The sequence below is a fragment of the Scleropages formosus genome, chromosome 18 (assembly GCF_900964775.1).
Source record: "Scleropages formosus chromosome 18, fSclFor1.1, whole genome shotgun sequence".
Classification (NCBI taxonomy): domain Eukaryota; kingdom Metazoa; phylum Chordata; class Actinopteri; order Osteoglossiformes; family Osteoglossidae; genus Scleropages; species Scleropages formosus.
The window spans coordinates 5,262,202-5,332,528 of NC_041823.1; the positions used below are offsets into that span (position 1 = coordinate 5,262,202).

At 45.2% G+C, this 70,327-nt stretch overlaps 5 protein-coding genes across 8 annotated transcripts in view; 4 read left to right on the plus strand and 1 right to left on the minus strand.

The window, feature by feature from the left end:
* Nucleotides 1–1,139: 1,139 nt before the first annotated feature.
* LOC108940678 (antizyme inhibitor 1-like) lies at nt 1,140–11,083 on the plus strand. Its single transcript, XM_018762986.2, has 12 exons — nt 1,140–1,377; nt 3,867–4,007; nt 5,904–6,095; nt 6,411–6,584; nt 7,279–7,451; nt 7,611–7,739; nt 8,023–8,104; nt 8,270–8,344; nt 8,986–9,151; nt 9,234–9,349; nt 9,437–9,651; nt 9,946–11,083. Exons 3-12 carry the CDS (start codon nt 5,994–5,996, stop codon nt 10,055–10,057), a joined length of 1,344 nt encoding a protein of 447 aa, XP_018618502.1. The 5' UTR covers nt 1,140–1,377; nt 3,867–4,007; nt 5,904–5,993; the 3' UTR covers nt 10,058–11,083.
* Nucleotides 10,893–17,280, minus strand: LOC108940679 (Krueppel-like factor 10). 2 transcript variants are annotated; one of them, XM_018762988.2, is made up of 5 exons: nt 17,128–17,280; nt 15,753–16,922; nt 14,155–14,355; nt 13,331–14,027; nt 10,893–13,233 (listed from the first exon to the last, which is right to left on the minus strand). In XM_018762988.2, exons 2-5 carry the CDS (start codon nt 15,792–15,794, stop codon nt 12,965–12,967), a joined length of 1,209 nt encoding a protein of 402 aa, XP_018618504.2. In that variant the 5' UTR covers nt 15,795–16,922; nt 17,128–17,280; the 3' UTR covers nt 10,893–12,964. The 2 variants fall into 2 exon arrangements, with proteins under 2 accessions (XP_018618504.2, XP_018618503.2); XM_018762987.2 differs by having other exon boundaries at nt 17,042–17,280.
* Nucleotides 17,281–27,210: 9,930 nt separating this feature from the next.
* Nucleotides 27,211–38,343, plus strand: LOC108940549 (protein LYRIC-like). 3 transcript variants are annotated; one of them, XR_003797122.1, is made up of 14 exons: nt 27,211–27,869; nt 29,031–29,129; nt 30,158–30,242; nt 30,911–31,105; nt 32,144–32,194; nt 32,365–32,535; nt 32,915–32,998; nt 33,491–33,556; nt 34,428–34,549; nt 34,797–34,910; nt 35,037–35,141; nt 35,266–35,404; nt 36,871–37,190; nt 37,311–38,343. XR_003797122.1 is itself a non-coding variant. In XM_029246020.1 (13 exons), the coding sequence occupies exons 1-13, from the start codon at nt 27,516–27,518 to the stop codon at nt 36,936–36,938; spliced, it is 1,653 nt and encodes a 550-aa protein (XP_029101853.1). In that variant the 5' UTR covers nt 27,211–27,515; the 3' UTR covers nt 36,939–38,343. The 3 variants fall into 3 exon arrangements, 2 of the variants coding, with proteins under 2 accessions (XP_029101853.1, XP_029101854.1); XM_029246020.1 differs by having other exon boundaries at nt 36,871–38,343; XM_029246021.1 differs by having other exon boundaries at nt 35,269–35,404; nt 36,871–38,343.
* Nucleotides 38,344–40,894: 2,551 nt separating this feature from the next.
* On the plus strand, nt 40,895–54,683 carry LOC108940467 (lysosomal-associated transmembrane protein 4B-like). The gene is made up of 7 exons (XM_018762675.2): nt 40,895–41,225; nt 44,424–44,535; nt 46,831–46,904; nt 48,260–48,382; nt 48,505–48,603; nt 51,844–51,939; nt 54,219–54,683. Exons 1-7 carry the CDS (start codon nt 41,133–41,135, stop codon nt 54,291–54,293), a joined length of 672 nt encoding a protein of 223 aa, XP_018618191.2. The 5' UTR covers nt 40,895–41,132; the 3' UTR covers nt 54,294–54,683.
* Nucleotides 54,684–59,807: 5,124 nt separating this feature from the next.
* The window catches only part of LOC108940548 (matrilin-2-like), a 15,371-nt gene continuing 4,851 nt past the window's right edge, over nt 59,808–70,327 (plus strand). The window contains exons 1-6 of the mRNA XM_029245967.1: nt 59,808–60,357; nt 61,807–61,929; nt 62,628–62,750; nt 65,788–65,910; nt 66,748–66,870; nt 67,222–67,344. Coding sequence (XP_029101800.1) covers nt 59,808–60,357; nt 61,807–61,929; nt 62,628–62,750; nt 65,788–65,910; nt 66,748–66,870; nt 67,222–67,344 — 1,165 coding nt within the window. The remainder of the gene's footprint in view (nt 60,358–61,806; nt 61,930–62,627; nt 62,751–65,787; nt 65,911–66,747; nt 66,871–67,221; nt 67,345–70,327) is intronic.

Here is a 70,327-nt window from a genome sequence, read left to right on the forward strand (position 1 = left end):
GTTCAACAATTCAGTATGCACTTGAAACATTAAAGATGACCTGATGTAAAATACATCAAGTCAAAAATAAATTATTAAAGATGTATAAAAAATGTGTGTGTGTGTGTGTGTGTATAAAAATAAATCTGTCAAAATAAAAAGAGTAGTATATACTGTATAGAGCATGCATACTGCTGAGTATTGTATAAAGTACAGAATATGCAGGGCTGCAGATATAGGGCATGCACAGAGCTGTATATACAGTAAAGGGCATGCATAGGGCTGTATACAGCATATATCATAGGACATGTGATTGCATACACTATATAGAACATATATATGGCTGTATATACTATGTAGGGCTGCATATACTGTACAGGCCATGTGTATGGTTATATATACAATCATATGTCTTTATAAGCCTGTGTCTTCTGTAAAGGGATTTATATATTACATTTGGTTGTATATTTATTCATTTAGCTTTTCTCCACAGTGACTTGTAATGTTAGGCTACTTACAATTATTTACCCATTTATACAAATGGGTAATTTTTACTGGAACAGTTTAGGGTAAGTACTTTGCTCAAGGGTACCACAGCTGGAAGTGGGATTCGAACCTGCAACCTTTCAGTCTAAAAGCATCAACTCCGACCACTAAGCAGCCAGCTGTCCCCATTACCTCGTATGTACCATACTATACAGGGCAAGATATGCTGCAAGGGACTGTAAACACTGTACTGTAGGGTAGTATATTCTGTAAAGGGCTGTATATACTTTATAAATCTGTACATATTATATTGAATTATATACACAGTACTATATGGGCTGTATATCCTGTAATATACTGTGCTGGGCTATATACACCATACAGAGCTGTATATACAGTACTACAAATACAGTGTATACAGCTGTATATGCTGTATAAGGGCTCTATATACAGTACAGTACACAGTAGAGCTGTATATATACTGAAAAAGACAGTACAAGGCAGCACAAGCTAATGGGCTGTGTATACAGTATCGTGTATACTGTTTAAGGCTGGAGATACTATACACTTTATTTTACTTATTTCAGTTACCAGTACGTTTTGAAGTGAACACTGGCCGCGCTGCCAGTGATCAGTCCCCGCAGTCCCCGCCCCCTTTTCCGGAGCCCCGCCCCTCTGGCCCGGCAGAACCCGCACAGCCCCACGCGCCTCTGCTCTCCTCTCCTCTCTCTCTCAGTCAGTGCTCTAGACAGAAGGGGAAGTGGCAGCGCGGTATTCTCAGCCTTTCCGTCACTCGAGGCTTATGGCACAGACGGCCCTTTTTCTTTCTTCTACTGGTACCCCCACCACTCTTTAAAAATTCCGCCGAAAAAGAGAAGACGATTTACCCAAAAAACTGGGCCGTTACCTCACGTAAGTAGCTCCGCCGTCGAGTCGAGCCACAGCGATCGCGGCTCAACATGGCGGCCGCCGCCCGACAGCGCCGTAATGTCACCGAACGTTGCCCGCTTTCGATCCGGCTGTAACCAGTTTGTGCTGGAAAGTAACGCGGTGGATTATTATCGGCGAGAGTCGGGGCTCGTGTCGATGTTAGTAATGTTAGTAACGGTAATACTGTGCGTGAAGAAGGCCGTCGGCTGTGTGTGGCGGTTCGTCCTTCGCAGGCCGGCGCGGCGCCGCGGCTCTTCGGGCTCCGCCGTGTGTCGCGAGCTCCGAGTGCGACTCGGGCTCATTTCAGCATTTCTCTTGCCTGTCTCTCGCTTGTTTGAGACTCAGACTGCTGCCGGACCTCGTCGTGGAGTAAATTTCTTATTTTCATTACCCTCTGGTAAGAACGCAACGTGGATACTACCTGGCTGTGCTGGCTTTTCGGAGAGACAGAGAGAGTTGAGTTAACTCATGATTCGCGGCGCGTCCGCGTGACAGCGGCGCGCGACCGCACTGAGCTGGGGGCTTTCGCTCTGCGGCTTTTTTTACGTTTAAAAAATGTAATGAGGCGGAGAAATAAACGATGGCGTGAGAACGACCCGGTTTGCCCAACGTTTGTCGCGGGGTGTGTGTTCGGCTGTAGCCGACATGGTGACGCAGCTGTCTGGGAACACGCTGTGCTACACACACACTTAGACCACAGTGGTGAAACCACAGCTTTGATCGATATCACAAAAACAAACTATCGTGTGGCACGAAACGAGTGTCACACAGTTTTACGGCCCTCACACAAGTCTGTTTACATTACGCTTACATTACATTTATATTTATTTAGCTCATGCTTTTCTCAAACAAAGCCGAAAGCGACTTACAAATCATGTTAAAGTTACAGTTATTGCAGATTAAAATAAAAGCTTACAGATTTACCCATTTTTATACCTGGGTAATTTTTACTAGAGCAGTTTAGGGTAGTAAGTACCTTCCTCAAGGGTATTGCAGCCAGAGGCGGAGATCGAACCTGCAACCTTTGACTAACTAAGCATATAAGATGTTAGACACACACACACCAGCCTGTTAAATGTTTGTGTGTAAAGCAGGTTTGTAACCAGACCGAAACACTGAGAATATTCGCAGTATAAATGCAAGCAATGTAACATGTTACTACTTTTGCATTTATGTTACTTAATTTTGACATTCACCTCAAAGCACTCATCACTTTTTGGAAAACTATAAAAATACAAATGAAAAGTGTAATTGCATTAAATGCTCTTTATGAAAACTAAAAATGCCACTGAAAACACTTAAGCGTAACCATATCAATGAAATCAACTTTAATGGAAAAGGGAATATTGGTCACAACAAAGTACCTTTCTCATTTGAAGTAAAAGGAAAAACCATGTTAACATGTTGAAGTTAACAGCTGCTAAAAGTCCTCCTCCTGATACTGATTAAACTCTGAATAACTATTACTGCAATGTTCATTCTTACAGTGTACTTTTTGTAGTGATAGCAGGTTTGATTTGTTGATGCCCGTTGACATTGTCAATATTGTTTACACCCCGGACTGACAGAATTTGTGGAGTCAAGCCACAGGTATGGCAGCTGGAGCCCAAAATGGCAATAAGTATCAAAAAGAAAAACCTATACATTTGTTTGCTTGCATAGAAAAAAATGGAAATTTGCTCAAATAACTTTAACTGTTCTGTTAGATTCAGCACAGATTAATCAATTATTTTGTAGTAATCAAAAATGTGAATCTGTGTGATTCTGAATCACATGGCGATACTTGTACCCTTATAGGTTTTCAGGGCAGGTTGGAATTGCCACTTGGTCTCTCCGTTGTTTTATTTCGCCGTACAATTGAATATTTTTTTTTTTCCATACAGAACTTTTAGAGCACAGTACTGTAAAGCAGTTGGAAATTTCCTTTTGGTGTCATTTCCTGTTGTAAAACCAAATTTGCGTCATTTGTTGACAAAGGTATGTGTAGACCCTTATCTACAACATTATGACAGTCTAATAACTGGTGAGTATATAGAGCCATATATACTTTGTAAAGCAGCTGGACCAAGTCATGTTGTCCAAAGTTGTAAACATGGAACTGCTTTCCAGGAAACATCACACATCTGAGATAAAGCTGAGAGTAATTCTGCTAACGTGACCTATATTCCCTGGATTGCATTTCTGGTGTGTTGGCAGTTTGCCTTGCTTTGATGACTGAAGTTGTTGTTTTGTTGAGTCTTTTATGCCCTTGCAGAGCCAACACTTGCACCAAAAGTCTCTAGCATATACAGTCAGAAGTTACTGGTTTTTTTTTTTATTTAAGGTGAAGTACAGCAGCAGCCTTGTGACTCGCACTTGAACAGACAGCAGTGCTCACTTTGAATGTGTATAACAGGACAGTGATGTATGTAACAATGTTATAAATAAATGCATGCTTCGCTGTCTAATGCAGAACCCTTTTATGTCTGCAGGGCACACCCTTTTCTGTGCAGGTGTACAACTACCCAGAAGGCCTAGGGGCGGCGCTCTACCGGGAGCAATTCGACTTCAACGCCGAGCCGCCTTGGGATCCTAGCTGATAGTGGGATAGGTCCATCTCCTGACTTGTCCATGTAAGTAGATGGCAGAGTTGTACTGCCATTTGACTTCTGTTGATTTATAATTATTTGATTGATGCTGCCATTTCGGTCAATTTAAGATACTTAAGATAAAATTCCATGTCATGGCTTGCTTTATTAATTTAATCCAACTGTAATAAGTGAGTTTTTTTTTTTTTTATTGACTATTTTTTGTTTTGTGAGAACTGGTTTCTCAATGTGTCTAATATATTCTGTGTCCTGATGAGTTTCACACTTACAAATAGCTGGCCCTTGGGATTGTGATGGGAAAACTTCTGAACATTCATGTGTTGTCTAGTTGCTGGGGTCAGCCCCATGTTGGATTTGCTGGATCTTTTGTATATATTGGTGCCGGAGGGGACCCGTGCTGGGTAAATCAGAGCTCAAATTCTGACCCTGGATCAGAGCGGCTCCTGTCATCAGCTACAAAAGCCCATGATGCAAGCAGACACTTTGTCCGTCCACACAGACAGAAGATTGAACTGACATCTTTGCTCAATGAGGCATTATGCAACATTATTGAAAGTGAACATCTGACACTTGCTCTGCCTGCATTGTTCTAAACTAATTCCATCAAACAAAAATCTTCATGTCCCGCCGCCAGCAGGATTACCCACTGTAGTCTAGAGCACTTGGTGGTAAAGTACACTAGCTCTGTGCGGCCTGAGTTATGGACACATGGTTGTGGTAGTCACTGTAAAGCCCTTTAAGGTTTGCCCTTCACCTAGCAATGTAATTTTCCATTCAGGTCTGCATCGCACTGCTGTTTGAAGTTCTCTGGGTCAGAGAGAAGGTTTTGAAATAGTCTGTATTTGGATGTTTGAGAAAACCTTGACTAATTCACCAAGTCTGCCTGCAAAGGATGCAGACAAGCACAAACATGAAGATCAGTAATGCCGTACAATACTAACAAAACTGTCATAAGTTGAAAGGGGCAGAATTGCTGTTTTATTGGTGTACTAACATTTCAGTATTTCATGTTTTTTTAATTGAGATGAGTCATCCACAATCTAATGTATTTGTGGAGTATTGTGTGGGTGTTTTAATTTTCATTCATTATCATTTCATAATCATTTATCATTTAATTGCTTGTCCACTTGTCCAAGGCTATCTTGGAAGCATAGTGTGAGAGGCTGGTTACACACTTTATTGGGACACCGGTCCATCTTGGCAATCCCACCTGTGCACACTAAAAGCAATTTAGAATCAGCAACTTGCCTAAAGCACATGTCTTTGGACTGGGGAAGAAAACTCGCTTGAACACGAGGACTAATGCAAATTCCACACAGTTTGAGCAGGTTTTGGAATCCATGCCCACACACACACAAACCAAGAGCGCTCTGAGTCACTTGTCTTACCTGCTGTGCTACAGTGCCAACCTAAAACAAATTGGTTTGTTTTAATATGTACGTAATTGTAATAATTTGCCATTAAGGCTTTTGAATCCTTCCAGTTTTTCTCGTAATATCTAGGTTGAAATTTTGTCATTAATTCATTCATTATCAATAACCTGCTGACTTAGTCATCAGTCAGCCTGAAACACTCAGTCTTTGGACTGAGAGGAAACTGGAGCACCCAGACAAAACCAATGTGAACACGGGGAACAGGCAAACTCCACTCAGACTGAGCTGGATTCAGACTCACAGCTGAGAGCTGTAAGGAATTTGAACTACCTGTTGTGCCACCTTTTTTATGCTGTTGTCTGTGGGAAATTTCCAGCGGGAGCTCTGACAGGTCTGGAAACTTCAGCCAGCTGACTGGGCAAGATGCTCATAACTTGCCAGACACTATTTGTGGGTGCAATGCTACATCAGCAAACACACTTATGTTTTAAGAGTCCTTTTTTCTGAGATATATTGTCATGGCAAATTTTTGGTCCCCCTCCTCCAGTTTGTTGCATACACCTAGGACCCCAAGGGCTCAGACTCGACTTTGGACCACTTGCTTTTATGATTGTTGGATTTGCGGAATACGGTTGAGATGAAAGGATTTGCTGATGAACCCAGCTACACCATTGAACTCCTGGAGGATGGCACCACCCTCTCGGACGTCATTGACAACCATATCTATGAACAAGCTTTGGTAAGTTTGGCAGAGCCAAAGTAGCTATTGCAAGAATACTGTTTTTTTTTTTTTTTTTTCTGGAAAGTTTCTAAAGAGCTACATATGCAGTGTTTTATAATTTTAAGAAGTTAACTCTTGTTAATATGTTTTTAACTCTGGAAAGACATCTGATCCTTGTTTACATTTTATGTGTATTGGCCCCATGTGCCCTTCATCACAGTGTGAAATCCATTGTTTGACCTGTAGAATGTTTGTGTTTATGTGGGGAATTTCTCACCTGAACTGACTCTCTCAAATCTTGTTTGCAATCCCTGTGCCATCTCCTTCCCTCAGGCTGAGAAGAATGCGTTCTTCGTGACTGACCTTGGGGTCCTGCTGCGACAGCATGCCCGCTGGCGTGCCCACATGGCGCAGATACGGCCTTACTACCCCGTCAGGTGCAACAGCAGCCCTGCCGTCATCGAGATCCTTGCTGCCCTTGGCGTTGGCTTCGCGTGTTCTAACAAGGTGTGTGTGTTGCGATTGAAGTGAATAATAGAAATTTGTGTTTTCGCCTGATACTGAAATTACATTATCAGAAAATGAAAACTGCATAATCAAAGTGCAGTTCTGACAGCCTTCAGAATGAGAAACAAAATCCTTATAATAGCCAGCATACCAAGTCCCTGTATTTAAAATAAAATGAGAAATGTAACCAGTTTTTATCAAGGGCTGTGGTGGTGTGTAGTATCCCTTCTTACTATTACTTTTAGATTAAATTTGCTGCTCTTAGCAGTGCTATGCTGAATTCTACTTCATCCTCTTATGGGGGTCTGTGTTCTAAACCCACCATACCACACTAAGCTGTCGATGCTCAGAAGTTGTGAAGTCCATGGAGCATTTTTAAATCTTGTTCTCCTGGGTTGCTGGCTGTGATGTGACCCTTTCTCCCGCATTGCTCACAGCAGTATCTGTGATCATGTTGGTTTTTCACACGTCCCCCAGAATGACACCTCTAGAGCAAACAGAAACATGTGGCTCACAGCATGCACCCCTAGGAGGTGTACGTATCGGTTTATTTTCTGAGTTGGTGTTGCTGTTGTTTTAATGAGAAGATGTAGTAAATGTATTGTTTGCCATAGGTATATTGAAATAATTGGAAAGCTGAAATGACCTTGTGCTTTGCATTTCATTGTTTAAACTCTGTTTCTTCACTTGGCAGAATGACCTAGTCCTGGTGCAGGACTTTGGTGTGTCCCCTGAGAACATCCTGTACACCGGTGCTTGTAAGCAGCTCTCCCACATCAAGTACGCTGCCAAGAGTGGCATTGACGTTCTTGTCTGTGACAACGAGACCGAGATGTGCAAGATTGCACGGTGTCACCCGAGAGCGAAGTACGTGCAGGTCCCTGTTCCTCAATATTTTTGTGTTTCCTTCATAATGACTATTTGTTCCTCACTGATGTGACTGTGAACCATTCCCAGTGATCTCTGGGACTATTGTTCATGTTGTGTATCGTGCTAAATGTGATAAACCACCCCCCGTATTCTCAGGCTTCTCCTGCAGATGGCCACCGAGAGTTACACCGAAGCCACTAGCATGACCTTTGGCTCCTCGCTCAAGGGTTGCAGGCATCTGCTGGAGAATGCTCAGGAGCTGGACTTGCAGGTGGTCGGGGTCAGGTGAGTCACTGTGCATAGTTTGGCCTGGGGACTGTGAGTAGCACATACTACATTTGAATTCTGCATGTACCATGAAGAATCATTTCCATTTATAAGTTGTGAGCTTGTAGGTGTCTTTCATGTGATTGACTTTGTATAGTCATACTGTCATTTTCTTTTGATGTTTTGTTTACTGGCTGCAATTAGATCATGGGTTCATTTCTGTTTTTGATCTTGTTTTGGTCTGTAAATGTTGTTGTACTCATGTTGAGTGTGTTCTTGCATGTGCCACTCTTGCTCTCAGGTTCCACATCCCCACCTCCTGCAGGGACAACCAGGCCTATGCTCACGCCGTAGCAGATGCTCGCTGTGTGTTTGACATGGGGGTGAGTGTAAATGGAGGAGAGTTATTGCTGCTTTTCCTAGGATCTGCTTTTTTTGTTCAAACTGAAAACTCGTGTTTCTCTTTCAACCTGACATCTAGTGGCAGTAATGAAAACTGTTCCCTTGTGCTTTTCTGGAATTGTAACATGTGGGTTGTCTTCTTACAGTCAGAGCTGGGCTTCCATATGAACATCCTAAACATTGGTGGTGGTTTCAGTGGATCAGAGGAACAGCTGGAGCAGGTATATTTTCGTACCCTTGGGCATCTCACACAAAGGGCACTTTAGACTACATGAGAAGCATTTGGCTTCATACGACTTGGAAGGTCCTGTGGTGTTATTTCAAAACATTCAAAATGTGAACAAAGTCAAAATCTGGCAATTTCAGTTCGATTAGGCATAGTGTACAAGTGACACCTGGAATGGGCTTTGTCTCTGTATAAACATCTATACATAGTCAGTGACAAAGTATGTTTTTTATTTTTAACATTCTTTATTTGCAATAGATTGTTTTCGGTATGTTGTCTTTGCTGCCGTCTAATTTAACTTAGGTGCTGTGGGGTTTTAGTGGGCAATGATCATTTAATCCTGATCAATTATCCTGCCCCCGCCCCCTGAAGCATATTTTTTTTCTGGAAAGTTATAGCAGAACTGACTATTCATATCCCTAAACAGATATTAGAGCCTCTCTATAGGTTTCATAATTCTAGATGTTTACCAATTGCATAGCAGTCCTTAAACAAATTTTGTACTTGATGTAGGCTTCTCGCAGTGGCAATTCAGTTTGTCAGTGTCTGTCCTCAACATGAGCCTTTAGTAAACTTGTCTTAAATGTAACAGTTTGAACTAAATGTGCATTCTCTGGTCCCACTGCTGTTGTCCAGATTGAGGGCAACATGCAGCCCCATTTGGACTCGTACTTTCCTCCGGAGTCTGGCGTCTCTGTGATTGCTGAACCCGGAGCCTACTACGTTTCCTCCTCCTTCAGCCTGGCCGTCAACATCATTGCCAAAAAGACTGTATCCTGGGACCAGTGTGGGCAGCCGCATGGTCAGTTACGTACCACCCACCCCTCTTCGTCAGTGTTTCAGGTGTTAGTTCGTTCACTTCATACTGTGGTTTCTTCTTACAGAGGCGTCGTTTCCAAAGAACGAACCAGCATTCCTGTATTACATGAATGACGGTGTATACGGCTCGTTCTCCTGCAAGCTGCTGGATGACACTGTCCCAGCCCCTTCTGTCCATAAAGTAAGAGAACAGCAAGTAACATACCATTGCAGTTGCCATGGTGATTGTAGCAGAGGCCAGGCTAACTGGACATTCCTATTTTTGCAGGCCCTGCCAGCAGCAGAGCCCCTGTTTGTCAGCAGCCTTTGGGGTCCTTCGTGCGACGGGTTGGACCAGGTGGTGGAGCGCTGCATGCTGCCTGAGCTCAGTGTTGGAGACTGGGTGGTCTTTGGCGACATGGGTGCCCACAGCCTGGGGGAGCCATCCACCTTTACCTCAGTGGACAGACCACCCGTCTACTACGTAGTATCTACACGTGATTGGTAAGCTGGCCACCCATTTTTTTTTCCCCCCTTTGTGGTGAGTTCTGAAGAACTCAAGGGTCCAACCAAGGATTATTAGGAAGTCACAGTGATGGGGCACTGCTTTGTTGAATCCTGGGAAGCAAAGTATACTGGGAACCAAAATACCTTGTACCAAAACCTCCAAAAAGTAGAGCTGGCCACTGCTGGCTTGTATTTGTGCCTGAAATTACTTGCATGTAATTCCCTTAAATGTGTGATCTGAAGTCAGCTTTCTTCATTTTAACATTTTTTTTTTTTTTTTTTTTTACCTAGGTACGAGATGCAGGATGCTGGAATCAATCTGGACACCCCAGTAAAGAACTTCACTTTGCTCCCATACTGCTTCCAGTTCAACGAGCAGGAGGATGTCTTCGCCCCAGCCTGATACAACCCAGAAGGCTTGGGAAAGAATGCAGCTTGGAAGACTAGGGGTCTGTAGTGGTAGTGGAGAAGGGTTTCCCTGGGACCAGACAACATGGTGACAGTATTCATTTTCATCCTTCATATTTCAAAAGAGCAGATTTCGTATCAAAGTTTCCCCCCTCAAAACAGTTGGTCCACATAATATGCAACAAAATGGATGACTCTGTAGAGATGGAATCCCACCTCATGGGTTCTTAATCGGCCACAGTTTATATATGTATGTTCAGTTTTATTTAATTTTATTTCATATATCTCTAGAGATGACCTATTCTGCCAGTCTTGTAAATCATCTTTCTGCCCATCAAGGTGCAGCTGTTAATAAAAATGCCAAGATATGATTTCAAGGAATTTTAAATGCGAAGATCAATGTAAATTTGTGCTTTGACTGGTAGCTTCGTAGAGCCTGATTTCCTTTTTGTCTTTTGGAGCCTGATCAAAACGAGTCATAATTGCAATAAACGTGTGTGGGTGTGTTATTTCTCCAGGTTCTGATGCACAGAAAGCACGTAGGTGAATTTCAGATTCTGTGACAGTATCTATAGGAAATGCTTTGCTTGGCTGTGGGCATCACAGTTGGATGTTTACTGGTCTTTTCTGCTCTTGGTCCATGTGTTGGTTGCTGTTTGCAGCTGGCTGGTGGTCTCAATCCAGTCTGGACCTCCTGGACTAGTGCTTGACATATGGACTGCGCACATTGCGTGTAAGATTCCACTTTGCTGCTGACAGCATGTATGAGAGTCCTGAGTGGTCTGTGTTGGTTTCCCATCTGCCTCTCTCAGACCTGCTCTTTTCACTCATGTTGTGCTGGCACACAGTCTCCTGTAATGACCAACCAAGTAAAAGCATTTAAAATTAACACCCAGCTTGTAAATCCCCCCCTCAACAAAGAGCTCTGATGTCAGTAAACTTTGATTTAAGGCACTAATGGATGTAAACCTGTTGTTGACTGTACAATTGTGTGTTAAAGTAATGAAAGTGATTAATTTAATACACATTTTTGAACTGTTTTTTTCTTTGTTGCAGACATTTTTTGCTGCTCTGAATTCAACTGCCTCTTGACTTTTTTGGTTATGTTGACTTAATATCCAACAGAACTTCTCCCTGGGCAGTAGGACCAAAGTGCTGGTCAAGGGTCTAATGGTACTTGGTGAATCATAGTGTAAAATGACTGTGGATGGCTAACTGGATCTCTGAAGATACTTATGTTCATTTAGCCAACCTTGCATGTTTGACCCGGAGTGGATTTGGTCATAAACCCTTGTGCTTCCATATTTATGAATGAACCTTCCAGGAAAAAAAACACTTATGTAGCTTACTGAAATATTCATCTTGTCTCAATCTGAATCATGATACTTTTAATTTAGGTAATACTTTTCTCCAAAGTGACTTAGTGTTAATCTACCTCCAATTTATTTACCCCTAAGGATAATTTCTACTGGAGCAATTTAAGTACCTTGAGTACTGAAGCTGGAAGTAGGATTTGAATTATTGACCCTTGGGTCTAAAGGCAGCTATTATGGTACCAGCTGTCAATACATTGCTTGATGACCTCATGCCAGGTGTGCTAATACAGGTATGGCACATTTCTAGTTGTAAATTAAATCAAGGGTAGTATAGCAGCCCCCATCCCCTGGAATTAGAACCACCACCCATGCTGAGTCCTTATCCTGCTGATATGTGCTGACTTTGTGAAAAGTAGTTGTCCAGACCCATGTTCAGCAGCATACCTCCAGACTTTCTCAAAAGGACCACCACACTTATAACAAATCATTATCTTTATAAGTGAAAAAAACCTGTGCAAAATAATTACAGATGCATTTCAAGAAAACATTACTTTGGTCAAGCCACAAGTGATTCTTGATCTTTGTAAACAAACTAATTATACTTTTGAAGCATAATCGTGGCAGCAACAACATGTGTTGGTGGTAGGAAGAGAAAAAAAACTGAATAATGTAAATCAGCTGTTCCATGACTGATGTTTCTGCCCAGAATATTGGCCATGCCCTATTTGAATAACCAAACAAACGTTTCACACTGTAACCTCGGACCCTAACATAAGATTTTTTTTAATAGCATTACTCTTTATTGAGCAGATGCCAAGGTGACTAAAATAGATTAATATTAATCTATGAAGAGAGAAAAGAATATTAGACCATCTGCCAGTTAATCCCTGGTGGACATAAATGAGTATCATGTTAAATGATATGACATGCCCCTGCTGCCATAGCAATGCAGGAGGACAAACTGCTGTAGCCAAACCTTTGCCAACTTCCTTTACCTGAGCTGAGTGATTATGCCAGAAAACTGTATAAATGTACAAAAAAAAAAAAAAAATCTGTTCTACAACATGGAGAAACTATGTGTACAACACTTGGCTCCAGCCTGCTTTCAGGACACCTTAATTTGAACCCCATTGCATCCATTCAGCAATCAACACTACAGTGAGCTTTCCCTGACCTGGACGCCACAGTAAAGCTTACAAATTCAGGGTAAACAAACTGTACAAAAAAAAAATCCAAAGATCTATGAGTGCAACTCAGCTGCTGTGCAAAATCTCCTGAGTGGACTTGACCAGCAGGAGGCATTCTTTAGGAGTGCCCCCGTTGCCAAGGCGATTACCGCTACTTATCTGCTTAGCAGGCACTTAGCGATAGCGAGTCACGCAGCTTCTTACGACTCACACTTTCACCCACTTGCACAACCGGGTTATTTGTAAAAGCATTCCGGGGCAAAGGGTTCACCCAAGTTCACAGCAGCAGGACCTTTTCTGGAATGTTTGGTCCAGTTCCTTAGCCGCTGCCCACCGGGAACTCCGTGAGAGTGAGGCTTGACGCGGGTCTGGCCCTGCACCCTCGATCCTGGAGGCCTCTCACGACAGGAGCGAGGGACACGTGGGGGCGATGGCACCAGCAAGAGCGCTCAGGCGACCCAGCTGCACCTGCCAGCCAGGTGGGCGCTTGGTGGCCAGGTGGCGCCGGGCGTGTTTGGCCAGGTGATCGCTGCGCATGAAGCGGCTGCTACAGACGGGGCAGGCGAAGCGCTTCTCGCCCGTGTGCGTGCGTCGGTGCCGGGACAACTCGTCGGACCGAGCAAAGTGCCTCTCGCACCCCTCCCAGTTGCAGATGAAGGGCTTTTCACCTGTACGGATGGAATCACTTCCTGTTAGTGACATAGGACACCTGCAATCTCCAGTTCCTTAACCATTTCTCCCCCTGTGGAGGAGATTGATCCTCACCTGTGTGGGTCCGCATGTGGGCCTTGAGATGGGAGCTCTTAAAGTAGGTTTTTCCGCAGCCGGGCTGCTCGCAGACGTGGTTACGGACGCGGGACACGACTCCCTGCATGGTGTTCCTCTGCACCACTGGCGCAAATCCTGGCGCCGGGGCGATGGCCGCCAGCCTGGTGCCACTGGGGGTCACTGTAGGGAGCTGCCTGGGACTGGGAGGCACGGGATGGGGGACGAGGAAAACGACGGGGTTCTTGGAAACTTCGCCGCTGCCCACCAGCACCACAGGCTGACACAGTGCCCCCTGCTGGCTCGGCGCCGGAGCAGGCACGACGGTCGTGACGATGGGTTGGTGTGAAGGCGAGACAGGAAGTACCCGACAAAGGACAGGTAGAGGCGCGGAAGGCTGCAGAGGACTTGGGGACGGAGTCACAGAGGGTGTGTCTGCGCGAGGAACACTTGGCACAGGACCATCTTGCTGCGTCGGCGCAAGTGCCTCTGGGCACAAGGTACCCCTTTCCTCCCTAACAGGGCAGTTGCTGCAGTTGCACGGCAGCGAGTCCGCCGTGTGTCGGATCACGCTGGTGGCGTGGGGCTGGCCCAGCCCGACAGACACCGAGGAGGAGGCCGAGACCGGTTCCGGCTGAGCTGGCGACGGGACTTGCTGGGGTTCGAGACCCGGAGGGCTGTAGGGCGGAGTCAGGCACTGCAGAGTGAAGCGAAATAAAGAAAAAGCAAAAGTTTGACCATCTGGAGAACTTTCCACAGGATCTGAATGCTCAAAGCTACGCTCGCAGGTTCAGCGAAAGGTCTCCCTGCAAACGCACACTTACCAGAGGCGAACCCCGGAACTTGGTGGGAGGAGGGAAGGGAGAGTCCTCCTCGGAGGTGTCTGAGGAAGGCGTCGGGGGTCGGGGGTCGGCATGCCCGCGGCCTTTAGCCTTCCAGCAGCAGCTCATGGCCATGAGGGCCTCCACAGCCTCGATGTCCTTCATCTGCACAGAGGCGCTCCAGGGAAACTCTCCTGGCCCCCCCTAGAGGCCACACATGAGAAGAACTACCTGAGCACCGCATTTTCACCCCGCTCTCCTACCACAGTCTCCATATAGCTATGAGAATGACTTGGACTTTTTCTGCACGTGAGGTATGAAGGTTCACACAGATGGGCTGAGTTTTGGGTTCAATCTCTAGAAACAATATTTCGGTTTCACGAGGTAATGATTTTTCATCGCTAGCACGTTCAGCGTGACACACGAGCTCAGGAGACCCACAGGCGACAGCTGTCAATCACAGTAAGCTGTCAATCAGGTGTGAAGGGGGGGGGGAGGCAATTTCATCCTTGCATGGACTTCACTGCCAAGGAAATTTTCTTCTGAAAAATCATTCTGTTTATTTACTGACTGTTCTAATAACATCTGGCAGACACCAAAGGCTCATATCTCACCTGATACTTCATTTCATACCTTCTCTTTAAATACCCAATTTATATACAGAGGTTCTGAGAAGTTTAGTCCTGATATATAGATCTGAATTATGATGTATATGTGATCTGCTGGTAAAATCAATATCTATATCTAACATCACATTCACTTTTTATTTATCTATCTGACACTTTTCTTCAAAGCGACTTATAACGTTAAGGCTTAAGCTATTTACAATTTTATTTACAAAGTACCTTGCTATAGTATATGTTCATATATTTCAACTCGTACGAATGAGCCTGCACAGTGAGTTTCTGGAAAAATCCACCTCGTTTCAAACAAACACACCTTGCCGATCATTCGGAAAATAACGATCCGTCCACATTTAGTATCTGTTATCAGTAGAGCGCAACGACTCGACTCCCCCCCCCTTCAGAGTTCGTCACGCTCCGCACGCGCCCGCGCAGGGCTCCACGGGATTGGACGGAGGACATGACTGGCACGCGGGCGAAGCGTGATCGGAACGTGAACCCGGGGACTGCGGCGCCGCGACCTTTCACCCACTTTTAAAGCGCGGTGGTTCCGACAGATACTTACGAGGGCCGGGCGGGGCTTTCGCTTTAAATATGTTATGTTGTTGGGAGCCAAACATATATTAGCCGTATATTACTATTAGCGAATTTAAAAAAAAAAAAAATTTTTTTTTTTTTTTTTTTTACATATTTTACTACGCTTACACTTACTCGTGATTGGCAGACATACTCGCTGGTCTGGGTATCATGATATCCAGTGAGTAAGTGGAACAACAGCAAACTCCATTCCAGCGAACAAATAATATCATAAAATTAAATATATAAATGTCTCTACTCTTTATTTTTTCACATTTTATAAAAACCCGGATGAATGACTGCCAACAGAAATTGATCTATAATATTATACTTGATATAACAGCTATAGTATAGCAGCAAATATAATAATTCTTGCCGTGTCAACAGAATCCGGTCACTTACTGGACTCAGGGACTGAGGGGTCGTGAAATTCCGCATCTTCATACTGGTGCGCTGCTCCAAGAATGAAGTTAGACTCCCCTCCGTCCTTTTCCCCCAAATGTTTCAGGACATGTTTTCCTCCGCTTTTTCCCACCTTCATTCACACCGCGCGTTGACCGCCGGGAGGGGCCGGAATGGGCGGGGTTCGGAACTCGGCCAATCACAGCCGAAGGTGTGTGACGTTACGTCCAATCGGAGCACGGGAGGCGCGTGATCAGCGGCTGATACGGGGCGTGCAAGCCTGAGAAAACAGCGTGGTACACAGCTGCGGTGCCGTGTGAGCGCTGCGTCGGCTTCGGGAAATAGCGCGTCTGAGTCACTTCGACCCATCTTCGTGACTAACCGCGCATCCCCGCCTTACATTTCAATAGGTTAAATTGTCCTGAAACGGCGTGCTTAAGGTTAAATACACCAAACGTGTCGGGGTTGGGGTTAAGGACTCTTGATGATCTGGGTCGATCGCTTTTAATTACACCATTTAATTTAACCCCTTATGTTTCACTCTTTTACCGTAAATAAACAATAAACAATATACCGGCCTATCACTGATCATACGATCAAAAAAGAAATCCACAAAAGCTGAAATGGTTAGGAAATTTTATCAAGTCAACACTCCCATGATACTCTCTCTGAAACTGCTCAACTCCTCAGAAGGTATACTTTTGGGAACTGTCTTTATCCAAGTCCCGAAATTTGTGCCAAAAAGTAATGGGAACAAAACGTGAATTTGATGCTCCGATGGTTTTGTGTTTCGGTTTTGTAACGACGTGTAAGGAGGAAACTGAGGGAAGCCTTCAACACATGCTGTCACCCGTAGCTGTCAAATTTGGTAACGAGTCTCTGATCACGTGGGCACTTAATTCATGGGAGTCATTGGCTTTGACTGTTTCTCTCATATAAAACTGAATTACATGAGTTCCGTGGCACCAAGCCCGAGAAAAAAATTAATGAAAACATTGATGGATGAACGGATGGAATATGAAATCGTAGGCTACCAGGTACACTCACCCCGCTTCCTCTGGGATAGGCTCCAGACCACTGCAACCCTGCTTTGGACAAGCAGCTATTGATATATGCTGGAGGAAGTCACTGAAAAGGTGGCAATATGCATGCGTGGGATGGTAATCCATTCTGATCCGTGGGAAAAAAAGAAAAATATATATGCTGCATTTTTTTTATTCCATTTAAATATTTTTCTGATGATTTTCTCCAAAGCGACTTATGGAGTTAACCGTCTTACAATGATTTACCCATTTATACAACAGGGTAGTTTTTCTGTATAATTTCCATGTAGACACCTTGATCGAGGGAAAAACAGCAGGAGAGGGTTTCAAACCTGGGTCTCAACTCTAACCACTACACCACCTGCTGTCCAGATGCCCGGTGACTTCCATGACTGACTAACATGGCACCACCACAGCAGTGATATTTCCAGTAACAGGAACGAAAATAAATAGAGCGACCGCTCAAGGCCGAGGGCCACGGCGATCACCATCCACAGTCAGGGAAATTGAAGATCTGCCTCCCTTATATATAACGTCATACAAGGCATCGTCACCCCGTGTCTGAAATGTTGCAACATGTTCTATGAAACGAACCGTGGATTTACACAGTAAGTACTTTATTTACTCTATTTGTTCCCTTAACAAACTTCTATTGGGAAAATAAGTTTAAAGTTTAGTGACTTTTAACTTTTCATTACAAATTTGGGTTCTGTGCGCATATAACATTCGCATAAGTGTTATCATAATTACATTAAAAAAAAATCATGAATTTATATTTAATTTCCCCTTCTTAATCAATTTGTGTGTATTTAGACCTAAAATAAAAGCATTCTTATACATGCTGTATGTACACCTTCATTAATTTAGTGTCAGATTGTTTTTTTTTTCTCTATTAGGGCTAAAAACCCGAGTGACGGCCCTGGGGTCAAAATCTCCAAATCCAGCATGAATAATTCCTCATGGCACTTTGTTCTCTTCCACAGGTTTGTCAGGAGCCAGGGTGGAGTTCACCTCTCCCAGGGCACGCTGGGTGAAGCACGGATTCATTCATCATCATCTCATATTTTAATCATTTCAGGTTCAACAGAGCGTAAGCCAGTCTTATATATAAAATATTGCCCTATTGTCCAAGCAGTGAAGGGTGAATTCTGATTGGCCAGAGTTAATGTTAATGAGGCACAAGAAACAGGGTACCTAATCTTTAATTCTGGAATAAAATATTTGCATTCAAGATGCACAGGACAAGCTGTTACACCCCAGGCGTATATTACAACGCACAAGGACCCAGTCTATCCAATCTCAGCATGAAGCCACAGAGAACAACATCCAACATGCCAACATACATCTCCACGACTCGAGATCATGACCCCAGCTTCTCTACCTGCTGGCCACTTAACCTTTGCCTTTTGCCCCCTTGGTTTTTCCTTTCCCGGTTTATTCTCTTCTGTCTGCACAGCCTCACCTGCCTGGCTTTCACCATCCTGCAACCCAGTGCCCAGTACTCCTTCCTCTGCGCCAAGGGTACTGATATCCCGTGGTCTTTGGTGTGAAGCCTGCCGCTGGACTTCAACCAACTGACTGGAGCTACTTGTCAAGAAGTAGTAATCAATGCAGGGGCCCCTGACCTCCCACATCCACCTGGGAGCCTTCTTCCACCCCTGCTCTCATTGACTCGCAGGGTATCACATCATTTCATTTATTTGTAGCCGCAGTGGGTGCATCCATGTGGCCTCCATAGCCAGTGATGCAGCTGGATGACTAAAGAATAAATTTGACAGAGTGAAAAGAGGTGTCAATCATGAAACATAATAATAATAATAATAATAATAGCCGAGAAGTCCTTCTCAATGGACTCCACTACCTCTGCACAGTGATGTGGCAGTTACAAGGGTGATGTTTGACTGGCACATTTTGTGCCTATTTGTGATCAAAGTCATTCATTTGCTCACTGACCTGTACTCACGGCTAAAAATAACCAGATTTGTTTTGATTTGCGGGTTGGCTCTGCTACCACTGTTTGCCATGATTTTTTTTTTTAAATTTAGGGTTCATGTACCCAGAATAAAGAGATTTGACTGCATGCTAACCCAGAATGAACAGAATGACTTTTAAAATAGTAATTTTTATCTGTGAAATGTTTCCGTTTCCTTTATCCCTCTAAAATCCCATTAAGATTCAGTGGGGCTTATTTTAAACTCTATATTCTTGTAAAAATCTGATGCTGTAAAATATCCATAGGAAATTGTATCGGTAATTTTTCATCTTTTTTTATCTGACTGCTTCGTCCAAGGTCTACATTGTACAAATAATAAATTTTACAGTTATTTACCCTTTTAATGGGGCATTCTTACCGTTTCAAGGGTACGACAGCAGGGGGGCACCGACCCTGGACCTTTGCATTAAAAAGTGGCAGCGTAAACCGCTACGCCACCTGCTGTCCCTAATGATTTTGGACACTTTTCACTTGTTTTTTCACTTCTTACATTGATCTCATGCCTCGTGTTTGCTGGACACTGAGCACAGGGGATCTGGGCTGTCTTTAGCAGCATTTTGCAATATTTCCCAGAGGTGTTTGAGTATGACTAGAATAAATATTGAAGGAGAAAGGAGCTCACTGGTCAGACTGATAGTAGAGTTTGTTGTATTTCCTCTACAGAGGAAGACCCCAGTGTGCCGGTCAAAGGGCGACAAGGACCTTATCGATTCGAACCTTCAGCTTCTCGTAGATCAGATTCTTTTTATGATCCTCTCAGTAAAGGGATTAGCCCGAGACTGCTGGACGGTCCCATACTTCCTGTCCCAGCTCTCCTCCACACCTCCCCATACTCACTGGGTCGAAGGTCCGCTTGCACAACCTGGGCATCGAAGAGTGCAGGAGTGTGACAGCAATGTCCTCTCTGAGGGATGTGTATCATGATCCCAACAACACCAAAAGGGGTCCGGGACGCGTTCCAGCACTGAGGTCTGGGTGCTGACAGAGCAGCGGAGAACTAATCACACACCCCTCACCCAGCCTCCAGACCCAGGGCACACACCCCCGCACACTGAAGATTCTAGGTGCTTCCTTCCCTTGTGCCAGTTCCCCAATTTAGAACAGAGATATAACACATGGTTTTACACCTGCTCTCCTTTACCCCCCAAATACACACCTTCTCTGAAGCTTTTTTCAACAGGGAGTGTAGCAGCTAGAGCTACTGCCTTGCACTCAAAGGCTCTGGGTTGAGATCCCACATCCTGCTGCAGTAGCCTTGATCGAGGTTCTGATCTGAATTGCTCCAGTGCAAATTACCCAGCAGCAAAAAAACGGTAAATCAGTGTTATAAATAAATGTGAGGAGACAGAATGCCAGTTTTTTTTTTTTTTTTTTTTTAATTTTGGTTCATGGTTTAATATAGAGGTTTAGCCGTTAAGGGCTTCACGATTTATTTAAGGTTCTTGATTTTCAAAACACGCAGCTCATGTGACACAGTGATTGACAGTGTTTTTCCTTGTCGCTGCCCACAGTGCCAGCGAGAAGAGCGGCTGGAAAATGCCACGCTGGAATCAGAGCTTTCGGGGTGTGTTTTTCCTGAAAGACACACACACACACACACACACACACACACACACACACACACACACACACACAGACTGGGAGATGGACTGATCCACCTGTTAGTGCTGCTCAGAAATGTTCATGATTACAAAATGCACTTTGGTTCAGTTTAAATGCTGACCGTTACAGTTCAAAACAGTTCAGAATATGGTTCATAACTCAGCGACGTGAGTTTGGATGAACTCTAAGATTTATAGCTGGTTATTGACGTGATATTATGGTACGGCTGCACGTTTACCCTGGGATCTGTGTTAGCAGGGCTGCTGATCACCAGACGCTCTTAAGCATGTTTGCCGTTTGTCTTGTTTTCATGAAAGGCATTTTCTAGTTTCAGAACCCGGAATCTCAACAGAGTCACACTTTTTTCATCGGGGTATGGAGGTGGAGGGTGTGATCACTGGTGGAGATGGATGGTGGGAGATGAATTCAAAGAGCCCCGGCTCTCTGGCCCTCCCACCCCCTCAAAAAGCAAGGCATCAAGCCGGTCTCCCATAAAGTGTGACCTTCTGGAGGCAGCCGTGATGGAGGAGAGCAAGGAAAGTAACCATGGCAACCGAGGCATCATTGCTGCCACTGGTGGCTCTAAAGCAGATGACTGGACTGACTTCCAAGGGATGCAATATTTTTATCATTTATATTAGACCAACTTGTAAAAATTTTTAATTAAAAGTTTTTTTTCTTAGTCGTACGATTACATAACTTCACTTAGATTTCAATGGCCTCCAAATTTAAAGGTCCCAGGTTCACTGCACAATCAGCTAAACTCTTCAAGGGAGGGCTGGTTAAAGGACTGACCAGGTTCAATTAAAATGAATAAAAAATGGACACAAATGGATTTCATGCTTCCTGTTTCCCATTTTGCTCAGTTTCCTAAGGTTACAGCTTCTCAGCAGGTCTTCTGGGGTCTGAGCCAGCGAACGTAACGGCCATAAATAAATTTTCTCTTGGCGTTTTTGTTTCCCATTTTTATCTGGCTTTAAAAATGGGTTTAATAGCATTCTAGGAATCATTTTTACAGAAATGGTGTCTAGGATGGGGCCACTCAGTGAATCATTTGTGTCATTTCCGGAATCTAGCCCGTCATTGCCTCTTCCATTGGGTACGTTCATTTATTTGTCCTGATGTACATATGCAAGGATGTGAAATCTGGAGAAATACAGTAGCGCCCAAACCCAGTAAAATATTTTCATTGTGAGTAGCACACATTAACGTCTTGGCAGGAGTTTAACCACCTTCTGGTTTTGGTTTGGTCATGTTCCACATGGTGGGCTAATAATGTTTCATCTGGATAAATCTAGTGGTTATTTTCATTTTACTGACACTGACACACTATTTGCTTGAAAAGAGAATTTTGAAAAGAGAAAGAAAAGTCTTAATGCTGTCAAGTTTCTGCCTGACACTACAAGTAAAAGGTCCCAGAGACGGGACAGCTGGTAGCATAGTTTTTTAAAAATAATGAAAAAAAAATTTGTAGGAAGGTGATCAGGAATCATCTATCCTGAGTTTTATGCAGCTACTCATGCGATGAACATCGGTGCATAAAGTGGAAAGAAACAAACTAACTTTACTTAAGAACCACACATCTGCAGCTATGTCTCTTTCTCCTAATGTATTGTATTTTATTGTATATTGTACAAATTGTATTTCTCTGAGATGTATGTCACTTTGGAGAAAAGCATTTCAATTTAAATGTAATGTAATGTAATGTAATGTAGGGGGTGTGGTGGCGCAGTGGGTTGGACCGGGTCCTGCTCTCCAGTGGGTCTGGGGTTCGAGTCCCGCTTGGGGTGCCCTGCGATGGAGTGGTGTCCCGTCCTGGGTGTGTCCCCTCCCCTTCCAGCCTTATGCCCTGAGTTGCCAGGTTAGGCTCCAGTTCTCCGTGACCCCATTTGGGACAAGCGGTTCAGAAAATGTGTGTGTGTGTGTGTGTGTGTGTGTGTGTGTGTGTGTGTGTGTGTGTGTGTGTGTGTGTGTGTGTGTGTAATGTAATGTAGGGGGCGTGGTGGTGCAGTGGGTTGGACCGGGTCCTGCTCTCCGGTGGGTCTGGGGTTCAAATCCCGCTTGGGGTGCCTTGTGATGGACTGGCGTCCCGTCCTGGGTGTGTCCCCTCCCCCTCTAGCGTTGCGCCCTGTGTTGCCGGGTTAGGCTCCGTGACCCTGTATGGGACAAGTGGTTCAGAAGGTGTGTAATGTAATGTAATGTAGTGGTTAGAACTGCTGCCTTCATACCTGAAAGTCACAGCTTTGAATCCCACCTCCAGCTGTAGTATACTTGAGTAAGGTCCTTACCCTAAATCACTCCAGTAAAAATTACCCAGCTGTATAACTGGATAAATAAGTGTAGGTATCTTAACATTGTAAGTTGCTTTGGAGAAAAGTATGAGCTCAATAATAAATGTAATTATGTAGCTACAATTCCATATGGGCCACTGGAGGACGTAACACAGGACTCCCACAGTCCGCCATGATTTTTCTGTGATTATTCGAACATCGATCACATTCCTATCAACATCTAGCCTCAGAGCACTTTTTTTCACACTATATCTTGAACTCTTCTAGGTGCCGTTGCTGTTGTACTGTTCCATTCCTGGGGAATTTCAGCCCACTGATGAGTTCCTATGTGCTGCAAGCGTGCAGCTATCTGGCTCGCTCCTGAACTCTGACCCCTGAAATGCTGGTACCATGATGGGCACCTGGACACGTGGTCCCGGCTGGACTTGCGCGCCACTGCTTCACCAGGCTGCGCCCTCCGAACACCCGTCCGAGCCATGAACCAATAAACCACCGGTTAGACCACATAGGTGGACAGGAAGTGGCAACATCCCTGTTGTATTACTGCTTCAAGCAGCTGAAAACTAACAAGGTCTTGTAACATTAAAATCAATTTATATTTATGGATTTGGCAGATGGTTTTTTCTTCTAAAGCAATGCAAAACTCAAGAGTATTGAAAAGTGTGTTCCAAGAGGTGCTACCTGACTTGATCCCTGCCAAAGGCTGTGAGGCTCTACTCACACATGAGAACGCTGCCGTCCTCGTGGTACTAAGCCGACAGCACCACGTTCTTACTTTTCACTTTCACGCTCACTGCATCCACTTGTCTGATTTTCCTTTACTATCTGTTATTATGTATTAATTATTTACTCCCATGTTATCACAGTGCCTTTTCTGCCGCAGCTTGCTATAGGTTGTGTCACTGCCTCATTGTGTATAGAGTGCTGTAGCCTTGTGCAATTTCCTTGGGGCTCAATAGATTTCCTGTCAGTTTATCTAGTTTAATCACACACACACACACACACACACACACACACACACACACACACACACACACACACACACAGTCTAAAACCACTTGTCCTATACAGGGTCACGGGCAGCCAGAGCGTAACCCGGCAACACAAGGCGAAGGGCTAGAGACACACTCAGGATGGGATACCAGTCCATCGCAAGGCACCCCAAGCGGGACTCGAACCCCAGACCCACTGGAAAGCAGGACCCAGTCCAACCCACTGCGCCACTGCACCACCACGCCCCCCCTCTAGTTTAATCAAAACTGGGAAAAGGATCTTAAGCACATTTTCGAAGACCAAGCACACCGCAATAAACACGAGCAAAACGAATGCCAGCGTGACGAGTGTTGCAATCTCACGTGATTCAGCACTTCCAGATCTTTGAAGCAGATCAGGTTTTTCCGCTTCTGTATAAAACTGTACAGTACAATCTCATTTAGTCATCAGTTACTAACCATTTCTTTCTTGCCAAGCACTGTTTCCCTATGATAAGACCTGAGAAGGCCGACCGTGATACGAGCACCGCATGATGACTGAAGCTGATGATTGCCTGCTATGATGGACGACACATTCCTACGTGAACTGAGACATGAAGTTAACACTCATCTACAATGTTATTATTAGTTGGAAATTTTCTTAAAAGTCTTAATTAATCTAGAGTGCCCAAGAGGGGTGGGCAGCCACTGGCACTTGGACCCCCAGAGGTTTGTTCCTTTCCGCCGTGGCCAGTAGACATACTTACAGCTTTAATAACTGCATGGATACTGTAATATTTTAATATAGAGCCAACTATATATGTTTATTTGTCTTATGCCTGTGTTTGGAGCTCTGTGTCACTGTATGAGAAGAATGCTCTATAAAAATGAATTGAACTGAATTGAATTGAATTGAATTGAATCAGGGGATCTGGGGTTCGAGTCCCGCTTGGGGTGCCTTGCGACGGCCTGGCGTCCTGTCCTGGGTGTGTCCCCTCCCCCTCCGGCCTTACGCCCTGTGTTGCCGGGTAGGCTCCGGTTCCCTGCGACCCCGTATGGGACGAGCAGTTTGGAAGTGGGGTTGCGGTGATGCAGTGGGTTGGACCGGGTCCTGCTCTCCAGTGGGTCTGGGGTTCGAGTCCCGCTTGGGGTGCCTTGCGACGGACTGGCGTCCCGTCCTGGGTGTGTCCCCTCCCCCTCCGGCTTTACACCCTGTGTTGCTGGGTAGGCTCCGGTTCCCCGTATGGGACAAGCGGTTCAGAAAGTGTGTGTGTGTGTGTGTGTGTGTGTGTGTGTGTGTGAATTGAATCATACTTACTATTGTCAGGAATGAGCGGGGGGCTTTTACACCCCCAATGTGTGGTGGCTGGACAATGTAAAGGCATGAAACTTTCAGATGCTCTCTTCCTTTCAAAAAAGAGAAGTGATACAAGCAAAGTCAACATCTGCTGCCCGTTGAGTAACTGAGACGGTTAACTGGGGTACTGGTCCGGTGCAAAGGCAAGAGGAAAAATAAGAGGAGAAATATGCACTTCTTAAAGGATCCCTTGTTTGTTTTAGTTCACCCATAAAAAGAAATATAACTAGAATTTTATTGCTTCCTTATGAATATATTTTCTTGTTAAAAAAAGAATAAGGGATTACAAAATAAACCTGGATGAAGAATATGTATTTGGATTGCCTTTAAGCAGGGTTCTGTGATCTAATTCTCATTTCTCTTAATTTGAGTTTAATGTTTTTAATAACCTCTACAATCAAACAAAAACTGTATAATTTAGTTTTTATTGTGCTGAACCACTGCATGGATGTAGGTACACTACTTTAAGCTGTTACTGCAATGGGAAGCACTGAAGCGTTCGGAGAAATATAGGTAATATTTTCGACTGGAGGTCTCACACTAGTTTTTTGTGGTATTTCTTGCTGACAATAAAGCACATTTCAGGTCCTCGCTGTAATAAGAGTTTGACCTTGTGTGACCCTGTAATCATAGGATAAAACTGTAATCGATGTATATACATTATACACCTCAAATATATCCATCAATCCATTATCAATAAACCTCTTGTCCAACGCAGGGTCTGGAGCTTCCAGCTACTTGCTGTGCCACCCATGGTAATGGTAATTGAGGTCATATATCTTTTATCTGTTTCAAATTGCTTGTGAAGGTGTTTATTGAGACTTAAATGGGGCTTTTACAGGAAACACAATCATTTTACATATTCCATCCATTGTGAGCAACCTCTCGTCCCAAGCAGGGTCGCGGTGGGCTGGGGCCTGGCCCGGTGGTACAGGGTGTGGGGCGTGGGGCCGGGGGGCACACCCAGGGTGGGACGCCAGCACGCTGCAGGGCTCGAGCCCCAGACCCGCTGCACAGCGGGCACCACGCCCCCCCCACTTTACAAATTGACTTATTCAAATAAATTGTCACAAAATAAAATTCATTTGTGGGGAGTGCGGTGGCGCAGCGGGTTGAACCGGGTCCTGCTCTCCAGCAGGTCTGGGGTTTGAGCCCCGCTTGGGGTGCCTTGCGATGGACTGGCATCCTGTCCTGGGTGTGTCCCCTCCCCCTCCAGCCTTACACCCCGTGTTGCCGGGTTAGGCTCCGGCTCCCCGCGACCCCGTATGGGACAAGCGGTTCAGATGATGTGTAAAATTTATTTGTGCTATTTGAGATATGAAATAAAATTTATCTACTGTTAAGACTTGATGATGACTAAATGAGATTTAGTTATGTATTAGTATGTGAAACCACAGCACTAAAACCCCACATTGAATTTAACCACGATACTCTGGACACATATCCAGTTCCAACTTCTGCTTGAAGGCTTGTGATATATATGTGTATATATAATATATATAGAAAAAACTACTTCGGAGTCATTGTGCTTACAGGTAAACATACAAAATGAAATGCATGAACTCTTTTAAGCCCTGTGTATCTCTCAGAATGTGGTTTTCCCACAACCTTAACTGGAACCACCTTTGTTAAATGTGTAAATATTTGAGGATGATTTTAAGGCAGATTATAAGACAAAGTCAAATAACTAAAACTAAAACAAACTAAAATAAATGGAATAACCAAACAGATTTGTGTAAAGGAGGTTTGTCTCGTACCTATTACAGCGGGCATATAAATAAAATAAACTTTCAACTTTATATCTTCTTCCCATTCCATAGCGCAACATGTATCATCTCCTCTCCTATTTGATCGAACCGTTAGAGGCTCTATTACAGGAAAGTGTGACTGACAACGTGCCAGTCATTTTTACCCCTCCAGCCTGGCTCTCGGAACTCGTCATGATCATGTCTTTGAACCCATCCACACTGTTACAGTTATATATTATTGGCCTCGCGCTGCAACTGGCACGCGACGAAGCGCCGGGTTTTGCAAGGCAAACGCAGCGCAGTTTCTGCCGCGCACTGGACGGCTTCCGGTCAACTGCACGAGTTCACACGTGTCTGTGGATCACTCGTGGAGGTGGGGAGGGGGGGGGGGACCCTTCCCAGGATTCCCTCCGTTTATCACCCTACCCGCTGCCACGCTGCATCCCTTCCATTTTAATGGTGACGTTGCACTAATGTTCCAACACTCCCCCCCCGATTGGCCGTGCACCTCCTGTTGGACGGTAGAGAAGAACTGCGAGACCGACGGGGACGGAGCGCAGCTTCCGCTGATAATCTGAAATCATAATCATTTTGAAAATTATCATAAGAACGTTGGACGTTTGTAGCGCGCCGCCCGCATGGATTCGACCTGCGCGCGCATTGCTCTGTGACTCGCGCTGAACGCCAGGCGCCTGACTCCGCCCCCTTTCTCCCTCCCCTTCGCTGTGCACAGCCCCGTCCAGAGGCCCAGTGCGAACATGGCAGCGGGCTGGCAGGAGGCCGCAACCCGGCAGGCCGAGCTGCTGTGCGGCCGTGTGAGGGAGCTACTGTCGTCCGGTGCGGCGCTGCTCCGCTCCGAGCTCGGCCTGGACCTGGGGCTGGAGCCCGCGCTCTGGCCGACGTGGCTCATCCTCTCGGCCGCGCTGGTCGTGTTGCTTCTGCTCACGGTTCTCCTGTGGGCCGCGGCCTGCGGCGTCCTCCCCGGCTGGGGTAAGAGGCGAGCGGGCCGAGTGGCGGTGGAGCCCGCCGCGGAGAGCGTGGAGAGGAGCGCGCCCCTGCGGAGCCTCAAGGCGGAGGAGCCCAAGAAGAGGAGCCGGAAGAGGCCGGAGAAGGTAGGGACGGCTGCCAGGCCAGGGGCTGCTCGAACCTGTTACACCGCGTGGGCTGGTTGACCGACTAGTCAAGAACAAGAGGAAGAGCTAGTTAGTGGAGACAGACGGTGCACGAGCCTAGAGCCGTAGTGGAAAAGACGAGAAAAGAGGGCTGACGAGGAGCGCCGAGAACTAACGCGGCTCTTCTCTCTCTTTCTCCGACTCTCCCCGCGTCAGAGCTCCTCTCTGTCTCTCTCTGACGGCCCGGCTTACTAGTTTGTCGTGGATAAATTATTTATGGCCCATAACTTAGCGGTCGGTGCGGTGGTGAGGGCAGTTGGATGAGCATATCCTCACATTTAGGTTAATTTTCTTTTATAAATTTGTAATGTATTTTTATTTTATTTTTTTCAAGCGTTCTTCCGCGGTCTCTCTTCTTCTTGCCGCCACGTAATCAGAGGCCGGAGGAGCTGCTTTTGCTCTCCAGTTCCTGCAGCAAAACACCTCTGATTTACTCCCGTCACGTGTGAAATCACTTTTTACCCCAGATTTACCTCAGGATAACAGTATGTTTCTTCTGCATTTACCTCAGTCCAGGGGCGGCTGAGTTTTACCGTGATCATCGTGCTCGCTGTGCGGTACAACAGTGTGTGTGTGTGTGTGTGTGTGTGTGTGTGTGTGTCCGAGCGCGAGGATACGCCGCGTGTAATTGTACCAATTATATTGCATCTTTTATTCAAATTAAATCTGGATTTGTAACAATGTAACCGTTAGTTACTAAACTCCACTTTCACTGCGGTCACCAACAAGAACGTCACACAAATCTTATCAGGCATTCCAGTTACTGCAAATAAAGAGACTTCAAAAGGAAATCAGTGCTCACAAATCTGACATATGTAAAAATGCTAATGACAGTTTAAATCTGAGTACTTCATAACCAACAGAAAACCGTTAATTCAATAGTGCCGACTAGCTACATAACTTCCTATCTTTATTTTACTACTTATAACAAAGTTTTTTTAAAAAATAAAGAAATGAGACATTAATGACGTAAAAAAGCTTTTTCCATTGCTGAACTGATTCTACACGCTCATGCATGGGGTGTTTTATCAACGTTTCGTGGTCACATTTCCACACCACATGGACCTTCTGTGACTTCTCTCTGTGTCTCGCCGCGCTCAGAAACCCCAGCCGAATGGCCGCGCCGTGGCCGAGCTCCAGGAAGAACCAAAGGAGGTCGAAGAAATCCCCAAACCTGCCGCTGAGATCAAGACCGAGAAGGTCTGTCATGCGTCTCATTCATTTTCAAGTTCTGATATGCCCTTCTGCGTGCAGTAGTGTATCGTGTGTGGACGTGAAGGTTTGCATCTAATCACCAATCGCTTGTGACACAGTGTCCCAGGCCTACAGAATGAATCCATCCTCCTGTAGTACCCTTGAGTGAGGTTCTTTCCCTTATTTGGTCCAATAATTACCCAGCTGTGTAACTGGGTAGATAATTGTAAATAGCTTAGCACTGTAATCAAACTGTAATTTAGCTTTTGTATTACTCCGCTGCATGTTGTAAGCAGTGTTTTTATGTTGTTATGGTCGTAAGCAATGAAATGTTTGGAAAAAATACAGGTAATATCTTTGACTGGAGATCTGAGACTAGTTTTACGGTATTTTTCTCTGACATTGAAGCACATTTCTGGTCCTCTCTGTAATACGTATGCCCTTACTTGGGGATGCGGTCATGTGTGAGCATAGCTACATGGGTGTTATTGATGTTAGAGGGAAGTCAATTTGAAGAAATTTTAGTATGACCCCTAATAAAAATTTGACTCCCATGTACTCTAGTTTCAGTTAAGTCTTGAGCAAATTCATGCATTCTTTGATGGGAAGATTTTCCACTACTGCTGTCATACAAGTGCATGTCTACCTGAGCAGACTGCAAAGTTGAGACAATGATTTGAAGCAGCCTCTTGACTGTTGTCGGGTTGCGTTCTCAACATGCAAATGCAAGCAAGTTGTTTGGTGTGTTTTGGACGCCGAGCTCCCTGCTCCCGCTACCCGCCTGTGTCAGCGTCTACTTCCGTCGTCGTCAGCGTCTGCTTCCGTCGTCCGTTTATCTCCGTTGGCTTTACTGAACATTTTGGCCCGTGTCTGTTCTAGGAACTGCTCATTCTCAACCTTGTTTCTTGGAATCGGGCAGCTGCAGTTATCGCATGTGAATTTAACAGGGATTCGTTGGTAGAAAACTCAGGGATGAAGAACCTGCCCTTCAGTCCATATGAACTGACTCATACAGGCTGTTACTTTCCATTTAGCCGAAGAAGAACAAGAAGAAAGCCAAGACTGAGGTGAATCCAGCCAAGCCTGTGTCCTCCCCTGACGGAAAGGAGCCCGATGATGGTACCGAGGCCGAATTCAATGTTGCGACAGGGTGCTTTGACATTTCGGGAAGATACTTGCACTTAAATCTGTTTTTAAATATATTGCCAATTGGGAGACTCGCTTCTGGGCAGAACTCTATGTAGGTGATACTTGAGATAATGTCTGTATCCTAAAGTCTTCTGAGGAGCACGACCCTGACTCTGCCTCCTTGTTTCATACATATTTTCTTTATTAAAATTGCTCAGAAAATGTTCAGTCTAACATCTCCTGCTGAATGTCTTGTGAGGAGCTGTCGTATCACACCATTGGGACTTGACAGGGTTAGGGATGTCCCAGGGCTGTCCTGGATAAACCCCGTCTCAGAAGGGCTGCTTCTCACCCTGGATGAGCGTGTTCGTTTGTTTGTTCGTAACAGTTTGGACAGGCTCCTGTTTTAAGATGACTAAGCTTACTTTCAGCCTGAGGAGATTACAGGTTTGGATCACCCAGTTTGGGAAGTCCTGACCTTAATCATTTAACTGGTAATTAGATAAATCAGCTCATCAAGACCACAGTTGTAGGTTTAAAATAATTGGTTGACTGTCACCTCCTGTGAAGTTGGCTTACATCATGTGTGTGTGATCATGCACACACGTGTACCTCCGTAGCCTTATTCCGTGTAACGTCTTCGCCTTTGTGCCGGACAGGTGCCTGGGAGACCAAGATCAGCAATCGGGAGAAACGGCAGCAGCGCAGGAAGGACAAAGCGGCTAGCGATGACTCGGGCAGCCCGGGAGGGGTTGACCCCCCTGCTGCCTCCACTGCCTCTGCCACCCTTGCCACCCCCTTGGAGCTCCCAAAGAGCACAGCCGCTGCTCCCGTGAACCAGAGGAAGAACAAAGGTATGGGCTACAGGGCACGCGAGGCACTGTGAGTGTGTCCAGAGCCTGTCCCAGAAGCAAAGAGTGCGGGGCAGATTATACCTTGGCTGGGATGCAGGTCCAGCACAGGGGTTTTCTCTGTGATTGGAAATGGGTTCTGTGCCTCCAGGTTTAAAGTCACTCCGTAATAGTTTCTCCAGCTTTAGACAAACTTACATGCTGCCTTTCCTCACTATTGAATGGAGCGCATCCAGGATTTTCTCGTTTTAAGGATGTGCGCTGGACATTGTTTTTGCATTCTTTCTATACAGCATTAATCACTACACCTTCGCGGTGGCAAAATGTTCCACTCGGAGCAGTGTCTCGAAAGCAAAGATCGTCCATGACCTGTTCCATTCAATGCTTAAAGTCCCTTGCACACCAAGTCCTGCAAACAGGAAGTTGTCACAAATGTGATAACAGCAGCACCAAATGTCCTTTTAATTTTTATTTGGTCAGTGGAACTTATTGTTTTTCTGCTTTTATAATAGGTCAAGGGATCTTGGAGATAGTTATGCTCTCAGGGACCCTGGGGACAGGTTACCTGTGCTGTCCATTTCATGTGCAGAGCTGCTGTATTTACCTGCGTCTGACACAGAACAAGGAGTGTGCCCTGGGGGTTAGGGGAGGGGGTCATGAAGTATTTACACTATTGTGTTTACAGGTGATGCTGTGTCACACTCATTTTTATTGTGGATAAATAAAAATGAGTAGGATTTTGGCTGCAGCTACAGATGAAACATCTCCATGGATAAATCTGAAATCATTGTCGGGATGCCAGTGGGAGGTTTTTTTTTTTTTTTTTTGTAATGCTTTACACTTAATCTGATTTAGTTGTATATGCCATCCTGGATATACACTCTTTCTCGTAGAGTGTAATGTGAGATGGAGATCAACATGTTTGATGCAAGGTGGTAAAGAGGCGGTCCAGTGGTGTTTTACGTGCTGAATAGCAAAGCTGGAGCTCCCTGTACTCTTTCTCATACGGTCTTTATTTTTTTTTCCCCCTCCTTTCCGTAGGGGAACAGTCACGCACCAAGGCTACAAAGGGAGAGGCTGTCAGTTCTCAAGGTAGACAGTGATAAGTGTATGGTCTGACAAATGAGGTGTTGTGCACTGTGTACCCCAGCTTCCTAGTGGGCGCCAGGTGTCTGTAGGCACCTCTGTGTTGTTGGCCGCTTACTGGGGAGGCTCCACTATCCAGTTTGACCCGCTGTTCCATCCCTCCCGGCTCATCCCAGCGATGGCCAGCTTGACAGAGACGCAGGCTGTGAATGGACGTGGTTGGACCAGCAACCCTGCTAAGATCCCGGCCCCCGCAGCCGGCATGGACAGAGACAACTGGACCCCCCTGCCCAAAGGGGTGGCACGCAGGAACCCCGAAACCACTCCCTGGGCTCAGGAAGTTGAAGGTATCAATGGAAAGGTCTTCTCTTGTTCCTTTCTCATTTAACTGCATCTCTCTGTGGGTGTAATTCCAATGTAGAAAATGGCTGCACCTCTCTGGTGAAGTAGCTTTGTGGTTTTATCATGTTCCACTTTGGTAAATTGCTTGGGGATTTCTGGTAAATTGTGGTGGTTACTAAGTATTGGTGGAAGTGTTTGTTTTTTGATATACTGGGAGTAAGGTTGTGCAGTTTCTTGTACACTTGGGAAAAGCTGGAGAGCGGCGTGCAGTGCAGTGCAGGTCCACGCCCACCTGCTCGACTTCTCAAGAGCTTTTGGTTAGGCAGAGTCACACGGTGGAATTGGCGTCCTGGTAAAGGGATGTCCCCCCCTTTCCTCCTCCAGGGTCGTGGACCGTCAAGGATGGGAGGACGAAGAAGCATGAGCTGAATCCAGTTACCCTCAACATGCTGTCTATGAATCCCACTGGTAAATCACATCTCTTGATTTGGCAGAATTTTCACTTTTACCGATTGGCTATTGTCAGCTCCCCCAACAGCCCTCGTTTCGGAAATTACTCTCCTAACTTCTTGCCACTAGAGGGAGCAGTTTAACATCAAACCACACACACACACACACACACATTTTCAGAACCGCTCATCCCATACGGGGTCACGGGGAACCGGAGCCTACCCGGCAACACAGGGCGTAAGGCCGGAGGGGGAAGAGGACACACCCAGGACGGGACGCCAGTCCGCCGCAAGGCACCCCAAGCGGGACTCGAACCCCAGACCTACTGGAGAGCAGGACTGTGGTCCAACCCACTGCGCCACCGCACCCCCCTAACATCAAACCAAAAATAGCATATATAATTCATATAGCAAATGCTGTACTCGAACGGGCTCCCTGTGGTTTAACTTCACAACAGTCTCCGGATAATAGCTGGTGTCCTGACAGAATGCTTGTTGTGTGCAGCAGCAGAGTCGAAGCCTGTGTCCGAGCGGCGGGATGGTCACCTTAAAGTGGATGACGAGTGGTCTGGCCTGAGTAAGTGCAACATTTCCTGGTGTGTGTGTGTGCATTTATATGTGGGTTCAAACAATTTCGGAGCTTAAAGTATGACCATTTAAAAAGTAAATTAAGTTTATTGGGTACTTTATCATGTCTTGCTTTGTATGTCGCTTTGGAGAAAAGCGTCCACTAAATACATAAATGTAAAATCTTACTTGACACTCCTCATAGAAACAACTTTAGCAAAGAATGAGATTCCCCCCCCCCCCCTTGTTCATTTGTTTGCACAATATTAAGTGCACATGTGCTACTCTGGACTTTTCTAACAGCTCATTGATCATTCAGTAAAAATACACTTTTTTCATCAGATGGTTAGTCATTTGTTACCTTTATTTTTGGGGGTAAAATAAAAAAGAAATACATATTCAGCCAATCTTAGTAACCTGATATATAAAATGCACAGGTCTGCACTGGTGAGGATGGACGACATGTAAACAATTTCCCAGCAAAACCTCGCAAGGCTGAGCAACAAATGCTTGTACCGTGTTCCTTGCTAGTTCTCAGACTGGAGATGTACCTGTGGTTTCATTAATATTCATATTAGCCTCTGGACAGCTGGCAGGGTGGGAAGTGACTGTTAAGATCATTTTATAAATATTCAGATGGGTATATTCAGGTTAGTTGTACTGCAATTTATGACAGACCTTGATGTTAGAAATAATGTCAGACTTCAACCCGGATCGAGACCAGGAAATAGGAGGAAGTGAAACGGGCTCACACATTTTTAGATATATTCTGCCAAAACCAAGACCAGTATCATGCTGGACTGGAAATGACCAGACACATGGGATGACTATGGGGTAGGAATTACTGTGTTAATTCTGTGTGTTGACACATGTGCTTGCAGACGGAATGGCTGCAGATCCAAGCTCAGACTGGAATGCCCCCTCTGAAGTCTGGGGTAACTATGAGGATCCCCAGCTGGAGACCCCTACACCACCTGAGGAGGTCCTCCCAGAGGCTGTGAAGGTCAGTCTTGGTAACATGCTACATATGGGGGTGGACCTTACTGAATTTGTGTCAGCAGTGTTGGAGTTCCACAACTGAGACCCCACCCTGACCACCAGAACTCAACATACACACTTGGATGTCTTCTACATGTCAACAGTTTATACTTTGGGTAGAATCAGGGACTGAAAGTCATTAACAAGTTCTTTCCTATGGATCTTTCAAGGCATTCTTTTTCTTACCCCGTTTAAACTTTCTGTGCTCTCAGGGCTCTGATGATGACAAGGAGAAGGAAGATTCTGCCACAGCTGGAAATGGCAAGTCCAAAAAGAAGAGAAAGAAGAAGAAGAAGCAAGGTGATGACACTGGTGCTGCTCAGCAGGTGAGAACACGGGACAAGTTCACACCTTGGGGGCCAGAAGCTCAGTGTAGCTGAAGGCGGAAGTTCTGGGAACCGTGCGTGTCGAGCGCTGCCCTTCATCAGCTGGGTATGTCCCCTCTCTTAAAGGAGTCAGAGGAGCCGGCAAAGCCGAAGGAGGCTGCAGCAAAGAAGCAGGTCCAGCGCGTCCAGGAGAAGACGCTGACCACCCAGGCCCCTGTGCCCCCTCCTGAGGTTAGTGCTGAATGCTAGGTACATGTGGCATCCTTATTTCATACTTGCTGATGTCTGAGAACCTTTCAGGAATAACACGTTGGTTTTTCCTGATGAGGTTGTCACTGAGATGCTGTGTTCTCAGCAGGTGAAGACAGAAAGACCAACAGCTGCCAAGAAGGAGAAGGAGACCGTGTCTCCCAAGCCTGCCAAACAAGTGCCACGGAGGCCAGCCGAACAGGAAGCCCCCGCCAAGCAGGCGAACCCGCCTCCCCCTTCTCAGAGTGAGTGGTACAGCCCTTCACACCAGCCACAGTGTGCTTACTATGCCCTGTTCCACTTTGACTGGTGGGTGGGGAGGAATAGTCCGTCTCAATATCTGCCCTTCAGTTTTCTTCAGGTCGTTAAATATTTTTGTGTGCTTGTAGTAGGGGGAGCCAGTCCAGAGTCTGAGGGCCACAGGGTGACCTCCTTTATTAACATCATTATTTAGGTAGAGTTGCCTCACCTAATGCTGTGTGTGAAAATCAAACACTAATTGTATTATACACTCTAAGGCTGTAGTCCTTGAACGCTGGAAATTCTAACTCCATTCGCCTATAAAAATGTAAGAAGTAATTGAATATAAAAACATTTACAGTACTGTTGGACTGCTACAGTTGCTATATGTTCTTGAGGGTAAGGTAAACTAATGCACACATACAGCAGGAGGAAGCAGCTGTTACAGTAGAAGGGTTCGTCTTCACCTCTTCCATGTGCTCATTGCCCACGAGGAAACGGGTGCTATACTCTTGATTTATAGTCAGGGAGGAAATGGCTAGACCCTGATAATTACCCCCAGATGTCCCCAGTTTCTGTGTAAATGGCAGTGCAAGCTTCGTGGTAATGAATCAAACACACTACTGTGTGCAAGATGACTTTGGAATGGACTTGCAGTTCCTAGAAAACGCTGGCACCTTGTTACGAATGTTAAAAGGTTGAAATGTTCTCCAGACTGTTTTTAAACTAGTAAACTTAGCGGTTTTTAAAAATGACTGCATTTACTCATTTTGCTGATAGATGGCAGTAAAGAGCATCAAAACAGGAGAGTGTTGAAATACCTTAATTCAACTGTTTCGCAGTGTTTACAGCTAGTCTCTATTTGTCAGTAGTGATGTTCAGTAATGATGAGGAATGCTGTACATGAGGAATTGATGAATTGGAATAGTCAGAATTTGTGGAGGTTTATTTTCATTTTAGTGTGACATAAGGCAATACAAAAAATTTACTAGGCCCAAGGGTTTTCCTGAACCTGACCCATGATTAATTTGAGGAATGTCTATTTTTAAGCTTTTATTGACTTTGACAATGAGTTCGAAATTAGTTACTTTTAGAATAAGTTTGGGAAATGTAAATTGAGGAACCAGCATATTTCAGGGTCAGCTGGTAGTGTAGTGATTAGAGCTGCTGTCTTTCGACCCAGAGGTTGCAGATTCAAGCCTCAACTCCAGCTGTAATACCCTTGAGCAAGGTATTTATCCTAAATTTCTCCAGTAAAAAAACAAAAATGCCCAGCTGCATAAATGGGTAAATAATTGTAAACATCTTAACACTAGGTTGCTTTGGAGAAAAGCGTTGGCTGAAAGAAAAAAAAAAAAACAAAGTAAATGTAAATCTTAGTTTCTAAGACTCAGAATTTGCAGACTCTTATGTTGCTAAGATTTTTCAGTGAAAGCAAGAGATTAATGACGCTTGTTTGATTTCCTTCTAGAAAAATCCGAAGAGAACTGGGAGTCTCCGAAGCAAGTGAAAAAGAAGAAAGTCAGGAGAGAGACATGAGTTCAACCCAGAGTTGAGATGAAATCATATGCAAAAGGATTTTAAAGAAAATTCATCTTTATGCAATAATTTGAGTGTACAAAATTTTATACAAATTAGAACTGTACTTTTTTAACATTTAACAAAAGAAAAATCCAAGTTCTGAGTCTGCCCAGCTTCTATCGTCCCAGCAGAGTGAGTCACGGGTCCTGCAGACTGCATGTAGGAAATGCACTGTAAGCCTTGTCAACAGGTGACATTTCAGACTGACATGTAGGTGGACCTAAGATTATAAATATTTTTTTCTTTTTTATTCAAAATGAATAGTTTTGGAATATGTACGTTTAATAATCTAATGTAGTAAACCTATGTGTAAATGGTTAATTTTTGCAGTGAAACGTATAGAAGAAAAGTCTTCATAGCAGTCGTGGACCTCTCATTCTTTGACGCTTCTGCAAATTGCACACAGTACCATAGTGCGGTGATGCCTGCCATGTAGTAAGATCACCAGGTGAGTCGTAGACACCCGCAGAGCGTGTTGTCATGACACTGGTACGACAGCAGGTGCAGGCCAATGTGGGCTTCAGCTGTTTGGTGACTGCAGAGTCACTCGACCAGGTGTGTTTTCGGAAATCGTTGTAGAGACACCCCCCCAATTCAGTAATGCTAAGATTTTTTTTTCTTAGTGTTTTTTCCCCCCTTCATTCTTATATTTTGCCCTCATCTTTAACCAGAAGATATTTTGATTCTGATACTGTCTAAAATTGATTCTAGTCCCTCCTTTCATAGAACCCACTTTGATAGGAAAAAGCAACGTCAGATTTAAAGTTCTTTTCAATGTTTGAAATCTGACTGCTGCAGGTTATAGTTTTTCTATGTTTTTAGTTCTCGAACTCATTCCTGTTTTTTCCCTTTTTGTCGAGGAACTGATGAGTGCAATATCTAAAGAAGTAACAGGCAGAATGTTTTTGAACAGCTTTAATCCATGCGTCATTAATATATTATCAGGAATGAAATTATATTGCCTTAACCTTTACTGTATATAAAATATCTGGTTAGATTTTTTTTTTTTTTTTTTTTTTCCACTGCATTGTACGTGTACCTTTCATTCAGCCAAGCTTTTTTCCAGCAAGGACAACTTAAGTGTGACCTAATAGATTTCCTTGTGCTGAGTACCATGTGTGGATTTGTCTAAATCGATGGATAGATTTTTGTTTGGTAATTTTGTGTGGTCTTGCTGCAAGAAATCCAGTGGACTGTAAATAGGGGCTCTTTTTTTTTTTTTTTTGTTTTTTTTTTTGTTTGTTTTCTGGTTATACAAGGAGGACCATGGAGAGCACCCTGGAAGTCTTGACTTTACTGAAACTGAAGTCATTGGGACTTGGTGTTCGGGGCTTTCGAAGCAACTGTGCTCTGGAGTGTTACCCACCCAGCCGTGGCGTTTCCCGCAGTCTTTGCTGTTACTTGAAGTTCTGTAGACATGGAAAGTATCTGGTGCAGCTTTAGTAAGAACTGCCTCATTTATGTTTTCGTTGGGCTCTCCCCCCGTCAAATGTCGACTAAATTTTGGAACGCATTTGTACCTTTTGAGCACTCTGGAAGATGATTCTGATCATATGTTTAAAGACTTTGTTTAAATGCCATGCCATTTCTTAGCTGATTTCTTTAAATAAATTGAGAAACTTGATATCCATGAATGGGTTTTTTTTTTTTTTTTTTTTTCCCCCCTCCTCCTCACATTTCTTCTTCCAGGAGGGTTATGGTCTACAAAGGAGGTAATGTTATGATGGATATGTGCCATACTAGTGCATTTATTAGAATGGATTACAGTGCTTTTCTAAACCTGTATATCTGTCTACGATTCATCGTGTCTGAAATGTCCTGCAGACGGCTCAGCTGTGACAAGCTTTTCAAGCTCTGACCTGTCAAGAAACTTATACGTCCCGCATAGATGAACGTCTGACACGTAACATGAGAGCAACATGCAGTTTTGCATTTAAAGATGTAAGCTGCTGTCATAAGTATGATCTTGTGTATAAAGCCTGTATTTGCCCAACAGATTTCCATTTCTCATGGGATTAAACCACTCACAACTCCACTTAAATTTTGAGCAGAACAAAAAATGCGTCAGTTTTACATTTTTCCATCAGCGTTACTGTGCAGCACTCTAGATGCGATTTAATTTATCCCTTAAAGTGACAGTACACCCTTAATATCATAGATAATTAATTAAAGAATAATTATATGTAAGAATGAGTGGGGCGTGATCAAATACAACAATGATTAATTAGGAAGGGTAAGACAAATATCAAAGGTACTTGATGATCTAGTGTCATATCCCACCTTGTCCCATGTTTGCTCATTCTCTTCGTGTCACAAAGTGTTGATTTACAGTGTACAGTTCGACACAACCTCTTGTTCCCCAAATCCTGTTTCTTTAAAAGGCGATTAAGCAGTTTTTAAGGCGACCAGAGGAAGAAAATGTGAAAAGTCGAATAGGTGTGCGTGTCCTCACAGTGGTTTGGTATGTCACGTGTTCCATATTAATGTTTTTCCATTTTTTTCTTATGGGAAAAATGTCCGATCTCTCTCTCTCTCTATATATATATATATATATATATATATATATATACACACACACACACACACACACACACGTATGATACAGTGAAAGAAATTTTCTTTCTCCCCCATCAGCCGCAGGAGATCGTAGAAAACACTCAGACACGTGGAGACTTTTCACGACAACATGCCATGGGTCGATGGAAAAGCCCCAGAGAGAGAGAGAGAGAGCTGGGTGTTTCCTCCATCGGTTTGCGTCGCCTCCTTTATTTACAAGCTCATACATCCAGTAGGTCATGAGGCGCGGTACCGCCATTCTCGAACCTCCGTCGCGTCCGACGCAAAATTTTGGCAAAAGCCCTCTGTACTCCGAACAATTTGTCCCGCCTGCTTAAGAAGTGCGTCGGGACGCATCTAAAGGTTCAAGTTTCTTTCTTTGCATCTCGTTTCCCTACCAACGTTTCCCGTTGCGAACAGTCGCACAGAGCATGAAGCCAAAATGCAACATACATTTTCTAAACGTATTAACTAGAACATATTAGTCACTTGAACATATTTTCACACCACTAATAATAATAATACGTTTCTTCATTTTGCAGACGCTTTTCTCCAAAGCCACTTCCAACAAACTCTGTAGTGTTATGAGCCCACACACCTTATTCACCGCGGTGACTTACACTGCTAGATACAGTACACTGCTTACACTGGGTCACTCCTATACATCAGTGGAACACACACTCTGTCAGTCACACACTATGGGTGAACTTGAACGGCATGTCTTTGGACTGTGGGAGGAAACCAGAGCACCCAAAGACTTACACTGCTAGATACACTACTTACACTGGGTCACTCCTATACATCAGTGGAACACACACACACTATGGGGGAACCTGATCAGCATGTCTTTGGACTGTGGGAGGAAACCAGAGCACCCAGAGGAAAGCCACGCAGACACCGGGAGAACATGCGAACTACACACAGATTGAGCGGGGATCGAACCCACTGTGCTACCGTTACTCTACTGTACTGTGTTGTGCTGCGCGATGCGATGGACTGATTTTGGGGAATAAACTAAGTGACCGTTGAAGTGCTACTAAGAGCATTAATTTAAAGTACATTTAATCATTAACATTTAATGATCAAACATTACTTACATTAATGTACCACACATGACAGTCAAGGAAACATACGGGGGAAAATGACGCGACACACATGTGAGGAGATGCTACATTTAAAAGGATACACAGTAATCTAGCTGATACACTTCAAAGAGCGCGCGTAATGATTCATGTCATAGATTTACCGCTTAACACCCGACTGGAGAGCGCGAGCTGCGTCACTAACCCCCGTCCCCTGTCCCCCTCCTCTTCCTCATCCTCCTCCTCCTCCTCCCCCTTTCCCGATGGCGGGTCACGTGGTACAAGCTGTCCATTACGGCCACGTGACGGGGGTTTTAATCCTGCCTGTCCTCGCGCTCGGAGCGGCGTCGCGTTGCCGGAGATACAGTGAGTCTAGATCGTCGGTGCATATCTCGTGGGACCGATGTGGGAGCGCTGACGGCGCGCGCTACTCAGCATCTCAAGCATACACACACACACACACACACACACACACACAGAGCTCTCTGTGGACAGGGCTCCTCGGACGTGGACGATGATCTCCCCGTGGGACCGCTGGGTCTCCACCAGCTGCTGCCTCTGCTGCCATGTCCGAACCGGGACCATCATCCTGGGGGTCTGGTACATGGTAAGATGATGGTCTCTACATGCTCAGGTGTTCTGCTACATGGTCATGTGATGTTCTGGTTAGGGATCAGCAGGGGGTGCAGCGGTTAAGAGTTGCTGCCTTGACTCTAAAGGAATAAGGTTCGAATTTCACCTCCTGCAGGAGTACCTTGATCAAGATACTTACAGGAAAAAATTGCCCTGCTGATGAATGAGTCAATAATTAAACGGCTTAGGTAGAATCCTAACACTGGAAGTAGTCTGGAGAAAAGGGTCAGCTAAATGAGTCAGTAACGAAAAATAGCTACATGGTGAGATGATGTTCTGGTACATGGTGAGGTACTGTGGAAGACTGCAGGTGGCCTTCGGTTTGGAAAGTGTCAGGTGTGTATTCCGCATGGGGGTGAATCTTTCATCGTTTGTGCTTTGTCCCAAGAATACTAGATTTTTTTTATTATGAGCTAGAAAATTGCAATATATCGTAAGCATTTTCATTCACATGTAATATCTGAATATTACCCTAAAGTTTACCTTCTGTTACTTTCTGCTGGATTGGTGAATATGGCTGTAAAACATTACATAATGTAATAAGATTTTTCAAAGCTCAGTTAGTTATGTCAATTTTTGCATTGATTATGATTAGTTAAAGTTTACTGATTACAAAAATAACGCTGATTCTTCTAGAGGGTCGGCTTTAGCCACAGAATCTTGCAGCCATTGGAAGATTGGAGAAAGTACCAAAACATTGTAGAAAGCATCTCATTCTAGAAAGTACAGGAATATTTGGTGCTGAGAACCTGGTGCAAAAATTCATGAAAATTTGCTAGTTTTAAGAATGTGGAATATTTTTCTAAACTCTGACATACAATATGAACTATGAACTATCAGCGTATGAATTATGTAGAAATTCACACGCTGATGAAGGTCTGGTTGTGTTCATTTTTTCTCTAAAATCCTGGTTGATAACTGAACTTCCCAACATTGCTAATAACTCCAACCTATGACATCAGTCATTTGTTTTTTAATTGAAATTCATTTTTACCTGAACCTCTTTTTGATAGAGTGCCAGCCCTGATGCCATCTTTCTGCAACAGTAGAACCAAGTTGCTTCTGGCTTTATAAATGTTTGAGTAATCTTCTCAATAGGTGGCATGGTAGTGAAATCAGACCCAAATGCCAGTGGGAAAAGCGAGGTTTCAGGTTGCCGGATTTTCCATCATGGAGACAATGTCAGGTTTCTCGTTACCAAGGTGAAGTGCACACTCCCTTGGATGCCTGCTCAATTTCTCTCCTCCGCTCGCTGTCCAGCACTTCAGCACAGCTGACGTCATGCTTTCGACCTCCAAATCATGGTCTCGTCTTAAGAAATGCGCCAAATTATGGATTTCGACTGGGTTCGATCCACTATGTTCAAAGAACATATATATCTATAATACAGTGATTATAAGGATTTTAAGGCCCAAAAAAAGCTGAGTATCCAGTATGAGTTTCCAGTTCCTCGTGTGTCCACAAGATAACTATAACAATATTTATCAATTTTTAAGTGCAATTAGTTGAAACAGAGAATACACAATACTGCAACTTATAAGAATTAATTGCTTACAATACAGCAACTAGAAGAATTTAAAGGCCAATCCCACTTCTGACACCATGTTATGCTACGTATACATACAGAAGCGCTATTTCGAAGGGAACTATAATATTTACGAATGGTGATTTTTAGTACATGTTGCACAATATAGCCAGATCACAGGTTTCCCTTTTACACGCTGTGCATGTGACAATCTATATGACATATGTTGTGTGAAATTGAAAAAAAGGGCGATTTGTTATTTAATCGCTGTACTCATTTACATTTCATTCATTTAGCTGACACTTTTCTTCACATCAGCTTACAATTATTTACCCATTTATACAGCTGGGTAATTTTCACAGGAGCAATTCAGGTAAGTACCTTACTGAAGGTTACTACAGCTGGAGGTGGCATTCAAACCTGCGGATCTAGAGACAGCAGCTCAGTAGCTCGGCTATCAGCTGCCCTTCTCATCTTCTTCTCTCTTAGTCAGGGTTGTGTTGGGTCAAAGCCTATCTGGACACCTTGGATGGTACACCCTGGATGGAACACCAGTCCATTGCAGTATATCATTACAAGAAACACTAATATATGGATATGTACTTCCTCATATTTCAAGCAAGATGACGCGCTGTACGAATGATGCAAAGGCAGCAAGGTGCAGAGAGTTCAAGAGGATCTGGAAGCTGTCCTGGGTGTCACTGCCAGGGGTGAAAGTCGGGGGGTGTGGGGGGGGCTGTCCTCAAACTCTGCCGAAACGAGAGCTAATGGCTCCTTGGGAAAATCGTTCAAGGTGCACATGTTAATGTACCGCTCTGTGAGTCCCTTCTGTGTTAAATAACAGGGGGAAACACAGTGGTGCAGGGGGTAACATTTGTGTCTTATAGCTCCTGGTCTCTGGGTTCAGACTTGGGTTGGAATCCGGATCCTTCTCTGTGGTATTTGCATATTGTACACGTGTAACCAAGTCTGAAATGCCCATTGTCTGTGTGTGTGTGTGTGTGTGTGTGTGTGTGTGTGTGTGCGCGCGCGCGCGCGTCAGAGGGGGGGACTACAGAAGTGAAATGTGTTTCTGGGATAGGCTCTGGGCCATCATGACCCTACCCTGGAAAATCGGTACTTGATAACTCTTCACAGTCTTCCTGCAGGTTATTTAATCTTAGCACATTCTAAAATTAATATACAACATATGGAAACCATTTACAGATGAATTTTATGTTCTACCTTTATCTGAAGCTGTTCTTCAAAGCAACCTACAATCATTTACCCATTTATACAGCTGCGTAATTTTACTGGAGCAATTTTAGCGCGAGTACCTTGCTCAGGGGTACTACAGCTGGAGGTGGGATTCAAACCTGCGACCTTTGGGTGTAACCACTATACTTAGCAGCTGTCCCACGTGCTGATGACTTATTGATGTTGCTTACTTCCCGCCACTTTCCTACATATATGTTGCGGGTGCTGACACGTTATATGTGGAGAATTCATGAGCCTATTTCCACATGTCCTGCCATGAAACACCTGGAGAAAACATCGTTTGCCACTATAGCGCTTCGAGATTCGTTTCCTCCCACAACATGACAGAGATCCTTGACCGCCGTCCCGAGAGCGCATCTTCCTCGCTCCTAACCGACCTCTCGTCCGCAGCTCATCAATGCCGTGGTGCTGCTCGTCCTGCTCTTGGCCCTCGGTGATCCGGAACAGTACCACCTGACCTGCACTAATCTGTCCAATGACCCCGACATCACGGATGATGCCAGTAAGTGGTGGTGGTGGGGGGGGTGGCACCATGAGTTACCGCACCGGGTGACATCAACCCTAGCGATGCCGCCGAATACGCGTGACCTCGGTGTAGTCGGACCATCCGACGGCACCGTACGCCTTCACTGGGTGGGCACGCGACTTGACCTCCGACCTCTGGCTTTGGGATTCGCCGTGCTGCGTAGCCCTGACTGCGGGACTAACCTTCGAACCGCACATCCGCCGCGGGCACCGGCGGCGCGCATTAAACCGGAACGAGCGCCTTGTCCTAATTCCTGGGGATAAATCGGGCCCGTTGCCGTGCCATTGGCTCGGCGTGCCTCGCGTCAGGGTCCCGCACGAGCTTTAAGCACTTAGGCAACAGCCTCTGTTTTGTAATCCAGCCGCTGCCGGTCTGTTGAGCACAGATGGAGGGGATTGCGAAGACGGCCCCCGCTCTCTTTTTTCCTTTTTTTCTTTTTTGCCGCCGCCGCCGCCGCTGCTGTTGTTTTTAGCAATCCGCTCCTGCCAACTAACCGGCGCGATGAAGCCGAGGGGCAGCGCCGCTCTGCCGCGATGAGGACACGGGAGCCTGTTACGTAAAACGCGGGGCGAGCGTTACGTGTTTACCCAGGTCAAAGGCTGCGACGCTGCGACGCTGCGACTCGTGCGTTCGGATTCATCGCTGCAGCAACGAAAGAATAATGTTCTAATTTTAGACATTACGCAATGCGTTTGAATACATACGTGTTTTCCTTCCACTCTCTTACAGCGCTGCTTGAAAGTATGTGAACCCTACAGGGATGGTCATTCTTCTTGCATGAAATATTCAAATAAACCACACACACACACACACACACACACACCACTTGGGGGAGGGGACACGCCCAGGACAGGACACCAGTCCATCACAAGGCACCCCAAGCGGGACTTGAACCTCTGACGCCCCGGAGAGCAGGATCCTGTCCAACCCATTGTGCCACCGCACCCCCCTGAAATAAACTTTTAAAATCTGTTAAATCTTAAAATGAGTTCCTATGATTTACACACCTGATTGTCTTACCTACTCGGTTTAACCGATGATGCAACTTGGGCTTCACTTATTTTTACACCTGCACCACTTGTGCGTTTCTGCTACTCGCGCGATTTCCTCTAAAGCAACATTATGTCACATAAGAAACACTGATTTTCATCAGGGGACACGAGGAGTTGACATACTTCGAAGCAGCGCTGTATAATACGTGGGAATTCTAGGTTGTGTAAAGAAAAAAAAAAAGATTTTTCATCGGATCGATAACATTGAGCTATAGTGGATACAGATGGAAATTACGGCTTGATCACAAAGCAGGAACGAAATATTTCGGCTAGGAAGCTGCAGGTCCACAGCAGATGCTCTCCTGCTGAGGTCAGGAGCTCTTACACACACACACACACCATCTGAAACCTCTTGTCCCATATGGGATCGCAGGGAGCCAGAGCCTAACCCAGCAACACAGGGCATAAGGGGACACACCCAGGACAGGACACCGGTCCATCATAAAGCACCCAAAGCAGGACTTGAACCCCTGACCCACCAAAGATCAGACCCCAGTCCAACCCACCGTGAGGAGCTGTATGTCCATGTTTTTGGAATCCACGGTGCAATATGACTTCAGAGAGCAGAGAATCGTGTTATAGCTGCCAAGCAGTTCTGCTCTTTATTTATTAGAGATATACCTCCAGAAGCGGTTTGCGTAGCTCCGTTGTTAACTGACAGTATCATCTCTGATCATTTTAAATAAAAATTTACATCATGGTAAGAACAGCCACTGGTTCCATTGAAGAGAAATCGGGTTGGTCACGGTCAAAAAAAGCATCCAGATATGTTATTGTAAAGAATGATGTATTTAACTTCAGTGAATATATGTGAATTTATGAATTTGCGGTGGGAAAAAAGCTGAAAAAAATATCCTTCATCTGGACTTCAAGTTGTCTTTATGTCATAAGTTTCGATTGCAGATGAGACCTCTGAATACCAGAGGAGGACAGCAGCATCTACAGTGAAAAGTGTAATAGTTTGAATATGATGTGCTGTCAGTGGGTATTAAAACCTCAAACGTGCGCACTTTCCGTGTCATCGCGTCACGTCGGAGGAGAAGATCCCCCGTTGGCTTCGCGGATCCCGTCCTCTCGCCTCGTGGTACCGCATCTTCCCATTGTCGTTCGTGCGCCGAGAAATTATCCGCAAAAATTGTGAGATGAAGCCACGCGTGGTCATATTGTGTCTGATGATATCATAATGTTTTGTGCTTTATCTTTCGTTCCCTTTGTGCAGATGTGTGCATCGCTGCAGCAATCTCCCTGCTGATGATATTCGTCTGTGGCATGGCCACATATGGAGCTTCTAAGGTATTTTGATCATTAAAACAATTTCACGCTCAATTATTACCAGCCTGTTTGGAATAATGATGTTAAATCGCTGGTTGTATGTCAAACATGGTGTTTTGTAGCATGTTACAATTTTCCTTGGAATTTGAAATGCTGTAATTACATATACATTTATTCATTTAGGAGACGCTTTTCTCCAAAGCGACGAACATCTCGTAGAAAATGCAATGTGTTCGTTATGTTAGGAGAAAGAGACACTTAGATGCAGATGCCTGATTCTTAAATGCAGTTAGTTGGTTTCTTTCCATCATATGAATCAATGTTCATCACATGAGTAGCTGCATAAAACTTTATCAGAATATCCACCCTTCCAAATCATCTTCCTGGTAATATTTTATTTTTCGAGATGCGTATAAACATTTACACTACATTACAGGAGTAGCTGTGTAAAGGTTTATCCACCACGATCTTAAAGTTATAGAGCATGAACATTTACACCTTAGACGAACTTGAGAGATGATGGGCGAAGTGAGTGTGGAAGAGGCGAGTTTCAAAAACCTTTTTAAATGCGGTCGGGGATTCAGCAGTTCTGAGTGAGAGGGGGCGCTCGTTCCACCACGACGGAGCCAGAACCGAGAACCTCCGTGCTTTTGATTTTGGACCTTCAATGTGTAGGACCACCAAGCGGGCAGATGTGGAAGAGCATAGCAGTCTGGTTGGGGTGTAGCAGATGATCAAGTCCTGTAAACAGCTGGGAGCAGTTGTGTTGATGCTTTTGTAGGCCATAACCAGGCTCTTCAATTTGATCCAGGCAGTTATAGGAAGCCAGTGCAGAGAAACGAAAAGAGGAGATAATTAATAACCTCAACTGTCAGAAGTAGTACAGCTGGTAGTGTAGTGGTTAGTGCTGCTGCTGCTGCTGCTTTTGGGACCCAAAGGTTGCAGGTTTGGTTCCCACTTCCAGCTGTGGTAACTGTGAGTAATTTACTTGCCCTGAATTACCCCAGTAACCCTAACCTAGCTGGATAACCAGGTAGGTAGTTGTAGGTAGACTAGTATTGTAAGTTGCTTTGGAGGAAAGTATGAGCTACGTGAATAAATGTGTAACTCTCAGTGGGAAAGGAGATGGGCTGAGTGCCGGTCCAGAACCCTCATACCGTAGAGACGCTGAAACTATTAAATCTCCATGAATCCACCGCCCACACCAGACCCCCAGTTTGCAACTGGCACGCGAGCCAACTTTTTCATCTGATCTCCCTTTACTCTGTAGATTTTTAAGTTGTACCGAAATTGTCTGCGATGATGTTGAAACGATTCTCGCTCTCCCTTGTCTTTGGACCCCTCCGCCCAAAAAATACATCTCTTCACCCCGACAGCAACACGCTACCTGGATAATTCCTTTCTTCTGCTACCAATTATTTGACTTGGTCATGAACACCCTGGTGGCAGCCAGCGTGGCGGTCTACCCCAGCACCGTCCAGGACTACGTCCGTCACCTGGTAAGCGGACCTCTCGAGCTCCCGGGCCTTCGAGCCCCCGGGAGTCGTCTTGCCGCGCGGCGCTTGGGGTCACGTCCCAGGGCCGATCTCTCTCCGTGTCTCTGTCCCAAACCCGCTGGCAGCCGGAGAACTTCCCGTACAAAGAGGAGATCTTGTCCGTGAACAGAGTGTGCCTGGCGATCATCGTACTGCTCTTCATCGGCTGCATCCTGGCCTTCAAGGTAAGTGCGCGTTTACGTGTCCGTGCATACAGCCCCGTGCGCGCTGTCGTTTCGAAGCGACCTTTAATAACCGCAGCAATGGCGTAAAGATAAAATGAAGATTAAGGATTCGACTTTCTATTATTTATTATATCTACCGTAATGGAAGGTCCTCAACGGCCGTTCGGTTCAGCAAGATTCAGAGCTTTTCCTCAGATAACACATTCTTGGTTTGCGCTGTAAGGTGTATTCAGTGAGGGGATGAAACACACTTATAATGAAGTGTGTGCAGCAGGTTTCCTGGACAGAATCAGTGCTGAGTATCATTTACACCACCAGTTTTCTCCATCTTAGCCTCACAGTGTCCTTCAGGGTAAATATCTTTTTATACCTAATAATAATAATAATAATAATAATAATAAACAACAGCACACACATTGAAACCGCTTATCCCAAGCGGGGTCATGCCGAACCGGAGCCTAACTCCGCAATACGGGATGCAAGGCTGGAGGTGGAGGGGACGCACCCAGGACAGGACGCCAGTCCATCACAGGGGCACCCCAAGTGGGACTCGAACCCCAGACCCACCAGAGAGTGGAACCCAGCCAAACCCGCTGTGCCACCACACCATAATAATAATAATAAAAAATTATATATCTTGTAACTGCGCTTTCTCTCAACACAGTTACTGAATACACACAACCCAGCCTGAATAGGGGATGTTTATTTCCCATCATATTAAGTGACCTCTCTGAAAACGCTCTAGTATTTTGAAAAATGGAGGAGTCGGTGGCTGGCTGGGCTCAGCTTGCCGTCGATTCGAGTCGACGCGCTCCTCCAGGGGGAAGGATGCCACGTACGGGCGAGCCGGGGAGCGTGCGGGAAAATAGGTCACGTGTGAGCCTGCACCCTGGAGAATAAGAACAGACGCTGTCGGAGGGGCCGCCGTGAGACCGGGGCACATTTCAGAATCCCAACCGGAGAGAGTGGCCGCATTTTTTCCGTTTCCTCATTCAAAGGGTTACCGTTAAGAAACGAACTCATGCAAACGAACGACCGCTTCTCATTTCTCATCCTGTAATCGTTGGAATTTGTGCACCGAAGGGACGTCCCTAAAGAGCACTTAAATGGACCTTACGTTGCGTCTGCGGTTCCCGTGCATTCCTCCATCCCCCGTACAGACCGTATATGAATCGAAATGGATTTACGAGTCCAGACCGATACAGGAGGAGTCCGCCGCGAAGGCCGCATTGTGTATTTACCGCTGGCCTCCATGAATCCTTTTGCTAGAAGCAGATAGACTGCGTTGCAAAGACCTTTTTACTGGCCATGAAGGGTTCTCTAATTGTACTGTGCCCTTTGTGGGGAATCAAACAAAATGATGGTCGCCGGAAAGAGCGTTCATCTTATTTTTCACGGAGGTGCCCTGGAGACGGTCGCCTGCCGGTTCCAAGGCTCTGGCAAACATCGATTTCTTTCCGCAAGGCCCGAGTGTTTATGTAACGTGGTAATAGAGACCATTGGAGTGCCGAGCGAATGTGGCCCTTGGCAGCAAACGTCCACGACGGTTGTATTGAAGCTGAAAAGCAGTTGAGGTTTTTCCTTTTTTTTTCATTTAAACAACAAAAACGCAAGAAAACGATACAAACATCTACATACAGCATCTCACAACCATGTCAAGAAGTGGAAAAAAAACAAAATCAGGGCAACACATTACAACACAAATACACTTTATGAGAAAAGATGAAACGGAGTGAACGAGGATAAGTTATGCGGCGCTTTTGTGTTTTTAGTGTGAAGTTTCTTGCAAATACGCCTTTATATCGAGTTTAAAGCATTCAGAGGTAGAACTCGTCCCTAACCATTTTACTTACACCATGTATGTATCGCAGCATATCACATCATTTGAAATTGCTTGTCCTATACGGGGTCACGGGGAGCCAGAGCCTAACCCGGCAACACGGGGTGTAAGGGGACACACCTAGGACGGGATGCCAGTCTGTCACAAGGCACCCGAAGCGGGACTCGAACCCCAGACCCACCGGAGAGCAGGACCTGGGCTAACCCAGTGCACCACCGCACCCACCTAGGGTGTATGTAGTAACATGCCAATATAATAATTAAGTGGAGAAGCCGTTGCATTGATACATTGATCAGCACCAAAAGACTCTTTTTTTTTCCTGTCCTTTTTCTCACACCGGGAGAAGAGGACTGGAAAAAAAGTGTTTCGGTGCTGAGACGGCAGCGTATTTAAAAATCGGAATGGATTTAAATCTGCCTTGTCATTGTTTTCAGTGCTTCCGAGTCTGGAAGAAGGATGGAAAGGCACAGCAGCCGTCCGTTCCCATTACCGTAGGATGGCGGCCAACGTTCGGGCACAAAGCTCTGCGCCAGCTTCGCACCCCCCCAGCAAAGGGAGATAAACAGCTCTGTGACAGACAGCGGGCATTAGAGAAGCAAGAAGATTACACTACCGCACTAAATCATCTACTCTAGAATTAAAGCAGCATTTTATCCCCATGTAAAAAAAAAAGTATAAATTAGCTAATGGAATCTCAAAGTCAGGGCGTAACTAATGTAATAAAAGCAAGTGATACGTCCCAGAAATATCAGAAATGAAGGCAAATTACTGCGCAGAGATTATGCGGTAGCTGATACTGAATAACTGGTGATAAAAATGCTGAAAATATATACTGTATATATTCTGAGCCCTGGGTACAGCTTGCAGTCTCAGATTTAAAATCTGAAATCACCTACAAATGTACGGATCCCGTTCTGGGAGTTCCGCTTGCTGCAGGGAACTAGTCCTATTCATTTTCACACTAACTGCACAAATTCAATGACAAAATATGCTAACCGTTTTAAACAATCAACTAAACCGATTGCAAAAATCTTGAAAAACTGTTTTGCTTTAGCAAATGGAAAAAAATGGTGAACACATAATGATTTTTATCCATAGTTTTTAATCCATATGTGATTTGGTCAATAGCACTTAAAGACAGGAAACCAGGACGTAGTATACCACAAATTATAACCGATTGTATGGTTAAATTCTGTAATATTTTTAGACTGGCATAAGGTAGCACATGTAATTGAAAATTATTAAACATTTTGCAGCATTAAACTGTTGTTTGTATATTACAAAAGTGTTTATTCTGAACAGCAGAAATACCGTCTGCTCCAGCATAACATTTAATGGTGTCAGAAGTGGGATTTTAACTTTATATAGTTGTTAACAACAAACTGTGCTTCGCTCCTAAGGCTTACCTCCTTGCCTGCGTGTGGAATTGCTACAAATATGTAAGTGGACGAAGGAACACTGAGGTACTGGTGTATGTCACCACCAACGACACCACGGTAAGTCATGGAATCCTTTATCAAATATATGCACTTCTGGGTACATTTCTCTATTCACCCGAGCATTTGATCTCACATATAGTCTCTGTTTAATGTAACGCCAGAAAAATCTATAAATCGGCCATCCTGGGGAGTTAATGGCCCATGTGATTTCATACGGAAAGTTTATACTATATGGGCGGAAATACTTCACAAGCAAAGCCCTGTTGAAGGAGGAAGCAGGTATTCAGTGCAGGGGCTGAACCAAAAATCTCTTTGAAGGAGTTTTGCTGGGAATCCCATCAGTGTGGCCAGATGGGTCCAAGTAAGCTTACATTACCATGATTTTGTGACAGTCCAACTGTAAAAAAAGCAATGTGTTGAGAAATAAGAGAAATAACAGAATTGGAGGGAAAACTTCCCTTTGCTGGAGTCTGATGGTTGAGACGTCCTCAAAATGTGCAGCGTCCTGTTGACACGAGCACATTAGCAGCTTGCCCTCCAATGTTGAAAAGAAATATGGTTTGAAAACAAGGTACAAGAGCTCTGCTGTTTCCATTAGGCGTCAGTCATCGTCCTGCCAGCTGGTCCTGAGGAAATCGTTGTGGAGGGGATGATATTAGCGTAGAGGCATAGGAGTGGGTGGCACAGCGGCACAGCAAGTAGTGCTGCTCTCTCACAGCCCCTGCATAGTGCCAGAGGGCATGGGTTCAATCCCCACTCAGTCTGCAGGGAGTTTGCATGTTAAACCTGTGTCTGTGTGGGTTTCCTCTGGGTGCTCTGGTTTCCTCCCACACTCCAAAGACATGCTGTGTAGGTTCACCCATAGCGTGAGTTACTGAGAAAGTGTGTTCCACTGATACAGAGATGAGTGATCCGGTGTAAGTCACTGCAGTGAATAAGGTGTGTGGGCTGAAAATGCTACATTTTTCTCTTATGCTATGGTTGAACACTGTTGGTGAAGGAGTGTCTATCTGAAAATAAAAATAAAAAAATGTGCGATGTTGTCCTGCCGTATTGCTTTATTGTCGGATGCTCTTTACTGCCATCTAATGGCTGTGTGTGTAAGTACAGGTTGCTTTAGTTTTCCGAAAGCATGAATTTTTATACCAACGTGAAGTAAATGTAATAATAAAAAAAATAAATGTGGAAATGTTACTATGTTTAGAAATTTGTAGCTATTGTTCGTAACACATGCTCTTTTGTCACCATTGCTTACGCAGTCTTGTGCAGTTCAACTGGATGCACACAGCGCACAAATACTAATAAATGGTTCCGTGTATTGTCCATAATTATAACTATTGTTATTGTTGGCATGTGCTGCTGTCTATGCAGATGTTGAGAAAAGGAGAATAAACCATGAGTGATATGCAGGATATAGGATATGTATAGAGGATATCTGGTAAAGAAGGAAGTTTCCATGCTAAAATTAATGGGAAACCAGAGCATGAACATACAGTATGACCATGGGGTGGGACATCTAAATGACAACCATACAAAATATAACATTTATACTGCTCTCATCTCCACTTGTTTGTCACGTTAATTTTGGGGTATTGAGAAGTGTGCAGTTACCACCCTGTATGATGTTATATTACATTTCACTTGCATTTTTTTTCCTCACAAAAATACTGACATTTTAAATTTTGCACCTCTTTTCTCTCGCAGCGTGTTAGTTTAATCCTCTGAGTAATGTGCTGACCTGGAGACTTCAGTATAATTTTGACGAAATTTATTTAAATCGGGGAGTGCGGTGGCGCAGTGGTTTGGCCCCGGTCCTGCTTTCCGGTGGGTCTGGGGTTCGAGTCCCGCTTGGGGTGCCTTGCGACGGATTGGCATCCCGTCCCGGGTGTGTCCCCTTGCCCCGTGTTGCCGGGCTAGGCTCCGGCTCCCCATATGGGACAAGTGGTTTCAGATGGTGTGTGTTTATTTAAATCATGCCTTCAAATGAATGTTTCTCTGACACACTTCCTAAAGTGATTTTTGTTCTCCGTGTCATTTTTATTTGTACCCGAACACGTCTGCAGATTAGTGTCTCAAACATGGAGAAGCAGAAAATGTGATGTACATTTATATAATTGTGATACATTTTTAATGTACCTACAAAGTGCTTATCATCTTCGTTACCACTTTAACCATTTTTTTAATGTTCAGCCATTATGATTCAGAACTGCATTTGGGTGTTAACTGAAACACATGAATATTTTTTTTTGGAAAGGTTTATAAATCATAATCATAATCATAATCACTTGGGTGATCTGACAGCTTCCCCTGACGTCTCTCGCTGTGACCTTTGGCAGGTGCTGCTGCCCCCGTACGATGAGGCCATGAGTGCATCGCCCAAGCAGCCCCCACCGCCCTACACCCCAGCATGAGGGAGCCCCCCCCCAACCCCCCCCGGGCACGCCGACGCGTCCTCTCCGTTGCTGCGTCCGTCTTCCGTGAATCCGCCCCCAACTCTCTCTTCATATTCATCCAATTATCCAAAAAGGCATCATCATATGTTTTAAATGCTGTCTTATTTACATTTTCAGCAACATTTTATTAATTGTACTGTGTAAGTATTAAATTCAGGTCTGGATCTCATTAAAGCAGGTTGTACATTAAAAAGCAATAAATCTTTTTTCGGTTGGGAAAAAACATTGTTGCAGGTGTTCTGTTGCCAGACGAATGTAAAAGTAATGTGGTACAAAATAAGTACTTTAAACTGATGCTGGTCACCGAATGCTCACTGATTCTGGGTCAATAAACCAAATCATTTATTACATCCCTCCAAGGAGCAGTTTGCAGTTTGTCAGACCAGATTGTTGGTTCCAAGATAAATCATATCTCTGTTAAATCGTATCTGACCAATTCTCACGGAACACGTTCCTTTAGTTGCGCATGAAGGATCGATGAAGCGCTGGGTGGATTTCTACCGTAATCTGAACCTCACAAAATCTCAACAAGAAAAATGCATCATACGCTTCCCTGTGAGCATACATGCGGTATGTAAAGTGTGAAATGTGCCGTGAAAAATAGCATCATTTATGTCGACAAATATTTTTGACCTTCAGTTTCTTCACTTCTAGATGTTACATTTCTATGCGACGACTAAAAGAAATATCAAACGTGAATAATAGCGACATCGCACTGTTGGAGTCCGGAAATAGTCTGTCCCTCAGGATCCAGGAATTGGCGAAGTTCTCGAAACGAGGGATGTCTTCGGAAAACACCGAACCGAATTCGATGTGCTGCTACGATGTCGATACACGAACGTCACATGAAGGGAAAGGTGCCCGGGATGCTGTGTTACATTTTCAAATACTTCATCACCTTCTCCTTTGCGACGTGAACTCTTGATGTTCAGAATGCAAAGTCATTCAGGTGCAGAATAACATGTATTTCACCGTTATATTCATTGTAACGCTGAATACTTCGATTAACCCTGATTCTAAGCCACGAGGAAAATCGAGTACCGCGGTATCAGCCTGCTAAGACCCACCTGTGCTGGAGCCAGTCTTTTTTTTTTTTTTTTTAAATTGAATATCTGTTGAGGCCTTTACCAAAAACTTGCTGCGTTAGAATATTGTTTTGGTAATGTGACTAAACGTAGGTCCTTGTCCACTGTTGCAGAAAAAGAAAAAATTGTAGTTTTTTTTTTGCTTCTAAGTTTCTAATGACAACTGCATACATACACACTGCTGAGTTTGTTCTAAAGAGCTAAAAGTCAATATGTGGGAGGTTGCTGGAGATCTTTATCCATCTGGAGAATTTTTGGATGGCGTTCGCTTTTAAGGGTGTTTTACAATAATTTCTTTTTGGCATCAAATCAGAGTGTGAAAACCAGACCTTCTCTTCTCTACTGTCTCATTCGGTCTTTTTGTCAGAGCTGCGCTGACTTGTTCTTTGATTTGAAATAATAAAGATCACTTAACATTTCATCTTCACCCCCTTTTCTGTTCAAAGAAGGATCTGTAAAAATGTCGGCATGAATTGTCTGACCTCCTTTAATATCTACTCATGCCATTCGCTGTTTTGGTTGTGTCATGTCAACTGCATCATGCAATATTCACTCAATGCGTATTACTCTCCTATGACATGATATTTTAGAAATTTTAACTTTAATAATATTTTTAGTAATTTTTTTAATTTACTTTAACCTTACAATTTGTAATTTTAAAAATTCAGAGTCATCTACAAAGAGAGGGAGTGTGGGGGCGTAGCGGGTTTGGCCAGGTCCCGCTTGCCAGCGGGTTAGGGGTTCGAGTCCCGCTTGGGGTGCCCTCCAACAGACTGGCATTCCATCCCGGGTGTGTGACCCCTCCCTTTCCAGCCTTACGTGCTGTGTGTTGCTGGGTTAGGCTCCTGCTTGGGACAAGCGATTTCAGACTGTGTGTATTATCTAGAAGGGTCTTTTTGGGAAATGAACAGTAGTTATTGAGTACTTTTGTACTGTCCTGACCTGAGGAGTAACTGGGTGTTTTACAGAAAAAAATCACAAACGGGATCTGAACGGCGCTTGTTCCAGTGCTGTACTGGGAGCTGGATATCTGGGGTCCTCTGGGGTTACACCGTATACCTTACGGTGTTTATGCCTGCAAAGGAGAAGAAAAAAGGTAATTCTGTCTATGTAAATACATACGAGACATGCAGACAGTTGCAAAACTATCAGGTTCCCTTTAAAAAAATATACAGTTGTTAACTTTGCTATTTTCCAATAATCATATAACGGATTTAGTAACTCAGTATAGTGCTCGCAGGTACCACAGCGGTTAGAGCCGCTGCTTTACACTCAAAGGCCCAGGCTTGAGTCCCACCTCCCTCTGTAGTAGCTTCGATCAACTTACTCTGAACTGGTACATTAAAAATGACCCTGCAGTGTAGAGTAAATGGGTAAATCATTATAGGTAGCTGATCGCTGTTAGTTCCTTTAGAGAAAAACATCAGTTAAACACACACACACACACACACACACACACACACACACACATTGTCTGAAACCACTCGTCCCGAGTGGGGTCGCGGTGAGCCTCACGGGACACACCCAGGACAGGATGCCAGTCCACCGCAAGGCACCCCAAGCGGGGCTCGAACCCCAGACCCGCCAGAGAGCAGGACCCGGGCCAAACCACTGCGCCACCATGCCCCCCTCATCAGGTAAAATAGTAAATCTAATTTACTCAGCACTGATTCAAATATGCTCTTTACTTTCCGTGGATTTACCTCTCTCTTCAAGCGTCCCACGGTAAACTGTTGATACAAAGTGCTATCTGTACCGGGGCTGGTTGGGAAGAGCAATTCAGGCCGAAGGCTCCATCCCAGCTCCATCTCCTGAGCGAGAGAAGAAAGTCAAACAGCCCCTGCATCAGGGGGAGGGGGGCAGTTAATGGGCTGCACCGCAAGGAGGGGAGGTGAAAAACATCTGTTATTACCGTGTATTTCCCAGCTCGGGTTTCTCAGGTCTAACGTGAGCGACTTCTTCACAATCTTTTAAGGAACATTTGGGTCGGACGGCGGCGGCTGCTTCTTTTCACCCTTTCATCGAGGTACGTTTGCTGTTCTCTTCATTTGACGTGCTTCGTTATTATATTACTTGGAAATGCATTCTCACGTTCTCACCATAACTTATCAGAAGGCAGTACTGCGGTAAAGGGCTGGTGAGCGCACCTTGCTATGCTGTCCAGTAGGAAATATCCTTTTATTAAAACCATTCACCTGTCTTCTGTGTTTCTATGACTGTCTGGTCACCAGTGGACTGTTTTACAAGGTGCAGCACAAACCCGATTGGGAAAAAAAAAAGTCTGGTCACTAAATGACAAAGCAGCCGCATGTTAACTGTTAACCAACCTGTGTTACTTTAACAACTAGTTATCCTTTAACCAACTGACTTCGTGACCGCTGCCGACACGGACGGCACGGTGAAAAACAAATTGATTTTAAAGCAGCTGGAAACGGTTGCGGTTGTTTTGCTTACCTTGAAGCCCCACTGTGGGCTCAGGTGGCTGAAGGAGGCGTTTGGTCGAGGGCCACGTTGCGCAACTGAATGAGAAAAACGTTTTGCCTTATTTGTTTTGGGACTTCTTTGGTCGTGCGTCTGCTCCGTTACCGAGCGCATGTCGACCTGTTTCCTTGTTCTACAACGCTGTACCGCGGTAAGAAACTAGATCTGGAATGATGTGGAAGAGGCACGGTGTCCCACTCTGACCGCTGGCACCGTCCTTGGACCTATTTATTTTTCAGGGCACAGTGATGATCCGCTTCATCCTTTACACACAAACACCACGGAAACTTTTTATTCCTATCGGTGAAAGGAGGGTCACTTTGCTTTATAAATCACCCAGTGCCTGGGCCGATGAAGCCGTTAAACAAGAATGGGTCACTTCATGTGTAACCTCTCAGGTTCCCGGTCAGCGGCAACCAAAAACACCGCAATCGTCCTGTTCCCGGGTGTGCCGAACGGCCGCATTCCTCCAGCGGTGTCCTCCAAGCATCAGAAACCCCCCTTTCCCTATGCCCGTACCACTCTGGTTGAAGTGCGCATTTTTATGGCTGATTTAGACGCCCGGCTGCAAACCGGGGGTCGTCCCTCTTCTCTGGGGCAGGCTCCGTAAGTGGAGCGCGCTCAAGCTTGCCGACCGAAACGAGGGTGGGAATTTATTACTCTCCTAGGGCCTGGACAGCAACCGTCTGTCATCTTTTTCATGGGCATTAATGGTTTTAAATCACTCCCGCCTGCTGCTGGAGGAGTAACCCACCCTCTGGGTTCCCTGGTAGGTTGCCTTTCTTTCAGATGCCCGGACTTCCCGCTGCGGTCCGCCGTGAGGATGTTCGCAACATTTAATTTTAACAGCCTGGCACCATTGAGAGGGAATAATTTCAGCGGAACACAGCAAAGCAATAAAGACCGAACGGCGACAGACCGGATTAGCATGTGTGTTTTTATCCATTATCGACAGCCGCTTGTCCGGTGCGAGGTCAAGGTGGGCCGCGCTCTATCCCGGAACAATAGGGTATATGAGTGTGTGCGATTGCCCAGTCCATCGCGCACACACTCACACAAACCCCTCACCGACCGAGCCAGATTCGAACCCTCAGTCCAGGAGTTTTCAGACACCCAGGAACATTTGCAGGCACATTTTAATAAACTAATTAGTGTGAAAGCAAGGCAGGATATTTGAGCGTTCTTAGATAAATGCGGTGATTTTTCTAATGTGGTACAATGTGGTACAATACAGTTCCATTCACATACATCACAGCTCATCAGTGGTGCTGCATATTGGGACAGTTATTCATTTACCTGCAGTTTTTCTCCCAAGTTACTTACAGTGTTAAGTTACCTGCAGTTATTTACCCATTTATACAGCTGGGTAATTTTACTGTGGAGCAATTAAGGGTAAGTACCTTGCTTAAGGGTACTACAGCTGGAGGGGGGATTCAAACCCATGACCTTCAGGTCTAACCACTACACTACCAGCTGCGCCCGTACTTGTTACTTTCTTAAATACCACAGCTTTACATTCGATTTTGGACACTTCCCAATGGCGGTGCTTCTGTGGACACTTAGACTGGTGTGGACGGTGTCCACAGTCCCCTTTGGGACTGGAGCGTTTGTGGTGAAGGTGCGAGGGGTGCGATGGACTCTTGATTTTTTAATAATCCGTACGTTCTGGCCCACGGGATGTGTGTCCTTGCGTTTCAGACATGAGGGCCGTGTCTATCTGCCTCTTCTCCCTTCTGTGCGGCAACGCCGTGTTCGGGAACAAGAAGAACCGCCATGGGCTGCCAGGTAAGAAGGGAAGTCCTTTACGCAGGACTGTGAGACCTTTTCGCTGAGGCTGAGGGGGGGGGTGGTTCCCCTCATCTCCATGCGGTGCTCTTTTCCAGAAAGCCCGTGCAGAGGGAAGCCCATGGATTTTGTGTTCATCATCGACAGCTCGCGCAGCGTGCGCCCGCGCGATTACGAGAAGGTGAAGGCCTTCATCGAGAGCGTACTGCAATTCCTGGATGTGGAACACGAGGCCACGCGCGTCGGCCTGCTGCAGTACGGCAGCGTGGTGCAGAACGAGTTCTCCCTCAAGACCTTCCAGAGGAAGGAGGACATCCAGCGAGCCGTGAGGGACATGAGCCACCTGGCCAGCGGCACCATGACGGGCCTCGCCATCCAATACGCCATGGATGTGGCCTTCACGGAGGCTGAGGGCGCGCGGCCGGCACACGCCCGCGTGCCGCGCGTCGCCATGGTGATCACCGACGGCCGGCCGCAGGACACGGTGGACGAGGTAGCCGACAGGGCGCGGGCCGCCGGTATCCGGATCTACGCCGTAGGTGTGGGACGGGTGGACATGAACACGTTACGAGCCATCGGCAGCCAACCCCACACCGAGCACGTCTACCTGGTGGCCAACTTCAGCCAGATGGAAAGTCTCACAGCCATCTTCCAGGCCAAGCTGTGCGCAGGTGAGACGGGATCACGTCCCTCCCGTTATTTACCACGAAGCCCCGCTGTTCATCAGAAGTCACCTGTTGTGAACAGACCAAACAATGTGCAGCAGGTAGCACAGCAGTTGGAGACCTTCAGATCTAAAGGGTGCAGGTTCAAATCCCACCTCCCGCCATAGTGCCCTGAGTTCACCTTGAACTGACAGTAAAAATTACTTAGCTGGATAAATTGGTGTGGTGGCGCAGCGGGTTTGACCAGGTCCTGCTTTCTACTAGGTCTTGGGTTTGAGTCCTGCTTGGGGTGCCTTGTGATGGACTAGCATCCTGTCCTGGGTGTGTCCCCTCCCCCTCCAGCCTTGTGTCCTGAGTTGCTGGGTTAGGCTCTGGCCCCCTCCAACCCCTTGTCATGGGACAAGTGGTTTCAGACAGTGTGTGTGTGTGTGTGTGTGTGTGTGTGTGTGTGTGTGTGTGAGAGCTTTACATGGTCTGTCTGATTGAGTGGACTTGTTTTGTAGTTTTTTAATGTTCTTGCATGTAATAATCACACAAGGCAACGAAATTTTTCAAAGTTCTTAGTCGATTTTTCCGTTGATTATGATTAGTTAAAAGTTGACCGATTACAAAGATACCACTAGTTCTTCTAGAGTGTATGTTTTAGTTTGTTACTTTACAGCCATTGGAAGGTTCTAGAAGGCACCAGAACATTCTAGAAAATACCAAACCATTCTAGAAAGGATCAGATCCTAAAAGGTACTGGAATATTCGTGCTTGGAACCCGGTGCCAAAATTCACCAAAATTTACAAATTTCCAAAATTAACATATACTGTATGTTAACAGAATATTTTGTAAACATACAATATTAACTAAGGCAAAAAGTATGTTTAATCTATCAAAACTCAATGGAATATGCAAAAAAATCAACATCATAAAATTTCTATTTCGTTTTGATTTGTTATGATTTTTGTGATTTTTTGTGTTTTATGACTTCCTCAAATATTTCTTCACCTCTTGGGCCAGCAGGTGGCGTTGTGGTTAGAGGCATCTCACCTTTCATCCTCCGTCTTTAATCTCCGCTTCTGCTATATTACCCTTGATCAGGGTACTTACCCTGAAGTGACACAGTAAAAAATACCAGCTCTATAACTGGGTAAATCAGTGTAAGTAGTTTAGTGTACAAACCTGACGCTGGTTGCTGCTCTGTAGAAATGTGTTGGATAAATGTACAAATAAGGATGATCATATCCATATACATATGAATCAATATGTTAAGATATGTGTTCAATAAACTTTTTCATGTTTTTTGAGCTTCATACTCCATGTATTGAACATTAAGAAATAATTGCAGTGGGATTTTCTTAATGGTAGTTCAGGTTTGTCTGGTCTTTACGGTTGAGAGAGTTTCTGCTCGAGGTTTATCTGCGTGTGACTCCACTGACCGCAACCGCTGATGGGCTCTGTTGTGCCAGACAACGACCCGTGTTCCACGGTCGACCACCAGTGTGAGCATGGCTGTGTGAGCACCCCCGTCTCCTATGCGTGCCGGTGCAGGGAAGGCTACACCCTCAACCCTGACAACAAGACCTGCCGTGGTAAGTCAATACCCTCCCCGGCGACTGACTCCACACATGTGTTCATACAGACCAAACATCACCAACAATAACAGGCACCCAGAAGGGTAGGTTACACCCTGGATGGGATGCCAGTCAATTGCAAGGCAATCTCTCACACACACACACACAAAGGGCAATTTAGAGTCATCGGTTCACCTGAAATACTTGTCCTTGGACTGTGAGTGGAAACCAGAGCACCTTGAGGAAACCCACACAAATGTGGGAGAAACATGCAAACTCCACACAAACTGAGCTGGATTTCAAACCCATGTCCAGATGCACATCCTAAGATACCCGCTGCACCACCGTGCGCCCCATCGCCCGTAGCGCGTTCTAATGTGTCTTTGTTCTCTGTCCCAGAGTGTTGCTGTGAAGCTCTGAATGATTCCTCAGCTATTTTCCCATAATCCCTGATGCCAGGGGAGCGAGAGCCTTGAAATGTTTACTGGCCAGGAGGAGACCAACCAGCTGGAATTTCAATAACACTTGCTTCTTGGTGCTGTAACTCCTGGTTTCTTTTAGCTCCCTCGCTCATCGTGAAATTTACTGCGGTGTCTGGACACCTGCCTTTTGACGCCCTTGATGGAGATGTAAATGAGCAGATGGCGAGGGAGGAAAGCGAGGCCGTGGGGGGGGGGACCGAAGTGACCGGTGTCCGTTCTGTTGGGACCCCGCAGAGCAGGAAGCGTGCGCTGTGGTGGAACACGGGTGCGAGCACATCTGCGTCAACCTGCCCGGATCCTACGAGTGTCGCTGCCGGAATGGATACGAGCTCAACGAGGATGGAAAGAGCTGCCGTAGTGAGTGATCTATCTATCTATCTTTATCCTCTCTCCCCCCTCCCTCTCTTTTATTCCCCCCCCCCATGTTCTCCCTTCTCTCTCTTTTCTCCCTCTCCCCCCCCCCCCAACTTTCTAATTGAATAAACATGCCACAAATGCCAGCAGGACACCAACACTGTGCCCCCCAGGTTATTTGCATAAGGCCTCCGCATAATTCACAGTGAACGTTCCAGTTCGGATAAACTGCCGAAGTCGAACTCCAATTATGCAAATTATTTACTTCTATCGTTTAAGCAGATGATCTTACTGTTAGCTTGGAATCCTTTGTCTGTTGCCGTTTGCTTTTATTAAGTCTGCAATGTGTCGCTGTGAAACTGAAGAAGTTCCCACTGCCGGCTGTTAACGGAAATGACACCCCCCCACACGCCTCCCCCGACCGGTCATGATGGACGAGTGGAGGGGTGCGTTTCCTGAGCAGAACTCGACCGCAGCGGTTGCCTTAGCCGTGGACAGCGTAACGGCCGGGTTCTCCGGTGCGAGGCGGGGGCGTGGGGGCCACAGGAAGGAGTCCCGGGATCAAGTGACTCTCTCGAGGCTTCCTGGACGAACCTCTCTGTGATCTCCTTGCCAGTTGAACTCGCTCCCTTTCCTGCTGTTGGAGCCCCTTTAACCCCTCCTAGCCAATACATTTATTTATCCGACACTTTTCTCCAAAGCGACTTCCAATGAACTCTCTGTAGCGTTATCAGCCCACACACCATATTCACCACGGTGACTTACACTGCTAGATACACTACTTACACTGGGTCACTTATCCATACATCTGTGGAACACACACACACATTCACCAATCCAACAGAACAGTGTATCTGGACTATGAGAGGAAACCAGAGCACTATATGGAAACCCACGCAGACACAGGAGAACACGCAAACTCCACACAGGCTGATCAAAGATCGAACCCACGTCTTCTTGCGCCACTCAGGTGCCGTGAGACAGCACCGCTACTTGCTGCGCTACCATGCCACCCCACATTTGGAGCCGGGGGGGTCACGACGGGGAAGTCATTCATTGGTTCATCTTGTGACATTGGAATTATTGCTTTTTCCCTGCCGAAAAGGTGTGGCCTTTACATTTTGGCCTTTGAGGTCAAGATCCAAAACAATGGCAATTAAATTAATTATTCGGATTCAGCAGAAGTATAAAGCAGCAGAGTGTAAAAATACCTTCACTCATTACTTCTTTCCAAAATTGCCTACAGTTTTAGGTTTGCACACCAAGCTCCTAACACCGATTTATACAGCAAGGTCATTTTTACCGCCTCAAATCACCGCAAACACCTTGACCAGGGCTAGTCGAGCAAGAGTGGGATTCGAACCCACATCCTCCAGTTTGAAAGCAATGGTTTCCAGCACCCCACCAGTGATTAAGGTAGGCAGGCAATTTGTGCTGTGAACCCACAGTGTGAAACACTTAGCGCCAAGGGAGCAGTGGGCTGTTTCAGGTCCTGTCAGCACAGCAGTCCAGTGTCTGCTCTGGAACGAAACCATTTGTGCTTCCTCCTCTGACTCGTCACACCCACCACCTCTGGACAACACACCCGACTGGGTGGGGCTGCAGCCTGATATGATTTCCAGGCCTCCCCCAGAGAACAGCCTGGAAAGCAATGGAGCCCAACCCTGGTCAGTTGTGGCTCTACTGTACTCATTCCAAAGCAAGACCCACACGTGTTTCCTACAGCTTCGCCTGAGTCTCCCAGTGCCTTAACCGTAGTGCCTTAACCACGCCTTTCCTCACTGCGGCCTGTGGATCCCATACGGAGACAGCACAGACACACACACGCTGGCTACAACCACTTGTCCCGAGCGGGGTTGCGGCAAGCCAGAGCCTGGCCCAGCGGTGCACGGCCGGGGGGGCAAGGGACACACCCCGGCCAGGACACCAGTCCACCGCAGGGCACCCCAGTAGGACTTGTACCCCAGACCCACCACATGGTCAAACCTGCTGCGCCACCACACACCCCTGCAAAAAAAGTGTATTATTTTTTTTTTAGAAAACTATCCCTGTATTAGTTATAAGAACAAAAACGTTTCTCGTAATAAAGCCCATTTACATGTATCAATAAACCCACAATAAAAAAAACGACGCTAATTGACTTTTTGAACCTTCCGACGCGCTCCGCTCACAGCTCTCATTCTTACCCAATTACACTGTCGCTTCCAATCACGTGGTTTCGTCTCCACGCGCTACGAGCTCGCGCTCTCGTTTCCGTCGCCGCTGCTCGTGTCAAATTTTCTGGGGTTTTAGCTGCAATATTGTGGTAATTAGTAGTTGTGAACCTATATCAATAACGTTAAACATAATTTTGATGTAGTTCTTAAACGCTTTTTGCCTCGAATTCAGTTTTTTTCTTACCGAATTTTCACACTTTTACCACAAACTATAGTATTTTCGCTGGCTGTGCGATTGGAATTTCAATTTGAAGCCGGAAGTGTAATTTCGATTTTTCTAGTTGTTTATGTCACTACTGTCATTACATTCAGTGATTAAAAAGGGGAATTACGATTTACGAGTAACAAGTAGAAAAAATATTACTAAGGGTTCTGTATGGTCTGGTGCGGGGGGGGGGCACCAAACCTAGTGGCGCCACTGAGGCCCCCCCACCCCGAAAATGTGTGGCTCAATTCAGCGTTATTTATATGATGGTGATATGATTATTGAGTGTAGGAGGCACTTTGCTGACACTGTAATTTCTTAGGGAGTTGATGTGGCACAGCAGTTGTGTACTGGTTAGAGCGGCTGCCTTTGGACCCAAAGGTTGCTGCTTTGAGCCTTACCTGTAGCTCTAGTACCCTGAATTGCTCTAGTAGAATTACCCAGCTGTATAAATGGATAGCTAATTGTGGGTAGAGTAACATTCTAAGTGATTACTAAATGTAACTTGCTCACCCATATTCCTTATCTGGCTCATGTCTTCCTACCTTTTTAATCATGTGTTATATTTTAACCACGTATTGTGTTCATAACACGCTTTGACAGCACCATGTCCTTTCAGGGATTGACTACTGTGACCTGGGAGAGCACGGCTGTGAGCACGACTGCGTCAGCACCGCGGATTCCTACGTGTGCCGGTGCAAGAAGGGCTTCGTCCTCAATGCTGACAGCAAGAGCTGCGGGAGTGAGTGGGACTGAGCCACGTGGAACACACCCTTCCTCCAGCACAGTCATGTGGAGCAGCTTTGGTGACCCAAAGAGTTCTTACAACTTCCTTTGATGAATTTAAGTTTATTTTAACACCTCAGCTGGTAGCGCAGCAGTTAGAGCCTTGACTGCAAAGGTCACAGGTTCAAATCCCACTTCCAGCTTTAACACACTTGAGCAAGGTACTTACCCTAAATTGCTCCAGTAAAATTACCCAGCTGTAAGTAATAGTAAGTGGCTTTGTAGAAAAGTGTCAGCTAAATAAATAAATTTAAATAAGTTCTTCATAGAAAAAAAAACCCAATTGTGAGTAATTAATGCAAACTACTGATGATAATATATCGCTACCACTACAGCTGTGTGTTTTTGTAACACAGTCGTCCTGCCTTTCGAAGGTATTGCGCTCCCAGTCCCAAAACTGACACTGATTTGTGCTAAAATATCACCAAATCACATTAACATGGGTACATTTCATTTACTACAAGAGTTGAGGTTAGTTATAACACAACAGTGCAGTTTCCATTCATTAATTACTCTAATGCACACACACACACATTTATAACAAATTTATAGTTATTATGTTCTGTAAACTGAACAAACACTCACAAACATACATACGAAACTTATTGTACAAGCATATTAATTCAACCTTTAACACAAAAAAAACAAAACAGCAAGAATGAAATCAATGAAAACAGTATAAACGATGTAAACGTGCACCAAACAAGTTGACATGGTATGGACAGTATTCATCCAGCGTGGAATCTCTCTGCCTGTCATTCCATGTCTCTGTGTGCCGACCGTCCGGTTACAGAAACAAACAGATGTGCGCTGGGTTTGCACGGCTGCCATCACGAGTGTGTGAACACCGAAGAGTCCTTTATTTGTCGTTGCCGTAGGGGCTACGCCCTGAACCCTGATGGAAAAACCTGTACAAGTAAATCCCCGTAACCTTTCGTCCACATTACCGTGAGCTGCAGGCCTAAAAAATCCACAGATATTTACGGATAACAACCATATATTGTGTTTGTTCACAAAAACTAAATGTCATTTTCTCCAAATAAAATTTTCCTGCACCCTCTCATATATGTTGTATCAGTTTTCCTTTGGGGAAAATTTAGTCGCATTATTCACAGTTGCTTTTATTATTAATTTACAGTGTCAGTCCCCTTAATGCCTGTCTCTCCTGTGCAGAGATTAGATTATGAAAAGCCCAGGGCCGTATATTATTATTTATGCCATCAGATGGCTGTGGCTTCTTCCCACTTATTAATTCTCTTTCGTGCAGAAACAGACCAGTGTGCGCTGGGTTCGCATGGCTGCCATCACGAGTGTGTGAACACCGAGGATTCCTTTGAGTGTCGATGCCGTGGGGGCTACGCCCTGAACCCCGATGGAAAAACCTGTACAAGTGAGTGCTTCCTGCGGTCATGCTCCTGCTCTAGTCAAAACATGGCTTTTTTTTTTGTTTGTTTAAAACTTTAAACCTCCGTTGACACTCATACTTTTATGCACTGGGGAAACATTTAGGCAGTTTGTGATGGTATCAGTTTGAATGTAGTCAATACAAATATCTAACTAATTGTGGAGCAGAAGTAGCGAGATTTTAACCAAAAAGAGGTGTTACTATAAACCAATATACACACACACACACATTTTCTGAACCGCTTGTCCCATACGGGGTCGCGGGGAACCGGAGCCTACCCAGCAACACAGGGCGTAAGGCCGGAGGGGGAGGGGACACACCCAGGACGGGACGCCAGTCCGTCACAAGGCACCCCAAGCGGGACTTGAACCCCAGACCCACTGGAGAGCAGGACCCGGTCCAACCCACTGCGCCCCCCCCCCACTATAAAATAATGATTTTTGGTTGTTATCGTTTAACCAGAAGGACCTGTTTCTGTTTATCTTGGTTTATAGCAACACCTCATTTGGCTAAGGCAGGGCTGGAGGGGGAGGGGACACACCCAGGATGGGATGCCAGTCCATCACAGGGCACCCCAAGGGGGACTTGAACCCCAGACCTACTGGAAAGCAGGACCCAGTCAAACCCACTGTGCCACTGCACCCCCCCCATAATAACTATTATATATATAATATTTACAGTCTGACTGATGAAGGAAATGATCTCTGATCTCCTTAATTGCAAAGTGGCGTTCAGCTGAAGACAAGCTGAACATCTCCCATGTTGCTTAGAACCGTGCCCATCTTCAGATACGGATCAATGTTTTGAATGCAAGATGACTTTCGGAGCCAAGGGTACAACTTTCAGTGCCGGGTGGCTACTGAACATCGTACTGTCGCTCACATTTACAGAAGATTTTTAACCGTGAAAGCACTAACCAATAAAAACTATTAGATAAATAAAAACACTTCAAAGGCTTCCTAGTTGACATCTAAGGTACCAGTTAAGGTATGAATTGTTTACTGAGCTGAGACCTTTGTCCATAGCAGCTTACAATAGGTTTGTCTCACCTGCTCTGTTAGGGATTTAGAATGGGTTGTTTCGCTGTCCTCCACGCAATCTGCAAATGTGTGGTTGGGGTCAGAGCGGAGTTCACACCGGAGGGTGTTTTTCCTCCCTGCTCATAGTGGTTATGTAAGTGGCATGTGGCCAGGATCGCTCTCCATGCTCCCGTAGCTTAGAATGCGCATATTAGTGCTGGATCATCCTGAAACAGTGGTCTGGTCTGAGGGAAACTAGTGGAAGTTAATACCTGGGTGTCAAAGCAGTGTTGGCCTCCATGTGTCCAACCTCCTCCACATTGCAAAGGCTACAAGGGCTCCTTTCCAGGAAGCATTTGCATTTGTTCATTTAGCTAACGCTTCTCTCCAAAGTGGCTTACAATATGAAGCTTCTTGAAATTATTTACCCATTTATACAGCGAGGTAGGGGGGCGCGGTGGCGCAGTGGGTTGGACCACAGTCCTGCTCTGCAGTGAGTCTGGGGTTCAAGTGTGTTACCGGGTAGGCTCCGGTTCCCCGTGACCCCATATGGGACGGGTGTGTGTGTGTGTGTGTGTGTGTGTGTACGTGTACAGCAGGATAATTTTACATGTATTTAGCAGACACTTTTCTCCAAAGCGACTTCCAGTGAACTCTGTAGCGTTATGAGTCCACACACCTTATTCACCAAGGTGACATACACTACTTACACTAAGTCACTCATCCATTTACATTTACATTTATTCATTTAGCAGACGCTTTTGTCCGAAGCGACGTACATCTCAGGAAAAGTACAATTTATGCATTACATTAAGAGAAGGAGACCTAGCTGCAGACATGAAGGCCTCAAGTAAGTCTCATCCATAGATCAGTGGAACACACTCTCTCTCTCTGTCACTCACACCCTAGGGGGGGACCAGAACAGAATGTCTTTGGACTATAGGAGGAAACCCACACAGACACAGGAAGAACATACAAACTCCAGACAGACTGAGCAGGGATCGAACCCATGTCCTCTCACACCACCCAGGCACTGTGAGACAGCAGCACTACTGGAACAATTCAGATTAGGTACTTTGCTCAAGGGTACAACTTTCTAAAACTGCACATTGCTGACAAAATGCACGTACGCATCCGAAAAACCATCGGCTAAATTTTTCCTGCTAATTGCTCTGCTGTCTCAGCAATAATTCAATTAAATAGCACACCCAGTAGGGCACAGCTCGACAGGCACTGCTGTGGAATTTCATACACCTCCCATAATGCATCTCTTTCTCCAAGCAACACTCTCACATTCCTAGCACACCAGCAGACAGAGAGATGTAGATACAGATGCATGCACTACAGTACATTCATGCACTTGTGCTTCAGCTTTCATTTCTTTGGACATGCTTTGGATAAATTTCATACTGTTGATTTTTTGTTCCTTAAATTGAAAATTGGGTATCAGAACCCAAGGGCCGTTATACCAAAATTTCGGAAAAACAGAGTTTGCAAGTCAAGGGATGATTGTAATCATTTTACTGACACTTTTCTCAAAAGTAGCTTATAATGATTTTCCCATTTCATAGCTGGCTAATTTTTACTATATGAACACAGGCTCAGTACTGTGCAGGAGGTGAGATTCAAACCTTCTAGTCTAAAGGGGGCAGCTCTAACTACTGAGCCACCTGCTGGTGCTTTGCACCTTTTCTTCAAAATGTCATGATTCAAATGACTCCTGACAGTATAAACACAGGTCCTTTCATGGTGGCAATGAACCACGTGGTATCTTTTAAACAGGACCATAGGAGATCACCCTTTGGTTTTATATAATGTATATATATGTATAGAGAGAGAGAGACAGAGAGAGAGAGCGTTATTGATGGAAACATCTCATTTCACAGCTTATTAGGACAGTCTGTCCAAACCTGCTGAGTCAGCTTTATGTTGTCATATCAATTTCTGGA

Bases quoted from the DNA above. Each gene is read 5' to 3' on its own strand.
- LOC108940678 (XM_018762986.2), top strand. From the start codon at position 5,994: ATGAAAGGATTTGCTGATGAACCCAGCTACACCATTGAACTCCTGGAG. The intron at 6,096-6,410 runs GTAAGTTTGGCA...TCCTTCCCTCAG, and splicing joins ATATCTATGAACAAGCTTTG to GCTGAGAAGAATGCGTTCTT. The intron at 7,740-8,022 runs GTGAGTCACTGT...TCTTGCTCTCAG, and splicing joins TTGCAGGTGGTCGGGGTCAG to GTTCCACATCCCCACCTCCT.
- LOC108940679 (XM_018762988.2), bottom strand. From the start codon at position 15,794: ATGAAGATGCGGAATTTCACGACCCCTCAGTCCCTGAGTCCA. The intron at 14,356-15,752 runs GTAAGTGACCGG...TGTGGCCTCTAG, and splicing joins CCCCTCAGTCCCTGAGTCCA to GGGGGGCCAGGAGAGTTTCC. The intron at 14,028-14,154 runs GTAAGTGTGCGT...TTCACTCTGCAG, and splicing joins AGTTCCGGGGTTCGCCTCTG to TGCCTGACTCCGCCCTACAG.
- LOC108940549 (XM_029246020.1), top strand. From the start codon at position 27,516: ATGGCAGCGGGCTGGCAGGAGGCCGCAACCCGGCAGGCCGAGCTGCTG. The intron at 30,243-30,910 runs GTACCGAGGCCG...TGTGCCGGACAG, and splicing joins CGGAAAGGAGCCCGATGATG to GTGCCTGGGAGACCAAGATC. The intron at 31,106-32,143 runs GTATGGGCTACA...TCCTTTCCGTAG, and splicing joins GAACCAGAGGAAGAACAAAG to GGGAACAGTCACGCACCAAG.
- LOC108940467 (XM_018762675.2), top strand. From the start codon at position 41,133: ATGATCTCCCCGTGGGACCGCTGGGTCTCCACCAGCTGCTGCCTCTGC. The intron at 41,226-44,423 runs GTAAGATGATGG...TCTCGTCCGCAG, and splicing joins TCCTGGGGGTCTGGTACATG to CTCATCAATGCCGTGGTGCT. The intron at 48,604-51,843 runs GTAAGTGCGCGT...TTCGCTCCTAAG, and splicing joins GCTGCATCCTGGCCTTCAAG to GCTTACCTCCTTGCCTGCGT.